This window comes from Carcharodon carcharias, chromosome 2 (genome assembly GCF_017639515.1).
Source record: "Carcharodon carcharias isolate sCarCar2 chromosome 2, sCarCar2.pri, whole genome shotgun sequence".
Taxonomy (NCBI): domain Eukaryota; kingdom Metazoa; phylum Chordata; class Chondrichthyes; order Lamniformes; family Lamnidae; genus Carcharodon; species Carcharodon carcharias.
In genome coordinates this window covers 85,806,691-85,878,779 of record NC_054468.1, presented here as the reverse complement: position 1 = coordinate 85,878,779, position 72,089 = coordinate 85,806,691, and the positions used below count along the sequence as shown (strand labels likewise).

Genomic DNA, 72,089 nt, shown 5'->3' with positions numbered 1-72,089 from the left:
GGGAAGATGTGGTGAACCAAAGAGTAGACACAAGACAAGAGAGACAGGTACTAATGTGGGAAATGATAACCAGACTGCGGCAGGAAGGGACAAAGAGTAAAAATCTAAAAGTAAATCAGCACAAAAGGCTACACACTATAAAAATAATAAAAGGACAAAACTAAAGGCTCTGTGTCTAAGTGCATGTGGCATTCGAAACAAAACAGATGAACTGATAGTGCAAATAGAAGTAAATAAGTATGATGTGATAGCCATTATAGAGACATGCCTGCAGGTTGACATATTTGGGAACCAAATATTGAAAGGTATGTGACATTTGGGAAGGACAGGAAGTTAGGAAAAGGTGGAGGGGCGGACCTGTTAATTGATTATATTATTAGTACATTAAAGAGGGATGACCCATGTTTAGGAAACCAGGATGTGGAAACAGTTTGGATTGAGATGAGAAATGATAAAGGCAAGAAGTCATTTGTGGGAGTGGTGTACAGGCTCCCTAATTGTAACTACACAGTAGGACAGAGTATAAAAGAAGAGATAATGAGAGCTTGTCAGAGAGGTACAGCAATAATAATGGAGGATTTTAACTTACATACAGACTGGAAAAATCACATGGGCAAAGATAGCAGAGATGAAGAGTTCATAGATAATTTTTGGGATAGTTTCTTAGAACAGCACGTTTTGGAGCCAACCGGAGAGCAGGCTATAGTAGACCTGGTATTGAGCAATGAGATAGGATTAGTTGATAATCTCCTAGTGAAGGCACCCCGAGGTGGCAGCAATCATAATACGATTGAATTTTACATTCATTTTGAGGTAGAAACAAGTGCATCCAAGACTAGTATTTTAAACTTAAATGAAGACAATTAGGAGGGCATGAAAGTAGAGCTAGATAAAGTGAACTGGCAAATGAGGTTAAAGAATATGTCAAAAGAAGTTGAGTGGCAGACATTCGAAGGGATATTTCAGAAAACACAGAACATACACATTCCAATGAGAAAGAAAAATTCCAAGGGAAGGGCCCACCATCTGTGGTTAACTAAAAAAGTTAAAGACAATATTAAAATTAATTACGCAAAGATGGTTGGCTGCTCAGAAGATTGGAAAGAATATAAAAATAGCAAAGGATGATAAAAAGATTAGTAAGGGGGAAAAATTAGAGATATTTCAATATTTAAATAAAAAAAGAGTTAACAAGGTGAGCATTTGTCCTATAGAAAGTGCATCTTGGGAATTGATAATGGAAAGAAGGGAGATGGCAGATAAAATTAACAGGCATTTTGTATCAGTCTTTGCTATAGAGAACACAAGTAACATCCAGGAAACAGCTGTAACTCAGGGAATGGAACGGAGGGAGGAACTTGGGAAAATCACATTCACCAGGGAAGTGTATTGAGAAAATTGCTGGGGTGCGGGATGATAGCTCCCCAGCCCCAGATGGACTTCACCCTAAGGTCTTGAAAGAAGTGGCTAGTGAGATAGTTGATGCATTGATTTTAATTTTCCAAAATTCCCTAGATTCGGGGGAAGTTCTAGTAGATTGGGAAATAGCAAACGTAACTCCTTTATGCAAAATAGGAGGGAGACAGAAAGCAGGAAACTACAAGCCAGTTAGTTTAACATCTGTTACAAGGAAAATGTTAGAAGCTATTATTAAAAATGTTATAGCAGGGCAATTAGAAAAATTCAAGGCAATCAGGTAGAGCAAACATGGTTTTGTGAAAGGGAAATCATGTTTAACCAATTTATTGGAGTTCTTTGAAGAACTCACATGTGCTATGGATAAAGGGGAACCAGTGGATGTACTGTATTTAGATTTCCAGAAGACATTTGATAAAGTGCCACACCAAAGATTATTGCGGAAAATAAAAGCTCATGGTCCTCCGGGTAACATGTTGGCATGGATAGAAGATTGGCTGGTTAACAGAAAACAGAGAGTAGGCATTGGTCTTTTTATGGTTGGTAGGATGCGATAAGTTGTGTGCCACAGGGATCAGTGCTGGGGCCTCAACTTTTTACAATTTATACAAATGACTTGGATGAAGGGACCGAAGGTATGGTTGCTAAATTTGCCGACGACACAAAGATAGGTAGGAAAGTAAAATGTGAAGAGTATAATGTAGACAAATGTGAAATTGTTCATTTTGGCAGGAAGAATAAAAAAGAAGCATATTATCTGAATGGTGAGTGAATGCAGAACTCTGAAATTCAGAGCGATCTGGGTGTCTTCGTACATGAACCACAAAAGGTTCATATGCAGGTATGGCAAGTAATTAGGAAAGCTAATAGAATGTTATCATTTATTGTGAGGAGAATTGAATACAAAAGTAGGCCAGTTATGCTTAATTGTACAGGGCACTGTTGAGAACTTGTCTGGAGTACTGTGTACAGTACTGGTCTCATTATTTAAGGAAAGATGTAAATGCGTTAGAAACAGTTTAGAGAAGGTTTACTAGACTAATACCAGGAATGGGCGGGTTGTCTAATGAGAAAGATTGGACAATTTAGGCTTTGCATCCTCTGGAATTTAGAAAAGTGAGATGCGACTTGATTGAAACCTTAAAGATGCTGAGGGGTCTTGACAGGGTGGATGTGGAGAGCAGCTGTGGAAAGAAAGACAGAGTTAACGTTTCGAATCCGTCTGGCTCTGAAGAAGAGTCATACGGACTCGAAACGTTAACTCTGTTTCTCTCTCCACAGATGCTGCCAGACATGCTGAGTTTTTCTAACGTTTTTTGTTTTTGTTTCAGATTTCCAGCATCCGCAGTATTTTGCTTTTATCTTATGAATGTGGAGAGGATGTTTCCTCTTGTGGGAGAATCTAGAAATAGGGGTCACTTTAAAAATAAGGAGTCGTTCATTTAAGACAGAAATGAGGAGAATTTTTTCCCCTCATCAAAAGGTGGCGGAAGCAGAGTCATTGAATATTGTTAAGGCAGCGCTAGATAGATTCTTGATTAACAAGGAGGTGAAAAATTATCGGGGGAAGCAGGAATGTGGGGTTGAGGTTACAATCAGATCAGCCCTGATCTAATTTAATGTTGGAGCAGGCTCGTGGAGCTTTGTGGCTTACTCCTGCGCCTAATTCATATGTCTAGGTGTTCATATGCCCCCACTAATGCAAAAAACACATTCACAACTTCCAGACATGCACAAAATGAAAACTTTACAGAGTATCAGATGTTAAAACTTAGCCAAATTTAAAAAAAAAATAAAGTCAGAAAAATTATTCACATTGTCCAAACGCATGTTCACAGCTAGAGAGTCACTGTCCGCGGTGGCTGCTGATACACTGTTTTCTCACTGAAGCAGTCGCTCTGCAGTAATTTCTGGTTGGTTCTTTTTTCTCTTGAAGATAGTGGTGTTGATTTGGAATCCTCCTTTAAGAACTCACGGTTTGCAGCAATGAGGTCTTCTGGTGGACTTTCAAACCACAAACAGGGCTCACCTTTGTTGACAGTGGTTTTAGAGAGAGATAGGGAGTAAGGCTGTTGTCCCTATTGTCCCTGAGGCAATCTCTGTCTATTAGTTCAAATCCAGTATATTTCACACCCAGGGGCTGAGTCATGTGACTTCTCTCTGGTTTCAATGTGGGATTTATCTTAGCCTTCACAAATGTAACTTAGTAGCTGCTGTAGGCCAGTGTCCTTTGTTTAGCACAATAAGTTATTTTCAAAATGTTCTCCTTATTATATATATATATTATATATCCAATAGATGACATAGCAAATTAATATTTTACAAACATATCTTTGTAACAATTAATTATCTGAGGATTACCTGTATGCAGACAATGTAGTGAGCAGTACCTACAACTGACATTTTTTCTGAGGAAGCGACCGCCCATGTGGAAAGCCCTATGATGTGGGATACCTGTAAAAGGAAAAAGATTGAATGCAAACTTTTTAATTTTTGATCAAAACTACTGCTGATCTTGATGTTCTCGTGGCTTGGTATGATTACATTGGCTAACTGCAAGACAAACGGATCTTGCCCAATTGTAGACAATGTGTTCCTGTGGTGAGAAAATATGCATCTCAAAACTTAGGTTTCTCTTTTATTCATTCATGGGATATATTGCCCGTCCCTAATTGCCCTTGAGACAGCAGTGGTGTGCTGCCTTCTTGAACCGCTGAAGACCATGCAGCTTCATGGGCTGCTAGGCAGAGAGTTCCAGGATTTTGACCAAGCAGCAGTGAAGGAATGGAAATATAGTCCCAATCAAGATGGTGTATGACTTGGAGGGGAAGTTGGGGGTGGTGGTGTTTGCATATCAGCTGTCCTTGTCCTTCTAGGTGGTAGAGGTCACATGTTTGGATGGTACCATTGAAGGATCCTTAGTGAGTTACTGCAGTACATCTTGTAGATGGTACACAGTGCTGCCACTGTGTGTGTTGGTGGAGGGAGTAAATGTTATCATGGTGGATGGGTTGTCAATCAAGCGGGCTGCTTTGTAATGGATGGTGATCAGCTTCTTGAGTGTTGCAGTGCACTGCATGGAGAGCATTCCATCACAATCCTGACTTATGCCTTATAGATGGGGAGTCAGGAAATGATTAACTATCCACAGAATTCCCAGCTTCTCACCTGCTCTGGTAGCCACAGTATTTATTTATTTATGTATTTATTTATTTTATTCATTCACGGGATATGGGCTTCGCTGGCTGGGCCAGCATTTATTGCCCTCCCTAATTGCCCTTGAAAAGGTGGTGGTGAGCTGCCTTCTTGAACTGCTGCAGTCCATGTGGTGTAGGTACACCCACAGAGCTTTAAGAAGGGAGTTCCAGGATTTTGACCCAGCAACAGTGAAGGAATGGCGATATATTTCCAAATTAGATGGTGAGTGACTTGGAGGGGAACCTCCAGGTCGTGGTGTTCCCATCTAATTGCTGCCTTGTCCTTCTAGATGGTAGTGATCGTGGATTTGGAAGGTGCTGCCGAAAGTGCCTTGGTGAATTCCTGCAGTGCATCTTGTAGATGGCATACACAGCTGCTACTCTGTTTCGGTGGTTGTGGAAGTGAATGTTTGTGGATGTGGTGCCAATCAAGCAGGCTGCTTTGTCCTGGACAGTGTCAAGCTTCTTGAGCGTTGTGGGAGCTGCACTCATCTAGGCAAGTGGGGAATATTCCATCACACTCCTGACTTGTGCCTTATAGATGGTGGACAGGTTTTTGGGAGCCAGGAGGTGAGTTACTCATTGTGTGATTCCTAGCCTCTGACCTGCTCTTGTAGCCACAGTAGTTATATGGCTAGTCCAGTTCAGTTTCTGGTCAATGGTAACCCCCAGGATGTTGATAGTGGAGGATTCAGTGATGGTAATGCCATTGAACATCAAAGCACAATGGTTAGATTTTCTCTTCTTGGAGATGGTAATTGCCTGACACTTGTGTGGCATGTATGTTACTTGCCACTTGGCAGCCCAAGCCTGGGTATTGTCCAGCCCTTGCTGCATTTGGACATGGATTGCTTCAGTACCTGAGGAGTCGTGAATGGTGCTGAACATTGTACGATAATCAGTGAACATCCCCTCTTCTGACCTTATGCTGGAAGGAAGGTTGTTGATGAAACACCTGAAGATGGTTTGGCCTAGGACACTAGGGCAGTCAAGGACAGTCATTTTCACCTTACCTGAGGAGTTCAGCTCTTTTGCCCATGTTTGAACCAATGCTGTAATGAGGTCAGGAGCTGAGTAGCCCTGGCGGAACCCAAACTGGGCATCAGTGAGCAGGTTATTGCTAAGCAAGTGCTACTTGATAGCACTGTTAATGATCCCCTCCAATACTTTACTGATGATGGAGAGTAGACTAATGGTGTGGTAACTGGCTGGGTTGGATTTGTCCTGCTTTTTGCTGGGCAATTTTCCACATAGCTGGGTAGATGCCAGTGCTGTAGCTGTACTGGAACAGCTTGGCTAGGGGCGCAACAAGTTCTGGGGCACAAGTCTTCAGTACTATTGCCAGCATATTGTCAGGGCCCATAGCCTTTGCAGTATCCAGTGCCTTCAGCCATTTCTTGATTTCACGTGGAGTGAATCGAATTGGCTGAAGACTAGCATCTGTGATGCTGGTGAACCTCTGGAGAAGGCCAAGATGGATCATCCACTTGGCACACCTGGCTGAAGATTGGAGCAAATGCTTTAGCCTTATCTTTTGCACTGCTGTGCTGGGGTCTTCTATCATTCAGGATGGAGATATTTGTGGATGTTTATATGGTTGGTCCAGTCAGTTTCTTGGCAATGGTAACTTCCAGGAAGTTGATGGTGGGGGATTCAACAATGGTAATGCCATTGAATGTCAAGGGGCAGTGGCTGGATTCTCTCTTGTTAGCGATGGTCATTGCCTGGCAGTTGTGTGACATGAATGTTACTTGCCACTTGTCAGCTCAATCCTGAATATTGCCCAGGTCTTGTTGCATTTGGACATGGACTGCTTCACTATCTGAGGAATCACAAATGGTGCTGAACATTGTGCGATCATCCCAAAACACCCCCATTTCTGACCTTATAATGGAGGTCAGGTCATTCTTGCATCAGCTGAAGATGCTTGGGTCTAGGACATTACCCAGAGGAACTCCTGCAGTGATGTCCTGGAGCTGAGATGACTGACCTCCAACAATCACAATCATCTTCCTTTGTGCTAGGTATGACTCCAACCAGTGGAGAGTTTTCCCCCAATTCCCATGGACTTAAGTTTTGCTAGGGTTCCTTGATGCCACACTCAGTCAAATGCTGCCTTGACTTCAAGGGCAGTCACTGTAATCTCATCTCTTGTATTCATCACTTTTGCCCTTGTTTGGACCAAGGCTCTAATGAGGCAGGAGCTGAGTGACCCAGGCAGAACACAAACTGAGCATCAGTCAGCAGGTTATTGCTGAGTACGTGCCACTTGATAGCACTGTCGAAGACATTTTCTATCAGTAGACTGTAGGGGCAATAAATGAGCCAGATTGGATTTGTCCTCCTTTGTTAACAATACATACTTGGGCAATCTTCCACATTGCCGAGTTGATGCAATTGTTGGAGCTGTACCGAATAGCTTGGCTAGGGCATGGCAAGTTCTGGAGCACAAGTCCTCAGTACTATTGCCGGGATATTGTCAGGGCCCATAGCATTTGCAGTATCCAGTGTTTCAGCCATTTCTTGATATCCCATGAGGTGAATCGAATTGGCTGAAGACTGGCATCTGTGATGCTGGGGACCTCAGGAGGAGGCCAAGATGAATCATCCATTTGGCACTCCTGGCTGAATATGGCTGCTAATGCTTCAGCCTTATCTTTTGCACTGATGTGCTGGACTCCCCCATCATTAAGATTGGGGATATTTGTGGAGACTCCTCCTCCAGTGAGTTGTTTAATTTCCCACCACCATTTATGACCAGATTTGGCAGGACTGCAGAGCTTATATCTGATCCATTGGCTGTGGGATCGCCTGGTTCTGGCTATCACTTGCTGTTTATGCTGTTTGACACGCACGTAGTCCTGTATGGTAGCCTCACCAGGTTGATAACTCATTTTTAGGTATGCCCGGTGCTGCTCCCGGCATACCCTCCTGCACTCTTCATTGAGCCAGGGTTGATCCATCAGTTTGATGGTAATGGTAAAGTAGGGGATATGCTGGGCCATGAAATTACAGATTGTGGTTGTATACAATTCTGCTACTGCTGATGGCCCACAGCGCCACATGGATGCCCAGTTTTGAGTTGCTAAACCTGTTTGAAATCTATCCCATTTAGCACGGTAGTCTTACCACACAACAGGTGGAGGGTGTCTTCAATGTGAAGATGGGACTTCATCTCCACAAGGACTAAGCAGTGGTCAGTCCTGCCGATACTGTCATGCAACTGGTAAGTTGGCAAGGATGAGGTCAGGTATGTTTTCCTCTTGTTGGTTCCCTCACCACTGGCCGAAGACCCATCTTACAGCTACATCCTTCAGAACTCAGCCAGCTTGGTCAGTACTGGTGCAAGTGAGTCACTCTTGGTGATGGACATTGAAGTCCCCCACTCAGAGTACATTCTGTGCCCTTGCCAACCTCAGCGCTTCCCCCAAGTGGTGCTCAAAATGGATGAATACTGATTCATCAGCTGAGGGGGGTGACGGTAGGTTGTAACCAGCGGGGGGTTTCCTTGCCCATGATTGACCTAATGCCATGAAACCTCATGGGGTCTAGAATCGGTGTTGATGACTCCCAATATGACTCCTTCCTGACTGCATACCACTGTGCCACCACCTCTCTGGGTCTATCCTGTTGGTGGGGCAGAACATACTGAGGGATGGTGATGGTGGTGTCTGGGACATTGCCTGTAAGGTATGATGCAGTGAATATGACTCTGTCAAGCCAATCTTGACTAGTCTCTCACAATTTTGGCACAAGCCCCCAGATCTTAGCAAAGGGTTGACAGGGCTGGGTGTGCTGTTGTGGTTTCCACTGCCTTGGTCGATGCTTGTGGTCCATCTGGTTTTATTCCTTTTAGACTTTTTAGTGGTGTGATCCAACTGAGTGGCTTGCTAGGCCATTTCGGAGGGCATTTAAGAGTCAACCACAGTGCTGTAGGTCTGGGATCAGATGAAGGCCAGGGCAGGTAAGGACGGCAGATTTCCTTCCCTAAAGGACATGAATAAACCAGATGGGTTTTTACAAGAATCAACAGTGGTTTTGCAGTCATCATTAACTGCCGTGGTAGGATTTGAACCCATGTTACCAGAGCATTAGCCTGGGTCTCTGGATTATTAGTCCAGTGACTTTATGACTATGCCATCGCCTCCCTCCTTATAGTGGTTGTTTAAGACAACTTAATGTCACATGTTGCCAACCTCTGAAAGGTATAAAATGGGGTTTGCTGGATCACAAACCAGGAATACTATGAAGAACGGGTCACTACTCTCATAAGGAAGAAAGAAGGCAACACTCTTATTCTCCTAGGATGGGGATTTGATCACTCCGAGTTCATTCTGTGGTGGTAAGATTGTGATGCTTTTGTTGTTTAAACTTTCATAAAAGATTGGCCTTAAAAAGTTTTATTTCACAAGAATCAGCTATCATTACATCAATTTCTGTCTATTAAATAGAAACACCTTACACAGACTTTCAAAAAATAGCATTTGATAAAGTTCATTATGCAAGGCCATTGGTTATGTTCAGAGCAGTGGAGGTTCAGTGTAAAACTTGGGGAATGAATAAGAAATCAACATTATGATGGGGGCTGGGGGGACGTTCTGGTGAGCTGCCTGAGGGATTGTGTTGGGGTCCCTACTGAATCCAATTTCCATTAAAACTTGGATTCAGGAACCCAATGAAAATTGATCAAATTCACAGATTATGCTAAAGCTGAGGCAGCTATTCTACGGAGGCAATGCAAGAGAAGTTGAGCAAAATATTAATGCGGCCAGAACAATGGGAGATAAAAAAATTTAAAGGTGTAAAATAATGTGGATAGGCAGGCAGAAAAGGAGCCAATCCATGGGTCAGGACACAATAGGGAAGAAAGATGAGAAAGATCTATGGACGTTGAAGAGACGGTGCCCAGCGTGTCCAATTACTCAAGAGCATTAATCAACAAGAAATTCAAAATGCGGAACTATGGGGAGGATTTTTCCCTCATTGGGCAGGCTGGGCAGGGACAGGCAGGGGCGGTCGGGAAGCTGACCACTGCCCGCGATTGGGGCCAGACCGCGATTTCACACTGGCGGGCCAGCTAAGGCCCCCCCAGTGACGTGTGCTGCAGCGCTACATGTGTGGCCGGTACAGGAGGGTGAGCGCAAACTTCATGCATGCACGCGGGTGTGCTTTGAAAAGATCCCTGAGGCACAGCTGTCTCAGGGAGATGAAGAGTTTAAAACATTAAAAATGAAGACTTTTAAAATATTATAAAACGTGGCCCCTGATGCTGCTCTGTCACATAAGCAGGGACATGTTATTAATGAAATGTTAATATTTTTATTTTACTTTTATTTGCTGCTGGAAACCTCATCCTGCCTGTGGATGAGCTTCCCCGAAAAATGCCAAGTCCGCTTGGCCTTTTCTCCTGCCCACCAACCCTAATTTTGGACCGGCAGTGAAAAATGTCTTTCAATTATAACTTTAATGGCCTTAATAGGTGCACTGCTGACTCCGGTGCATGCGCGCCAACTAAATATCACGCAAGTACATCGGAATGCTCGCCCGATGTCATTGTGGGCCATGTTATCCTCGAGCAGGTCAGGCGCACGCCTGCCCACTCACCAAAAAATCCTGGCCTATGTAATCAAAACAGCAGATACAAGTCAGCATAATCCTAATTCAACCTGTCTAACCGCTCTTTGAGTACTATGTCCAGTTCTCGCCATTTAGATACTTGAGTGACATTCAAGCTCCATGGCATTACAGAAAAACACCCACAGAGCTGCTTCTTATCAGGCCTGGGTTATGATCATAGAATTATGCAGCACAGAAGTGGCCATTCAGCCCATTGTGCCTTTGCTGGCTCTTTGAAAGATAGCCTATTAATTCTGCGATCACTTGCTCTTTCTCCGCAGCCCTCTAGTCTTTTTTTCCCATCAAGTATTTGTCCAACTTCCTTTTGAAAATTACTAGTGAATCTGCTGCCAGTACCCTTTCACACAGTGCAATCCATATCACAACAATGCATTACCTAAAATATGTTTCCTCATCTTACCTCTGGTTCTTTTGCCGAATACTTTAAAGTATTTCCTCTGGTTACTGGCTCTTCTACCAACGACAGTTTCTGATTTTGAACTCCTCTATTAAATATCCCCTTAACCTTCTATGCTCTAAGGAGAACAACTCGAGCTTCACTAGTCTCCCATGTAACTGAGGTCCCGCATCACTGATACCGTGATAGTAAATCCCTTCTTCACTCTTGATAAGACCTTGTTATCCTTCCTGAATTGTCATTCCCAGAATTGGACACGATACTCCAACTGGGGCCTAACCAATGATTTCTTCCTTGTTTCCTTGTTTTTCTACTATGTATGTCTATTTATAAAGCCCAGGATCCTGTCTGCTTTTTAACAGCCTTCTCAGCTTGTCACTTTCAAAGATTTGTGTTTGTACACCCCCAGGTCTCTCTTTTTCTGCACTCCCTTTAAAATTGTATCAGTTTGTTTATATTGCCTTTCCCCATTCCATCCTGTCAAAAGCTTCACTTCACACTTCTTTGTATTAAATTGGATCTACTAATTTCTGCCTGTTTCATCATTCTGTCTACGTCTGCCTGAAGCCTGTTACTATCCTCTTCATTGTTCACTACATTTCCAAGTGTTATGCCATCTGCAAATTTAGGAATAATGTCCTGTATATAGTCCAGGTCATTAAATCAGGGTAAAAAGAGCACTGATTCTAATGTTGACCCCTGGGGAACACCACTGTATAGTTTCCTTCAATCTAAAAAACAATGAGTCATCGCTCTCTGCTTTCTGTCCTTTAGTCAGTTTCATATCCACACTGTCACTGCCCCTTTAATTCCATAAGTTTTCATTTTGTTGACGAGGCTATGCAGCACTTTATCAGAAAGGCTGGAGAATCTTGGGAAGCGGACCTTAGGAGACAACATGACAAAAATTAAACATTTTTATTGATGAATTATTTACCGGATTCTTTCTTGCCGGTCGCACCCATAACAACAACAACAACAAAAACAACTTATATTTATATATCACCTTCAATGTAATGAAATGTCCCAATACACTTTGCAGGATAAGATTAATCATTTTGTTATCTTTGTCTGTACCATGTGATTTCTAGATATTAAACCATTTCGTGGGCATTAACACTGGAAAAACCTTTTCAACAACTCCTCAAACATGAATCCACAATGGCAGTTAATGCTCTCCAGGATATCCCCCAGCGCCATGTAGTAGAATCCTGTGGTAATTTAAGATGCAATACACCTTTATGAGAATGTGAGCAGATTGACCACGTGACTACATTACCCAATGGCTGCATAGCGCGGGCTAAAATATTAATCAGCAGTTTAGAATAGGGTTTGGTTGGGGAAGCACACATTGTGTTACTGCTCTGTTACTTGTGTAAATAAACAGCATGTGCTTCATCTTATATAATATGTCTGCAGCATGTTGTTTACCAACTCACCACCAGCCCCCCCCCCACCCCACCCCCAGTAGATAGGCGTGTTAGTGAGCAAAGCGACCCCTCAGAAGAAACATAACTAATCCATTGGTGAACAACCATCATTGGGCGAGCTTCAACAAGTCATTAAAAGGATGAGAAACAACAAAGCCTGATAGTATTCCTGCTGAGAGCTTCAAAGCTGGCGGCTTATGCTCACATCAAGACTCCCTGCACTCATCCTACAAACTTGGGAGGAAATGACTTCAGGAGTGTGACAAATGTAACTATCTTCACAAAGGGAGATAAATCATTCTGTGGAAACTATCAAAGTATTTCCTCCTTGACTGGGAATCTTGACATGCATTCTCCTGACTCACCTACTTCCTGTACCAGCTTAGCCTTCTACAAACTACAACAGAGAGTGTTTGACAACAAAGAGCCCAGTAAGTGAACAAAAGTCTTAGTGGTATTTTTATTCATTTATGGAATGTGGGAATCGCTGGCTAGGTCAGCATTTGTTGTCCATCCCTAATTGCCCTTTAGAATGTGTTGGTGAGCTGCCTTGTTGAACCGTTGCAGTCCAGTGCTGTGAGGCAGGGGGCTCCAGTGTACAGAGCAGTTGTCATCACCACACTCCTGTACTGCAGCAGTAAATCAGCAATACATAAGAGCGATGGAGAAATTCCATCTATGATGGACTGGGCACTGCATTCAGATGGAAATGTTTCCCAATCACATCTTGTTTCCTCAGCTCTCAAATGGCCAAAGTTCCAGGAGAGGACAAAGAAAATGCTTCAAGACACTCTGACGCTCTGGTTGAAGCATGGCAAGATTGACAATAATGATTGGGAGGTGGTTGCTACCAATCATTAAAAATAGCAACAACTTGTCCATCAAACCCAAATATGCTTTGAGTCACAGTGTCTTAATGATGAGGCGCCCTGGCAGCAGAGAAGGAAAGAAAAGAAAGCAAATCCTGCACTCTGAAACCCACTGTGCTGCTCCATGTGCCCAAAGATCAGTGGGTCAAGAATAGACAACAAGAACTGAAGAGACAGCCTGTTCAGACACATGTAAGGCAGGAAAAAGCGCACTTCACACACAAAAATTCCAGTTCAGTGACTCTTTATTCTACTGGCACGAAACATATTAGGTAAATAAAAGAAAGGGCACCTATAGGAGAAATACTTGTTACAGAGGCTGAAGGTCACTTGACAACTCAAAAATAAAATCAATCGAGCTGAGAACTCAGCTTCTAAAAGCTAACCGAACAGCTGAGAGCTCAGCTTCATAACCAACCAAAGTATAGCAGTTGTGAGCCGGCTAACTCTGCTTCTTCCCGTACCCATGGCACAAAACCAGCCCCCATTACAGGTCCCCCGAGGGCTGCCTAAAATATCCCAAGTGATCCCCGGTGAATAAAAAGTCTCCACCCTCACTGCCACCTGCTGGCAGGACCACACCAGACCTGGCCAATAGCCACCATGTTGGTCGCAGGCCTAAGCGCTGAGGCCAACCTTCACAACCTTGGCCGCACTGAAATGCCCCGTAGGGACATAGATGGGAAAATGGAGTTGAGACCACAACCAGGTTAGCTATGATCTTATTGAATGTCGGAGCAGGCTTGAAGGGCTGACTGGCCTATTGTTGCTACTAAGTCCTATGTTCACAATTCCAACCATAGCTGGCAATATCGGCAGCAATTCTTGGCCAGTAACACTACTTTCTTGCCAGAGCAGTTGTCTTTTCCAATGTTTGGTGAGCTGTCTCATCGTGAGCTACTTTCAACACTTAACCTTGAGACTGTTGGAAAGGATGAGTTGCTTCACTGCACTCCCATTGTCATGGACAAGTCGGTAGAGAACACTATCTTCCTCCCTGATCATTTCCCTGCACTTCAATAGTTTACATGCCTGTTTGGACTCCTTCATAGTGTAGTGTCAGGCATGTAGCTGTTTAGTTTTCCAGTAGAAGTGAAGTCTACTGATGTCTTCATCAACAAGTTGAAGACGCCTGAGGCCCACTTTGAGATAAATAGCCAAGGTGAGATTGTGTGTAGCCCTATTCTCTGGATCTGATTTGGATCTCATTCATAAGCATATTGGTGACACTGACGAATCACTGCCTGGATTTCATGGGGGATTGGGATTCGAATGCTGCCATTGCTTGAAACATGGGCATAGCATCAACCTCTAACCTGGCAGGAGTGGGTTCCCTTCCATGGTCAGTCTTCCAGTTGAGGTCATCAGCAATGTTTTTTTATTTATTCATTCATGAAATGTGGGTGTCACTGGCTAGGCCAGTATTTATTTCCCATTCCTAATTGCCCTGGAAAAGGTGGTGGTGAGCCGCCTTCTTGAGCTGCTGCAGGTCAAGTGGTGTAGGCACACCACAATGCTGTTAAGGAGGGAGTTCCAGGATTTGGACCCAGCGACTGTGAGGGAATGGCAATATATTTCCAAATCAAGACGACGTGTGGATGGAGCGGAACTTGAAGATGGTGGTGTTACCATGCATCTGCTGTTCATGTCCTTTTATGTGGTAGAGGTCGTGGGTTTGGAAGGTGCTTTCAAAGAAGCCTTGGTGAGTTGTTGCAGTGCATCCTGTGGATGGTAAACACCGCTGCCACTGTGTGTTGGTGGTGGAGGGAATGCTTAAGGTGGTGGATGGGGTGCCAATCAAGTGAACTGTTTTGTTGTAGATGGTCATTGTCTGGCACTTGTGTGGCATAAATGTTATTTGTCATTTTTCAGCCCAAGCCTGAATGTTGTGCAGATCTTGCTGCATATGGGCAGGGACTGCTTCAGTATTTGAGAAATCATGAATGGTGCTAAACATTGTGTAATCATCAATGAACATCCTCACTTCTGACCTTATGATGGAGGGAATGTTATTGATGAAGCAGTTGAAGCTGTTTGGGCCTAGGACACTACTCTGAGGAACTTCTGCAGTGATGTCCTGGAACTGAGATGATTTCCGTTACTTTTGCTGGCCCTCTATATTATCTGGAATCTGAGAGTTTGACTTGATTTTTTTGCTACTCAGTCAGGTTTAGGCTGACACAACATGAAATAAGTTTGAGAACACTTGGCCTCCTCCTGCCCAGCTCATAATATGTTGCATCTACTTGTCACCTTTCATACTTTTCAGAGATGCCTGGCTGTCTCTTAGTACATTTACCTCTAAAACTATGGGTATTCTCAACTTCCTTATTTCTGCTAGAGTATCTATTGGATTACGAACTACCAGAAGCCCAGGGTTGTGGAAGGTGTGGTTGAAGACAGATCTTGAGACCTTGACAAAGCCATGATAAGAGATGTCCAATCCTTGCAAAGTAGAGATTTGGATGAGTGTAGAGATGACTACCAGCTCACACTCTTCAGATAGGACCTTTCTGAAGTATTGGTTGGCAATAGTTGATACTTCTGCTCCTGTGTCAGTTAGACACAACGCTTCCACCCAACAAAATCTCACATCAACTAACGGACATGTCCCTGTTGCCTTATGTAAAACTAAACCTCTTCCCAAAATAATCTGTCCACTCCCCATCCCACACTGCCTCTTGGTGGAAGACTTGATGAGATTAACATCTGGTGAGGGAGGGGGAATGCAACTGTGCATGATGGGGTTTCTGTTCCTGCTGTCTGAGGGGCTAGTTGTTGCTGAGGGCAGACTTGTTTAAAGTGCCTGACACCATTGCAATCCCAACACGTCTTTGAGATGTCTCTTGGGCCTGAGTGGCCTCGAGGCTTGCTTTGGAGGTAGGACAGCAAAGAATGCATCTGCTGTTGATGTGTAGCAAGCTGTTCCACTTGTCTCTTCAGCATGATGCTTACATGACCATCAGGGTTGTCAGGAAAATATAATAATTTTCATAAGGTTATTGAAACTTATTGTAAGATAGGGATAATGTGTGTGTGTGTGTGTGTGTGGGACTTAATTGAATTAAAGACAGTTGATCTGAAGGCATTGATGTGTCAGAAGAGAAGCTAGGCTTGAAATGTTAAATAGGTAAACATGGCTGAAGTTTTAGAATGTGAGGTGTAAAGGGAAGATTTTCATTTTTAGATAAACCGGAGTAATTTGAATTTCAAAAGAGGTGGTGAAATATTACACTTAACCAGAAGAAGCTAAACAGTGTGTTTATTTTTCCTGAACCTTATTGATAAAATTGGTACTATGAAAGACTTTTATTATTAGAACAGTAGAGTTGAAAAGACATATCGGGACAATAGGATTTACATTTAAAAGAGTAAAACCTGTATAAAGGATATGTGTAAGAGGTGGACATTCTAAGATCTAACAAGTGTGAAAAGCCTCCAGCCTCAAGTTGCTGTCTACATGAGCTGAAGTGAAGAAAACTCACTTTGAATTCAACTGTTCAGGGTATCATGTTACTTTGCCTGGGTCTTTTAAAATCTATTGTTTTACTGTTGCCTTAATACAGGTGTAACTGGGAGTTAGATTAACTAGTTGAACTAAGAGTTATCATAGTAGTAATTTGTAAAACTATGTATGTCTTAAAATCATTTTTTTTAGTAATAAAGGTTTAATTTAGTTTTGTAAGAAAACTATAAGACTCGGTAGTCTCATTACTAATGAATTCAAGGCACACGTCTTGAAAAAAAAATTGTAAAATAGTTGTGGCAGTTGTTTCAAGTTTCTCTCTTGGATTTGAAACAGCTCAGCATTTACCATCCACTGTGCCGTAACAAATTGGGGGCTTTTTGCAGGAGATATTTGAAATTCCTGGATTGGTTTGGAGTTGGTGAATCTTAAGGTCACGAGTATGAGAAGCACTTTGAATTCAGGGGTTGGTGTGAGGTTTTGCTTTTAAGTGGTGAGATTGCAATATGGTTTTGGCAGTTGCTCAGACTTGTCTGGGAGTTGAAGGCAAGTAAAGCTAAGTTAATGGAATTGGCAGGTAAGTTGCAATTAGAGTCATCAGCAGGGGCAAGGAATTCAGACATAATTGAAGGATTAGCACGGCATTTGAAATTGGAAGGAATACCTGAGAGACCAAGTTGTCCAAAAGGTGGTTCATTGGAATGGGCTCAAATTCAGTTGCAAATGAAAAAAAACTAGAGCTGGAGACAGCAGATAAAGTAAAGAGAAAGGGCATTTCAAAGGGAACAGGTGGAAAGGCAGGAAAGAAGAAAAGAGAAAGACAGCGAATTCCAGCTTAAAATACTGGCAATTAAAAAAGAGATACCCGGAGGTGAAGAAGGACTTATTTCCAGATCAGAATCCAATAGGGAGACAGTTACATTTGTGCAAGTTTTTCCAAATTTTGAGGAAACAGATGTTGATGCATTCTTTATTTAAGTTGAGAAGATATCTAAAGAGATGATATGGCCACAAGAAAACTGGACATTATTATTACAATCCAGGTTGGTGGGTAGAGCACATGAGGTTTATGCTTCATTGTCAGAAGAAATATCAGTGAACTATGATATGGTGAAAAAGGCTATTTTGAGTGTATATGAGTTGGTTCCTAAGGTATACAGGCAGGAAGTTAAGAATATGAGAAAACAGCCTGGGTAAACTTATATTGAGTTTGAAAGAGTAAAATAAAATAATTTTGACTGGTGGATATGGACATTAAAGATAGAGATGACATATACAGCTCTTAGAGATGTGGTTCTTTTGGAAGAGTTTAAAGATTTAATTCCTTTAGTAGTGAGGAACAGAAGGTTGAAACAGTAAGACAAGCAGCAGAGATAGCTGATGATTATGAGTTAGTTCATAAATCTAAACCTTTTTCTCGTCACCCTTTAAAATCAGAGAAGAATAGAAAGTGAGAAGGTGAAAGGAAGGTGGGTAGTCAGAGAAGAGAAGGGGGAGTTGGAAATTTGCAGCAAGTATTTATTCAGAATAAAAGGGAAGGTGCTGAGGGTAGAAGTGACATTTGATAATTGAAGTGTTTTCATTGTAATAAAGTTGGACACAAGAAGTCTCTGTGTTGGAAATTGCAGGGAAAATTTGTTGGAATTATTGGGATGCAGGAAAGTTCTGGAAGTAAAAGTACTGTGGGTTCTGAGGTTTAGGCACAGGAAAAAACAATGGTTTGTGTACAGGAAGAATCAATGATAGGTAAAGAAATGGGAATGTATTCACAATTTACCCAAGAGAATTTGGAGGAGCAGGTTGCAGAAATGTTTAGAGATTTTGTATGTGAAGGGCAAATCTTTCCATGTGTACAGAGTGGAGTAGGCAAATATGTTAAAATTTTAAGAGACACGGGGCTAGTCAATCCTTAATGTTGTGGGATAGTGATATTTGTTGTTCAGAGGGAGTATTGCAGGAGCAGATGATAATAAGTGGGATTCATGGAGATGCTAACCCTGTTCCATCGTGGAAGGTAAATTTAAGGAGTAATTGAAAAACAGGCAAAATGATTATTGGAGCAATGGAAAAATTGCCCATTGCAGGGGTTCAATTTATTTTAGCTAATGCTATAACTGGGTCACAGGTGTGGGTGATGCCTATGGTAGCTGAGCTGCCTTTAGGAGTGTTTTCCACAGAAGTGTGCAGAGAGAGCATCCAATATTGTTTCCAGATTATGTGATAACAAGATCACAGGCTCAAAGGTTGAAACAAGAAGAACAGGAAGTTTGAAAGCAGGGAGAAGTTGTGGAAGTCCAGTTAGCTAGCACTATGTTTGATAACATTGTCCAGGAGGAAAGAACAGATGACAATGCAGCTGAAGTGTTTAATTCAAGGCAGTAAGTAGAGTTACAGAAAAAGGATTCACAAGTAAAACAGTTATATCAGACAGCCTATACAGAAACAGAGGAAGAATTTATTCCAGAATGTTATTACTTTCGGGGTAATGTTTAATGAGAAAATGGCGGCCTTATCATGCTTCAGCAAATGAAAGCTGGAGGGCGGTGTATCAGCTTGTAATATCATATGGATATAGAAATATGATTCTGAGGATAGCTCATGGAATTCCAATGGGGGGACATTTATGAATTAGAAAGGCACAGGTAAAAGTACAAAAACATTTTTATTGGCCTGGATTGCATAGGGATGTAGTCAAATTCTGTAGAACATGTCACACATGTCAGGTGATGGGGAAACCACAAGCAGGATTAAACTGGCACCTTTAATTCCAAATCCAACATTTGAAGAGCATTTTATTAGAGTCATGATTGATAGTGTAGGACTTCTCCCTAAGGCTAAAAGTGGAAATCAGTACTTACTGACAATAATGGATGTGTCTACAAGGCTTCCTGGAGTGATACCTATGAGAAATATTACAACAAAGAAAATTATGGAAGAGTTAACTACAGCTTTTTACAAGATATGGTTATCTAAAGAAATACAATCAAATCAGTGTTCAAATTTCATGTCACAGCTGTTTAAGGAAGTAATGAACAGCCAGCGACAAAGAGGTTGTTCAGAATGATTAAAAAAAAAAATTAATGAATATAGACATGCCATTTAATTCAAATACAACATCCTATGAATGGCTGACCACTTAAATGTAGCTATGAAAGAAACTGATTTTTAATTAATTTTGTTCTGGGATATTTGCAAAAACATTTGGAGCTATACTTTGACAGAACTGCAAATAAACAATACAGATTCAAAGCATCAGGATTACATTGTTATGGCATGGCTGATGGTAAAAGCAGAGCTGCCCAAATCCTCAGAGGGAAACTTGGAACAGCTGCCAAAATGGTTTTTGCAATTTGTATAGTATGAGGAGAGGTTCTGAAATCAGGAAATGATGTTTCCGACTACTTGTGATGATTTTATAGTAGGGTAAATATTTATTAAAAGAATAAAGCAAAAATAAACACAATTACACTTAAACACAAGAATGGCTTCACACAGTAAACAGTACTTTAAAACAGTTTAAAACTTTAAAACAGTTCCACAAGATCTTAACTTAACTGTCATCAGAGCTAACCTTCCTCCTTTCTGTTCAACAATTATCCTTATAGATTTCAAAACATACAGAATTCCATTAACTTTTACTACACAGTGCCTTTTTCCCCTTGTAGTGTCCTCTGAGGCTGACAGCACATGGTTCTCCCAGTCTGGCCTTGTTCACACTCTTCTGGGAGTTCTGATCAGCTATCCTGCGGTCTTCTGGGAGATCTAAGCAGCTACCCCCACCAACCTGTCTTCAAATACATAAGAAATATGACATGGTTATTAACAGAGGAAAATATTACAATTTCTTGCTTTCTTGACAACATGGTAACCTGTGGACAGCCATGCAAGAAATAAGGATTAAAGAACAAAGAGGCCAAAAGTATAGTATTGGAAACTAACTCACATATCTATTTCAGCATCAGTCAAAAGACAATGGCCTGGATTTTCTAGCCCTGGCACAGCGGGTCCCACCAGCCGGATGTGAAGGGCCATTCAAATGTCCATTCGCTTCGGTGGGACTGGAAGATCCCACCAGCAGGAGGGGCTAGCAAATCCCACCCAATATAACTCACTACAAGTTAATATACATGGAATAATAAGTTCTTGTACAGTGTTAATTTCTGTATACAATTCAGATTCAGATGTACAATATAAATTTAAATACATAGTATAAATTATTTTGCACAACAAACTTTCCAATGCCCAATCCAAAGTCCTATTTGCAATGTAAACCCTATATATAATATAACTTCAAATTAATAGTATAAATTCCAATAAATAGTATAAATTCAAAGGCACAGTATAAATTTCCTTATATAGTACACATTGCTATATGTGGTATACATTCATGGCATTATTCATTTGTTGTAATGCTCTTCTGTCCTCTAGTGGTCATAGAGTTGATGTGCAGAAAACATCATACGAAACTAAGAAGGAACTGACATTTATAAAGTGCATTTCACATCCTCAGGCAATCCCAGTGACTTACAGCCAATGAAGCACTTTTTGAAATGTTGCCATTGTTGTAATGTAGGGTACCACAATCACACCCAGAAGCCACCTTGAACAAGCACTCCCATCACCCTTGACCATTGCTGGCCCATCTACCTCTGAACTTTCAGTCACAGCAGACCAAGTATGCGAACTCTGGTAGTTGTCCCAGAGCATTACAGCCTTGCTCAGTCCCAGTCCAGGGAGAGGTTGGAAGGTATTTGGAGACATGTTTAACCCAACATCAGAAAACAAGTGAAAGGTACACTCAGCAGCTCTACACCATAATGGCACTGAAACAGACCAACTGGGAGACAGTTCAGTAGACAATCTCAAAGCATGGCTTTAAAAGTAAACCGTAGTACAGAATTAAATACCTACTTCATTTTACATCACACAGCCTAGTTACAAAACACTAGCACTACTGCAAACCATATCTCCTTATTCACATCATGCCTCTACTCCACATCACTCCTCCTCAACATACTGTGCTTAATATAATCAATAATAGTAGGAGGTTGTGAGTGGGGGGTTGAGTGTTCCTAGACCCTGGTGCCAAGAGCAGGACATGGGGGGTTGAGTGTTCCCAGATTCTGGTGTCCAGAGCAGGACGTGAGATGGTGAGTGTCTCAGACACTGTTTTCCAGAGCAGGGCATGGAGTTGGTGAGCAGGCAGGAAAATAATACAGAATATGAAGTTAAATAACAAGAGAAACAGTTACCTGTTTTGTGCTCTATAGTTGGAGTTTGCAGTAGGATTGTTGTGCGAGGCGCTTCAATTTGATTGTTGATCCCCCCAGCTTGTTTCTGCACAAGTTCAGCTCTCTGAGCGTACGTGTCACTCTCAGAGCAGAGAGAATATTCTCGCTACAAGCAGCAGTCAGACCAGTGTCCTTTAAACTGAGGGAAACAAGCAGAAACACACTTTGACAGCAGCATCCAGTAAAAGTACTAGTCCACATTGCAACCTGCACAAACTCAGTTATTCGAGAAACTCCAAACACTACCTAATCCAGAAATACTATTCACACCCAAATACCACCACAATATAAAGAACATCTTGAAATATTACCCAAAATGGCTCGATGGCTGATGTGGGCAACAAAAAAAACTGCCGGAATTGTGAAGTTGAAGGAGATCTCCTGAGATTTGGTTAAGCTGCATTGTTAGTGGAGAAGTAGAGGCAGCTTTATTCTATTTCTAATCCCATGATCTGAAAGTATTTGGTGGAGCCGTGTGGAGAGCAATTTACTCTGTATTTAACCTGCTATGTGCCTGAGAATATATGAACCTGACAAGTTCTCTGATATTATTTGAGCCAGTCAGGCAGATTATATGTAAAGTTCACTGTGCTTACATTAGCAAAGTCCTAATGTGCCACCACCCAGGCCTAGCTCCTGATAGGGCTCTGCATCCAGACTCCGGGAGAAATGTAGCAGCTACTTCAAGTGTCAGAGGCCCTATCACTACAGCAATGGTCACCGATTGCAGAGCTTTCTAACTCTTGTACAAGAACAGCAGCCAGAAAACCTCCAGTGCTGAGCATCTAATGGACACCTGTGAGAAAAAAAGGTAGTCCTTAGCTTTTCAGGCCCTCATTAAATTGCCATTTCCCACATCCTCCCCTTTTCTTCAGATCTGAGGGCTGGGGGGAGGGGGAGGTGAGAAAAAGGGTTTGGGCAGCCCTCCAAAAAGAAGCCAAAGTGAGATTTCGTGAGGCAAAAGCCGTTGGAAATCACCCCTCTCCCCCTACCTCCATCACAATGTCCATCCCGATACAATGCCTGCTGTGGATGTAGATATTATAATAACATGGAAATAAGTGTCTCTTCCCCTTTGTGTTTAGAAGTAAGTGACTCCCAGATGCATGAGAAAGGAACGTTGGGCTATAGTGTTCCTGAAATGGATAGTGTTCCCTTACATCACGAGGATTGGTCATCTCACATAAATATGTCAGAAGGATAGAAACCAGCATTGAAATCAGCCTTACTTTATTTTCCGTATCCTACAGTGTGGGTTCTTCAGAGCTGCAAAAAGTGGCTTCACTCCTAAATCTTGCAGGTAGTTGCTGCTCAGTTTGAGCTCAATTAATGTGGAACTGGCAGTGAGGGCGTCCGCAAGATCAGGGCAGCAGGCGCTTGTCAGGTTGTTGCGATACAGCCTGCAGGAAACACAGCAACAACATTCTTACTGCTTTTTATTAACCCTGCACTTCCCAGTAAATCCATAATACTGTAGTCTCAGCTGGATTCGATCAAATCAGAATGAAAACAGCAGCTTAATATGTCTGCAGGGTATCTCAAAGCCCTTCATATCCAATGCAATATTTTCGAAGCGTTGTGATTCTAGTCCTAAAGGCCTGGAATTTCCTTGGAGCTTGCCACTGCTGAAATTTTGCCAGATGTGCGGTAGAAATTCTGTTTACCGTTGCCAGTGGGGCTTCCACTCCATTTCCAGTGAAGCAAAGGTGTTGGAGTGGGAACGGCACCATGGAAATTCTCAGCCACAGGCCAATTTGCATATCACAGAACCCACAGATGTAAAGAAAATGCAGTAAGTTTTACATGGTGTTGGTCAAAGTACGAATGTTGGCCAGGGCACTGAGAGAACTTTCTGCCGTTCTTCAAATAGTAACATGAGATCCTTTACATCCACTGGACCAGATAGGCATGCCCCTGCTTTAGCGCATCGTTTGAAAGACAATGCACCCGGTGATGTAGAATTTTCCTCTCAAATTGGCGATGAGCATGTTTGGCAGTGTGAGTGGACAATATAGCGAGAAGGCCAAAAATCAGTTTTACGCAGTTGTGAAACCAGTTTGTGATCATTCGCTCCACCTGTCATTTCCCGCCGCCACACATCTGGCACATATCAGGAACCTAGGGCTGAATTTTCCCTCCGTCGGCAGGGTTGTGCGGGGGCGGGCGTGAACCCGATTGGTGCCTCTGATCGGGGCCGTGCCGCCATTTTACGTGGATGGGCAAATTAAGGCCCGCCCAGCGTGACACTAGCCCGGAAGCGCTGAGCGCTCCCTGTGTGGGCGGGGGAAGGGGATTTCCCTGAGTCAGGACAGATGCTCTTTCACACATGTGCACAAAAAAGTGCAGAAACTTCCCTGAGGTACAGAGATGCTTCAGGGAGATCAGTTTGATATTTAAAAATTGAAATAAAGTAACTAAAAACTTTTAAAATATGCTCCTCATGTGACACTGTCAAATGAGCTGGGATATGTCAAAGAATTATTTTAAAATTTATTATTGAATTTTAAAACACTTCATGAAACTTCATCCGACCCATACCAAAAATGCGAAGGCCGCCTGGGCTCTTTGCCTGCCCGCCAACGTTAAGGTTGGACGGGCAGCTCATTTAATTGCTTAAATTAGTTTTTAACAGGCCTTTGACAGTTGGCACGCAACCAAACTGGAAATCTAAATGACACGCGGTGACGTCGGGACACCCGCCTGACATCACCCCGTGTCATTTTACGCATCGATGAGTGGGCCCCACCTACGCTCGCCAACTGGAGATTTCAGCCCCTAATTTTAACACTTTAGCATCTCAGTACAAGGCCTGCTCGCAGGAATCATCCCATGTTGGATCATCCTGGCACATCGGCGAGATTTCACATCAACATGTTTCAGAATAGCCAAGTGGTTATGGTACTGGTCTTGTGACCCCAAAATCAAGAGTTCAAATCTCACAATGGCAAACTATGAAACAAGGTAACTTCATCTGAATAGGAACAGATGGAAACCTGTTTGTACTAGAAAGAGTTACAGCTAGTTCCTTAGAAATCAAGAGTTCAAATCTCACAATGGAAAACTATGAAACAATGTTTCAGAATTGTACATAAGCAACGTGCACCTGATGACCTGCAGTTTGCTCAGGACTTCGAGGTTTGTTTGCTTATCTTGCTTCGGGCAGTACTTGCTGTCATCAGTGCCAGACCTCACACGTAGCACCACATCACTTTTTTGGGGCTCACGGGCGACCAAAATTCTGTTTACAATTACCTACCAGAGCAGCCATAAGGTGGGGGGTCACTTTTCAGCGGCTGCAGGGCTGGGGCTTGCTTGGGGAAGGAGGAGAAGTAGCCTAAGGCAAGGTTTGAGGCTTAAGGGTGAGGGCTGTACTGTATCCCAGGATGTGTGTTGGGGCACATGTTGATCTATGCAAGTGGCCTCAAGATGGTAAGGGCTGAGGAGGCAGTCTCCAGAGGAGATGATGCTAGATGGAGATATAAGGGCGTTTGTGAATGGGTGGTGATGTCCCTTGAGCTGGCAGTGAGTGAGATGCCAGCGAATGTGTGATGGGCTTGTGAGTGTGTGAGTTTAGAGTGATGAGATGGTTGCCTTACCCTGGCAGCATGGATGAGATCATTCATCCTCTTTCTGCTTTGGATGGCCAACCTCTTCTGTGCAGCGTTGGCACTGATCACCACTGCCAGCACCTCCGAAGCTAGAATGGTGAGATTGCTGGACCACCTGCGGCCAGAACGAGCATGGAAGACATCCCTACAGGTCTCCAAAAGGCATTCCACTGATGGGTCACTGAACTCTACCTGGTTTTCAAGGTCATGTCTTCATTGGAGCAGTTCTAGGTTGCAAGCATAGAGAACTGTGTGTGGCTGCATTTTATATAAGATACCCAGAGTGAGGAAACATTGAGGTAATAGTGTGGTGGCTGATTCAGAAGCTGTCTGCCAGCGAGATGGCATGTTTCCTGTGGCTGCAGTATTAATGAGGCAGGAAGTGGGCGACACAGTGTAAAAATCTGCCAATGCGGACGGCGGGTAAAATGTCTTTTTTCACGCCCGCTACTACACATAATGCAATTCTGGGACGATTCCTCCCTCAGTGCTACACTGAAGTGTCAGTCTAGATTACCTAGTTAATCCTCAAGCTTCAGGCTCAAAAGGTGGGAGTTCTCCCGACAAGCTGGTGTATGCTGATTATGAAAGACATTTATTTCACTGTACGTTTTGATAGTACGTGCGGTGTTGTGGTTCTGACTCATTTAGCATTTGGCAACAGTATTCACAGGTGCAATAATTATCCTTCACTAGGAATGGGATTGAGTTGCACTCGAGGCATGTCAATGATATTAGCAAGCATAATTAGTGCTCCCCCTGGCCTCACAAAGATTTTTAAAACAAGAAGCACACAAACGTTACCATTTTTGGAAAGGCCTCTCAATACTGAGAGAAATGGGACTGATATGTGCCATATATGTTCTGCCTGCTTCTCTTTGAAATGCGAAAATGAGTCCTATGACAGGCATATGATCCCCGATTTGCATAGCTAAACAGACCATTTTAGGTGTGAGCTCTGGGCACCCACTTATGGACCTGCCTGAAAGTTGATTCAGGTGGGTAAATGGGCACACAAGGTTCCCAACGGACCTTCAACTGCCAAAAGCCTTTTTTTTTGGATGAGAAATGGGATGCCAGCAGTTGAAAGTTTTCTCCAGTCTTTCTCTGGATTGTGTTACATCCATCCAGAACAAAGATTATGCTGTGCATTATTACAATGATTTATATTAATACATGATAGCTCACAGTGTGATAAAGTAATTATCAGGCTGATTGTGATCATATTGACAAAGGGCATTAGGGTAAAGGTTATAAAAATTAGTGACAGGTGATTGAAAAGGAATTTTGTTTTTGATTTTACCTAGTTATTTTACTTGGGTTTAGCATTAATATCCATTCCTTAGGTGGACCTTGTGTCTCCTATGAATTAAGAGTGTGCCACTATCCACAAATCCCAGAGATTGAACACAGAATCCTTGCCACAATAGTCTGAGGTATTAAAATGTATCAAGTACTGCTATGTGATCTCAATGACTACTGTGGGGAGGTGAATAGCCACTCTAACAAATTGAAACTTGGGCTATATATCAACAGACAAGTCTATTTAGCATTGAACAGAATAAAAAATAGAACTACATTTATGGCAAATTACAAACTTTGCTTTCCTCTTTGAAATACTAAAGATGCAAACTCTCAACATAAAATCAATCCTTGACAAAATGGTCACTTAATTGTTAAATATTACCAGATTTCTAGATCTAGCTCACATGTTCAAGTACATTACTCATGATTTGAGTACAGAATGCCAATCAACAAGGCTCAGATTTTTACCATAACATTTTTACCATGAAGGAGAGCCTCTCCATTGAGATGAAAATAGCAGACGAGCCCAGAAATCTTAAGCCCCACCCCTGAACACTGCACTTTTTATTTTTGTGGAGTCAGGCCAGGGTTAGCACATGCGCAATTTATGGAGGCAGCTGGCCATTTAAATCACCAGTTGCATCCACTGAAATGGGATTTTCATAGGGCAGGAGTCTGAAACCCAGAGTGTGCATACTAGAACAGGAAACAGCTGGTCTGAGCTTGGTGGATTGGTTTGGATAGCCAGGAAGAGGTAAGGTTTTGGATTTGGTCCCAGGACACCTTTGGGGGAGGTAAGGCACCTTTTGAGAGAGGTGAGGCACCATTTGGGATTGTTAAAAGTAAACATTATTGTGTGTAAAAAGTGCACAAATTCATTGGAACTGTTAAAGCTGCCAAATAACTGTCAAAGGATGCTCGGTGAATTTGCATGGTGGAGGGCTGGGGAAAACGGTGGTGGGTGGAGGCATGAGTTGACACTAAGTTGGCATGGGTGCTATAAAGGGCCATGGTGATGTGGGAGTCATTGGGATTATGAGGGGCCATGAGAGTGGGTGGGTGTCATGAGGTGGCATAGGTTGGCATGGATGGGGCATAGGGATTGTGTGGGCAGTGAGGGGTGAGGCCTGGAGGGTTGTTTTTTTGTTTCAATCTTTTTACAATTTAATTCAACAAAGTACTGGAGCACAGAGGCAGATCTTCTGCCCAGGTCATAAGACCATAAGACATAGGAGCAGAAATTAGGCCATTCGGCCCATCGAGTCTGCTCTGCCATTCAATCATGGCTGATAAGTTTCTCAACCCCATTCTCCCACGTTTTCCCCGTAAACTTTGATCCCCTTACCAATCAAGAACCTATCTCGGTCTTAAATACAATCAATGACCTGGCCTCCACAGCCTTCTGTGGCAATGAATTCCATAGATTCACCACTCTCTGGCTAAAGAAGTTTCTCCTCATCTCTGTTCTAAAAGGTCTTCCCTTTACTCTGAGGCTGTGCCCTCGAGTCCTAGTCTCTCCTACTAATGGAAACATCTTCACCACGTCCACTCTATCCAGGCCTTTCAGTATTCTGTAAGTTTTAATCAGATCCCCCCCTCATCCTTCAGCGGGCCCAGCTTCTAACCCAGCCTCCCCCCCACCCACCGGGAACAAAAATCAGGACGGCGGGTGGCCATTTTTAAAGGTCAGGTTTGCAGAGCTAGGAATCCTCCCATCTCTGCGCACCCAACTCATGAGCAAAAACCTGGGCCTAAGTCACAACTGGAAGCTTCTGGTCACAGGGAAGCCAATTAAAAGGACTGTAAAAAATTGTTAGTTCTGCCCCTTTGCACAGTTGCCTCCTGCCTTCATCCTTTCATACTGGTCCATCAAATCCATTATCCCAAGATGCCAATCACCCAGGATGTTTGGCTTGATTCATTGATTGGTGGCAAATATTGTGATTTACCTGTGAGATGAATGACATGAACAATAAAACCATGTGTACCACGGCCTTCCAGAAGAAGGCATGTACTTATCTTGCACTGAGGTGTGAATAATAGCTAGACTCGTGTAAATTCTACCCAAATTGAAAAATCTACTCAATCCCCTAACGAGTTCAGCAGGAAGGAATCCAAAAATTAACTCAAAAAAGTCAAAAATATTTAATTTTTCACTGGGCTGTAATTGAGCCCCAGAAATCTGAGAGAAATCAATAAATAATTTCAGTATTACCCTCTCATCTGATGAATCTTTTACGTCGATCACTTTGCAGAAACTAACCACAAATGCACTTACCCCAGAGTTTGTAATTTACAGTTGGGATCTTTCAGTGCTGCAGACAGTTGCTGTACTCCTACATCTCCCAGGTTGTTGTATCCCAGCTCTAAGGCCATCAGGGTCTGGCTTGTTCTGAGAATGGAGGAGAGATCCTCACAGCAGTCTCCTGTTAAGCCAGTCTGGTGTAATCTACAGAGGTCAAGAGCAGAGCTGAGCAATACAGTTCAAGTACAGAGGTCAGGGAGAGAGAACAGGGACAGCATCCAAGGACAGAGATCAGCACCACAGCTTAGCAACCGAGTTTTTAATAAATTCAAAGAAGAAACATTCCACTGAAACATGACAAAAAGTAACGTATATATTGTTTGGACAAAGATTTTCTTCCTGACAGGTGATATCCATGTGATGGCCACTTGATGTGATTATTGGAAGAACTCTTCCTATATTTGTATTCAATAAGTCCATCCCTTTCCCCCTACCCCCCAACTCATCTTCCCACAGTTTGTTGGATAGTAAATAAAGCAGTCCTCATGAATTACATATGGGCATATCAAACATTTTAAGAAAGATTTGTGTGTTTTTTGAAGAAATGCAAGCAAGGACACTGAGCAAAAGATCGCTGATAATGTAAAGTGACCATTTTCTGGGAAATTCCTCTTTGGATTATACTGACAGACCTGTCCTGAGACAACATAGAATGTTGCACCTGAAAAGATGCCATGGCCTTCTTCAAGCAGAGACACTTGAAAGGGAGATGGGAAAGATGCAAAATACTGAATTTTAATCTCCTGTGGTTACAGAGACAAAAGATTAAAAAGACTGACGTCTCAGCAGTCACCCAAAAAAATCCATCTCCTATTGATTTATATCTCAGAATGTGTAAATAGTTCTGATATGATGACTATTTTCTCTCCTGGAATAAACAGGAAAAAAAATGGCTGCAGAGCAGTGCAGTGTATGCTGGTGCACTATGAGACTGGGGCGCACCGCCATTTTACGTGGACGGGCCAATTAAGGCTCGCCCCGTGTGACGTCTGCCAGGAAGTGCTATGCACTCCCTGTGCGGGTGGTGAGGAATTCCCTCAGCCGAGAATGCATTCTTTCACAGATGCGCGCAAAAGAGTGCGTTCATCTCTCTGAGGCTAAGTGCTACCTCAGGGAGATTGGCGCCTAATTTAAAATTGGGGAAGGAGCAAAGATAAAATTTCCCTGGCAGGGAAATTTTAAATTAATAAATGTTTGATTAAAACTGATGGACATGTCTCAACTCATGTGACATTGTCACATGAGTTGGGACATGCCCATCACTTTTAATCAAACATTTATTAAATTTTTTAAAACCCTCATGAAACCTCATCCCGCCCATGGATGAAGTTTCTCGCGGTTGGATGGGCAGGTCCATTAATGAGCTTAATGACTTTTCAAATGGCCTCAATAGGCCATTGACAAGTCGGCGGGCACACAACTGATTCAGCTGTGCCCCCACCAACCTGAAAATTGAAATGGTGTGTGGTGACATTGGGAGTTCCACCCAACGTCAATCCGCACCATTTTACATGTCGGCGAGTGGGCCCCGTCGCCCCCACTCGCCAACCTAAAGATCTTGGCCCACGTATCTCCACCCAACTGCGAAATTGCCAAAGTCAGCTTTGGCAGAATCACCCAACTTAATGGCTGCAATGTACTGTCATCTACACCTCACAGACAAACCAAAGACTGATTTGTATATTTTTTAAAGTTTTATTTGGAGTCAACTTCTCATTTCTGATCAGTGTGTATGTGTATTGCGATTTTATTATTTTTCTCGGGTTTTAGTAATTAATAAACCTACTCTTTCTTTGACCCAAGAAAGCCTGGTTAAATTGGCTCCTTCTGAAAAATAAATACATTTGGACTGGAAAAAGGTATCCATGGGGGGAAGGAATCCCTTTTAAATTAACCTTGTTGCATTCAATCGAGGGGGTTGAATAAATAAGGGGAGCCAGCTCACTCCTCCTCAACGGACCATATCAAAATTGGGGTCCCATTCAGGAAGTTAACAAATTGTGGGACCTTGCCTGGGGGCCGGTCATAACACACTTAAGGGGTTATTAGAAATAAAATTCACCTCATTTGTCTATGCCTACATAGTTAAATTAATGCTAGGTTCTGACAAGGCCCAGATTGGAAACAGGGTAAACTACCTCTACACCATCCCATCAAATAGCCTAGATCAGATACAGCATTGCTTAGATATGGAGTAAAAATCCCTCTGCACTGTTCAATCTAATATTTGTAGGACAGTTACAGCATAGGTTAGTTACTGAGTAAAACTCCCTCTGCACTGTATATTCAACACTCCTAGGTTAAATACAGCGTAGGATAGATAAGTGAAGCTCCATCTATACCATATCTAACCCATGTTGTACCAGATTTATGAGTATTTGATATTTGAAGGTTCTTTTTACACTGTCCAACGAAGTGCCACAGCCAAACCTCAGAAATGTGCCTGTTTGTGACAATTCCATTTCCTAGTCCAGTCAGGCTGTTTCCTCTTTGACAGTGATAATTAACTTATCATAGCTAAGTGCTTAATATATTGGTAGATTTTATAAAGTATGCCAAAATACGGTTTTTTCGCTTCACTTCACCCCATTTTGTGTAAACTCCCTCTGTGCCACATGTCAATCACAAGCATATGTAGGTATTTGCTGCTGCTATTGTTCTCCAAGTGGTTGTTGGAGGTGAATGGACAGTCCATTAACCATCCCTTGCTGTGCAGCATACGTAACAATCATAAGGTCGCGTTACCTACCCTAATTTCTCTATTTTACAACCATCATCCTTAATCGCTACATACAGCAGTTTTATTCCCAAGTCTCCAATGTTGTTGTAGCCGAGATCCAGGCTTCTCAATGACTTGTTGGTTTTAAGTGCTAGAGCCAATTCCTCACAGCAGCAGTGTGTGATGTCATTGCCCCATAACCTAGATAAATCACACAGACACCATTAAGTATGGCCAAAAAATGTTTGAAAAGCAGCTGGATCAGTTTACAATGACAATGATCACCTACCCCAGGGACTTGATCTCACAGTCAGAGTCCTGCAGTGCAACAGAAAGCTGCTTCACTCCTGCATCTTTCAACTGGTTGTATTTCAGGTCTAACTCTTTCAGAATCCGATTTGTCCTTAAAATGGAGATGAGGTCTTTGCCGCACTGCTCTGTGAGATCATTTGTACACAGACTGCAGTTGATAGAGAATTTATTGGAGAAAACATCTTTGAATCCATATACAAAATTCAATCACACATCTACAAGCATGAGAATCAAAAAGCCATTTTAAAACATTCTCTCGCGGATCATTAACAGTGCATCCAATCCAAAGAACAGTACAGCACTGAAGGAGGCCATTCAGCCAAATGAGGCTGCACCAGTATTTAAAGCCTCTCTTGAAGAGGGGTCTTATTAGGTGCTCCACTTTTTCAAGGATGTATTTTGTGGTTGTCAAACTGAAGCTTGCCCATCATGGCATGTACTGTCAATATCCTGTTCTTCCAGTTCAGAAACAATATTGATTAGGTAAATTCCCTTCTAAACTGTCCCATCAAACACTCCCAGATTAGATACAGCATAGTTTAGATACAGAGTAAAGCTCCATTTACATTGCTCCATCAAACATTCTTAGGTCAGGCACTTAATGGGCTACATACAGTGTAAAATTCCCTTTATATTTTTCCAAGAGGTGCTCCCAGGTACATCATAAGCTAAGTACTGAGCAATGGTCTGACTATACATCTTGCCAAGTGTACCATTGCATCTACATCCCCTACCTTTTTCAGGAAGAGCCCTTAAAGCTAGCATAGAGAGTTTGTAATTGCAGCATGAGACTTTTCCATCAATCACTGGATAGCCAAGTCAGATTTAAATACAGGATAGGCCTTGATACTTGCTGCGGTATCCGGCAGTAACTAAGCATTTTTGAGAAGTAGAAAAGGTTTCCTTACAGCAGTGTCTCCAGTCTGCAGCTCGAGCTCATCAGTGCAGCAGCCAGCTTTTTGAGACCTGTATCTCCCAGTGTGTTATTTGTCAAACTGGAATGTAAATCATATCACATTTACAATAAGATCATAAAACAGGAGCCTACAAACCTCGAGTCATGTATAGCCCATGATCACAGGCAACTCAGTCTTCAAAGACCAGCAAACTCCATTCCTAAACCTAACCCTAATGCTTTGATTTCTTACAAGTTGGTTTGTTCTGTTTAAATGTTACAGGCTTGGAAGAGGTTGTTGTTGACACTGTTGCCTGTGAATGAATAGATGTCAAATTCAAACACCCAAGATCTGACACCATTGGTAGCTTGAGTTAATGGGAACAGATAGTTAAAATCAATAAATTGCCCCAAGGCTCAATGGGTTCACCAATGTGGCCTCAGAAAAAAAGGATTGGACATCAATGATGCAGAAGGCATAACATTCCTGAGCTGCCACCTTGGCTGTGTTTATGACGAAGGTCAGTGTCAGGCCAGCAAGGGAAGTTTGGTACTGTCATGTTCCTTCCGTTGGGTCACTTTGCTTGCGAACACGATTGCATGCCGATCTACCGGTGGGTGAGTTGGCAAACAATATACTGCAAATGCAAAGACCAATATAAGATGAAGCACATGCTGTTTATTTACACAAGCAAAAGAGCACTAACACAATGTGTGCTTCTCCAACTAGACCTTATTCTAAACTACTGATTAACATTGTAGCCCATGCTACCCAGCCATTGGGTAATGCAATCACATGGTCACTCTGCTCACATTCTCTTAAAGGTGTATTGCACCTCAGGTAACCACATCCCTCCCCCTTTACTCAAAAGTACAATTTACAATCTTTACAATATATCAACTATATACTTAAATAAACTATTTACAAATCCAGTCTCTCTGGAGGCTTCTTCAAATATGTCAAACTTTGTAGTTCTACGACTTCAGATGGTTTATCCGAGACCTCACTCTCAGAAGTCATCTGTCCACTAGGCTCTCCAGTAGGAACTTGTAAGTTTGTCTCTTCGACTCTCTCAGGCTCAAAGGATCCTATAGGTACTTCCAAACCAAGGGGAGTTCCTTCTACATGTGGTGTAGATTCCAACAGGAATGCTTGGCACATCCTTTCTTGTCTATCTGTTTCCCTTTTCCTGAGGTGATCTATGTGTCTCCTAATTATCTGACCTTCAACCGATATGTGATAGGACAGGGGTCCTGTCACAGCACAAACAGCACCTGATAGCCATTTGGGCCCATATCTAAAGGTCTTTGCAAAAACTGTGTCTCCAACGGTGAAGTTTCTTTCACGACTGTGGTAATCGTGACCATTTTTCTGGGCCTCCTGATTTCTCTCTACCCTCCACCCTAAATTCGGCCTTATGAAACTCAACCATGTTCTGAGACATCTCTTCATTAATAACTGTGCAGGGGCAATACCGGTGGTCGTGTTTAACATAGTCCTGTTGCTGAGTAGGACACGTGATAACTTAGTCACAATAGAGTCTCCATTTAGTTTTTTCATTCCAGACTCAAAGGTCTAGACTGCTCTCTTGGCTAACCCATTGGATGCAGGGTGGTTTGGTGAGGTCTTAACATGTGTTGTGCAGTTGAGACTCATAAATCTTTGGGATTCCCCACTAGTGAAGGCCGTTCCATTATCAGACGCTATTATCTCTGGTAACCTGTTTATTACAAAACTCTGATGCATTCTGTGGTGATGGCAAATGTGGATAATCTCACCTTGTTTACATCCATCCACTTCGAGTGAGCATCTGTAATCAAGAGGAACATTGTGCCCAAAAATGGCCCCATGTAGGTTAGGTTCTGTCAGGGCCACTCAGCTCCTGACCTCATTGCAGCCTTGGTTCAAACATGGACAGAAGAGCTGAACTCCCGAGGTGAGGTGAGAGTGACTGCCCTTGACATCAAGGCAGCATTTGACCAAGTGTGGCATCAAGGAGCCCTAACAAAACTGGAGTCAATGGGAATCAGGGGGAAAACTTTCCACTGATTGGAGTCATCCTAGCACAAGGGAAGATGGTTGTGGTTGTTGGAGGTCAGTCATCTCAGCTCCTGGACATCACTGCAGGAGTTTCTCAAGGTAATGTCCTCAGCCCAACCATCTTCAGCTGCTTCATCAATGACCTGCCTTCCATCATAAGGTCAAAAGTGGGTGTGTGTGCTGATGATTGCACAATGTTCAGCACCAGTCATGACTCCTCAGATTCTAAAGAAGTCAATGTCCAAATGCAGCAAGAACTGAACAATATCCAGGCTTGGGCTGACAAGTGGCAAGTAACATTCGCAACACACAAGTGCTAGGCAATGACCATCTCCAACAAGAGAGAATCCAACCATCGCTTTTTGATGTTCAATGGCATTACCATCACTGAATCCCCCATTATCAACATCCTGGGGGTTATCATTGACCAGAAACTGAACTGGACTAACATATAAATACTGTGGCTACAAGGGCAGGTCAGGGGCTAGGAATCGTGCGACGAGTAACTCACCTCCTGACTCCTCAAAGCCTGTCCACCATCTACAAGGCACAATTCTGGCGTGTGATGGAATACTCTCCACTTGCCTGGATGAGTGCAGCTCCCACAACACTCAAGAAACTTAACACCATCCAGGACAAAGCAGCTCGCTTGATTGGCACCCCTTCCACAAAATTCACTCCCTCCAACACCGATGTACAGTAGCAGCAGTGTATATCATCTACAAGATGCATTGCAGGAATTCACCAAGTTTCCTCAAACAGCACCTTCCAAACCTACAGCCACTATGTGGACAAGGGCAGCAAATTGATGGGAACACCACCATCTGAAAGTTCCCCTCCAAGCCTCTCACCATCCTGACTGGGAAATATATTGCCGTTCCTTCACTGTTGTTAGGTCAATATCCTGGAACTCCCTCCCTAACAGCATTGTGGGTGTGCCCACACCACATGGACTGCAGCGGTCGAGAAGGCAGTTCACTGCCACATTCTCAAGGGCAACTAGGGATGGGCAATAAATGCAGGCCCAGCCAGTGAAGCCCATATCCCGTAAATGAGTCAACATGGAGGCGGACCTATGGCCTTCCTGGCTGAAGACTGGCATCTGTGATGTTGGGGACATCCAGAGAAGGCCGAGATTGATCATCCACTTGGCACTTCTGGCAGAAGATTGTAGCAAATGCTTCAGCCTTATATTTTGCACTGATGTTCTGGTTCCCCCATCATTGAAGGTGGGGATATTTGTGGAGCCTCCTCCTCCAGTGAGTTGTTTAATTGTCCACCACCATTCACGAATGGACGTGGCAGGACTGCAGAGCTCAGGTCTGATCTGTTGGTTGAGAGCTCACTTCGCTCTGACTATCATTTGCCGCTTATGCTGTTTGGCACGCAAGTAGTCCTGTGTTATAGCTTCACCAGATTGACACATTTTTAGGTGTGCCTGGTGCTGCTCCTGGCATGCCCTCCTGCACTCTTCATTGAACCAGGGTTGATTGGTGGCCCATTGAGACAGGACAGAGCCGCTTATTCTCATTCTTATGGTGCAATTCCTAAATTTTCATCTTCTTTAGAAGATCTTACGTTTATATTGCACTTTCTATGACATTAGGATGTCCCGAAGTGCTTCACTATCAATGAAGTATTTCACTGGGATTTGCTTCAGTGATGTGGATTGAGGGATAAATATTGGTTATTGACCCTAGCAGAATGCCCTACTTTTCTTTAAATAATGCAATGGGATCATTTACAGTACCTGAGTGACTAGATGGATTCTCATCTGAAAGACAGCAACTCCAGCAGCACAACACTCTCTTTGCACTATCATACTGAAATGTCAGCCTAGATTATGCAATCTGGAGTGGAGTTTTAAACCCATAACCATCTGACTCAGAGGTGAGAGTTTTACCACTGAGCCAAGGTGACACATGGCTCTGACATCCTGCTAAACATTGCACACAAAAGATTCTAATATGAAAAGACAGCTTACCATAACTCCTTGATTTGGTTTTTACTGGCGAGCAGGAGAGCACTCATAGAATCAATCATTTCCTCATCCATGATACTACCTGTTAGCCTAGAGTTCAAACAGTGGGTCAAATAGATCAAGTAATGTCTAGAAAAAATGTGCAATAAAACATTGTCATATACAAATAATATCCCTGTATTGGATCACACTGTTTGCTCTTGTCCTATGGCATTTCTGATAGGCTACAGTTAAGATGTTTAAATGTTAAGCCAGAACTCTGTGTTTAACCTGCCCTGCCTCTTGAAGACCATTCATTAAGTACTCTCTGTGGGAAGGCAGACTAAATAGATATCTCCTGAAATAAGTGTACAACCCATTGTACCACCCAGCTTTGTGAAAGGAAAGTGTCTGCTCCACTGTACCACCCTGTCCCAGAGTGTGAAAGGACAGTGTCTGCTCCACTGTACCACTCTGTCCCAGAGTGTGAAAGGACAGTGTCTGAACAACTGTACCACTCAGTCCCAGAATGTGAAAGGGAAGTGTCTGATCCACTGTACCGCCCAGTCCCAGAGTGAAAGGACTGCTAGGTTAAATAGACTGTGAGTACCACCTGGTATATTGAAAAACTTGGCAGAATCAGTGTATCTCATTAGAATGGGCCAGACTAAATTACATAAGAGTACACATGGCCTAAAAGGACTCTGCAGTCCAAATGTCCAGTCCAAGAAAAGAATACCTGTCAAATTGCTCACGCCACCAGATAGCCATCCAATTCTTCCCTCAAAACTGTCTCCCTGGGCGGTCAGTCATATGCTCAGCAACCTTGTCCTGAATCTGAACTGCTTGTGCATCTTCCCTCTTCTACATTTGAATTTTAAAATAGCATTTAAAATTCCTATGTCATAGAAAGATAATAAAATATACTCTCCCATTGCTTTATAGCCAAAGTACTTACGTTATTTTTTCAAAGGATTTAACAACTGGTAATAGTCTTTTCAAACCATCTGGTGATATCCTGTATTTGGATAAATGGAATTCCTTTCTGTCCATATCTGATGTTTTCAGAACGAAGGCCAATGCTGAATAATCAGCGAGTGATAGTTTTTTAGAGGACAACACTCCCTGATGAAGGGATTCATTGATCTCCCTCACTACCGACTTGTCATTCAGCTCATTTAGACAGTGGAACAAATTGATGCACCTTTCCGGAGGGATGTCTGTCTGTAGCAGCTTCTTCATGTAGCTTATGGTTTTCTGTAGGTCATCTTTCTGTTCCTCCACGTGGGTTAGGAGGCCTTGCAGGCACTTCTGAATCCTTCTCCTTCCCAAGCCACAGAGAAATTGGAGAAACAGATCCAAGTGGCCAGTGTGACTCTGAACCACTTCGCTGCAAGCACTTTTACAAATCTCAAAAAAGGTGGGCTTTGAAAAAGCCTCCCAGATCCGCCCAAGAATGCTGTATATCATCAGGTTCCGTTTTTCATTGTGGTAGGTTGCAAAAATATAGAGAGCAGCAAAGTACTCTTGGACTGTGGAATGGACAAAGGAGTAGACACGCCTGTGGGAAAGCGCGGAGTACTTGATGTAATATTCTCTGCAGAACATACCACAGATAGATGAGATATCAATATTGAAGCATTTAAAATCCTCCTCATAAAAGACAAAGGTGCGAGATTTCAGATACTGGAATGCGAGCTTGCCCAGGTTGAGTATCGCCCCCTGATCTGACTGCAGTAACTGGAAGATCTTCTCAATTTTTTCCTTTCCGTGGCCACGGTGTTCATGGTGGTATGTCACCATGACAACTAGAAAGTTGGTATAAACCTCAGTTATTGTGTTACCTCTAAATTCCTCAGCACATGATGTCTTAAGGACATGTTCCAAAACAGTGGCAAGGATCCAGCAGAAAGCAGGCACATAGCACATCATCCAAAGGCTACTTTGCTTCTTCACTAGTGCAATGATTTTCTCTGCCAGTTGGCTGTCCTGGCATTTCCTCCTGAAATATTCTTCCTTTTCTTCATCTTGGAATCCCTGTATTTCTGTCACCCTGTCCACATAGCAGGATGGAATTCGGTGCATTGTTGATGGGCGTGTTGTTATCCAAATAGATGCTGTATGGAGCAGGTTGCCTTTGATGAGGTTTGTCAATAAGGATCGGAGAGGCACCGGTTTCGATATATCAGAACACACAGGGGTATTTTCAAACTCCAGAGAAAATCGGCTTTCATCCAGCCCGTCAAAAATAAACAGGGAGCGGGCAGAATCATTTGGGTAAGTCTCAACCATTTGCCCCATGTGTGGGTAATGCTGTTGCACCAACTGCACAAGGCTCATGCTTTCCTCAGATATCAGATTGAGCTCACAGAATGGAAAGACAAACACAAAATCATACTCCTGGTGCATTTTTGACATTGCCCAGTCGAGGAGGAACTTCTTCACATAAATTGTCTTCCCGATGCCTGCGATTCCACGGGTGATGACCACTCTTGGTTGCCGTTGCTTGTGCATGGGTCCAAAAATGTCCTTGTGCTTCATAGATTTAAAAGTTGCCCTGCCATGCCTGGGTGAGGATGATCCAGCCTCTGTTACCTCATGCTCCACATGAAGCTCGTTGCATTTGCCATCGGTGATCCAAAGGTCCGTAAATCTCTGAAGGAGACAGACACACTCCCCTGCAGTAGATGTGTAATCAGTGATGTATTCAAGTTTTTCCTTCAGGATCTTTTTATGACAGTTTATTAGTTGATCATATGATTCTCCTATAAGGACAACAGGGAGAAGGTTTTACATTCTATTTACATCCCTGGAGGAATATTTGTGCTAATCAGTACAACTAAAATCAGTACTTAAAAATGGAATTCTACAGAGTAAAGCTCCCTCTAATCAGTCTCATCACTCTCAGGTCAGACATCAAGTGGATTTCATACGAAGAAAAACTTCCGTTGAACTATTCATCAAGCACTCCCAGGGTTAAATATCCATACCATCATAATATACTTGAACTCCTAAATGCTATTTTTCTTTCTGTGTGACATTTCCATTTGCTATTTTTCCATCCGTGTGTAATATCACAATTTCAATTTTAGTGTGGGCAGCTTCGTGTTACAATTTAACAATCAATGTAAATTGGATTGAGAACATCAAAACTGATGCTTCCTGGCATAAACATGAGATATTTCCTCTATTATGTCAGGCTGATTCAAACACAGGACCTAGAGCTGCAAGGACAATGTCCAATTCTTGATACCATGTCATCCCTGAACATGAAAGTACACCATGGCATCCAGTCCCAGAGTGTGAAAGGATATTATATCAGTAGAATTTTGTACTCAGTAATTCTACAGCTACATTTGTCTATGGAGATGATTTATTTCCGGCTATCTTTTTCTTGTTCTGTTCACGAAAACAGCAAATTAACACATTCTTGGATAAATGAGAAGTTACCCTAGATTTTGCATTCCCAGATTGTTCACTATCACAGTGTTGACTACTGCAGTTTTCATTGTGAGAGGGTGCATTGCCAAATGGATCACTGTTAAACAAGGCACTGCCAAAGAAGGCACTGTCAGGGAGTATTTTCTTTACTTGCTGGTTTGTTCTTGTTGAAACTCTGTGACCTGCTCTCAGACCACTGTTGCCTCCTGACAATTTCTTTTAGGAACACGGGAGTCACAGAGTTCATTCAATCTTGGTTTCCCTGACTGACTCTGCAACATGAAATCTAATTACAATGCATTTTATTTGTAACTAATTAGTGCTTTACTACTACTTATTAATTGTTTACTAGTCGGAGCAGATGGGGGTAAAGCCAACCAGTGAAAATATCCACCTGGAATCATAAACAGACAAGGTTGATGTTAGGTTCAAGTATTTCATTAGAATTACATTTGGACAAAATCATTGTATTTTGGAAAAAAAGAAAATATTGAATTTTCACATAATCTAATTTATTCTTTCTCAAGACCTGCAAACTATCGGGCTCCACACTGCCCTCATTCTCCCTTTCCTCCCAACTTTCAAATTTTAAAGCAAGAAAAATTACCTTTTCTTCTTTGTCCATAAAACAACACTAGGATAAGTTTCACAAATGTGAATCCTTTACTGAGGATAGCGTACATTGGGAATTTGCACACCTCTGATGGTATGGGGGAGTGGACACAGTAACAATTTTCTTACTCCTGCTCTTGGCAAGCAAGGCCCTTAGCACACTTATCTGAATGACTGAGCATCAAAAATAATTCAACAGCTGGAAGGTGTTAGGCTCTCCTGAGGGGCTGCTATAAATGCAAGCACTTTCCTTATATTTATTATGTTTGTAAAATCTATATAATTTGCTTTTTTTTGTAGCTTCATCACCTTGTCTTCCTATCTGTTAAATGTTTCCATTTCTGAGCCTCAAGTGATTCTGCTCTCAATTCCTTCCAAAAGGTTTTTACATTTACTGTACATTTCTGCTTTAATTAAGGCTTTTACCTTGTAAGGAAAGCCATGTAACTGGTGGAATGGACTTGATGCTGGCCTACCATAGTAAAGGGTTGCTACCAGTGAATGCATGATCTCAGATGTCACAGGTTGAAGTATTCTACTTGCTGATTAGGTGGCAAATGACAACCTGTCAGTACTGATTCACTACCCCCTCACCCCCCAACTTTGCTGCTTTCTCCACCTTTTTCTCCAACTGTCTTTTCTTGGTTCATCTCATGCTTGTATCACCTTACCTCATCTCCCTTCCCTTCTCTTCACTTTATTTCTTTCCTGCAGAATAGTGTGAGGATAGTGGGGGATGGAGCGACAGCTAAACTGAGCCAATCACAACCAACACAAAGATAGAGAGGGATGGCTGCTTGCTTTAACTATTTTGAACTCTTGATCAGTGTGATAAATCTCTGACCAAATTAAAGATGTGGACCATGGCTGCAAAGCATGCTCCATTTGTGGTGGGTATGCGATGGGGGCATGAGTACTGTAAATGTAAGTACATACACTGCTTGATTTTGTGCCTGCACATCCAGTTCTATTTATTAGTTGAAACTTAACCTAATCATGACAATATTCACCATAATTTATTCTATGGATGGGCAACCGGAGGTTGTTTGAAGTACTTCATGGATGGATACTGGCATGTTGTTTGAAGCACTTGAATATTGTTTCCTCCTCTCCTGAAGGTGGAGGATCCTCACTCACTCTTCCATGGGAAGCAACCACTCTCCAGTACCTTGCCTAAGTGTTCGTTCTTTAGTTGTAATTCTAGTCAATAGGTTATTTTATCATGGGAGACACCACAGCCAAGCTTGATCCTACCCTCACTTGACAAAGAGCCATAGAAGTTTACAGCACAGAAGAAGGCTATTTGGTCCACCATTGTCATGCCAGTTCTTTGCTAGATTCAAAACTATCCCAACTGCCTAGCTGTCACTCAAAAGCTCAATACATTCCCCTGCTTGAAATATGTATATACTCTTCTCTTAAAAGATGCACTGATCTTTGCCTGAGCTACACCTTATGGAAAAGCATTGCATGTCTCAAGAATTCTCTTTTTCAAAGTGTTTATCCTAACCCCACTGCTCACTCCTTTAGTGAGAATTCTAATTTTATGACCCCTCGCCACTGACCCACCAACCAAATAACATTATGGCCCAGTACTTCCATTTCCCTGAGGAGTCATACCCAGCAGGTACCCCAGAAAACATGCTGGGGGCCCCTCAGAAGTCCCTACACAAGGACTTCATGGAAATTGCCCAGGAAGTTCAAACCTCCCAAAGGCAATTACCTTGCACTGGGAACCATCTAATTTTCTGATTTAAATCAGAAACTTTGAATACTTTTGACTCACTTAGCAGAATAGTTACCCAGAAAAAGTTAGAAGGATTAAAACCACTTCTAACTCCTGGGTATCTATACAAGTGGCACCCCCCAACCCCCAACCCAACCCAACTGGAGCCCATGATGGTTCTAGTACTGACTCCTGGGTTATACTACTGTATACCATCTGCCAGGCGAGAAAGCAACAACTCTGTTCCATGTCACTCAGCCAAATTTGTATTCATACTGACACTGTCTCTTTTATTCCATGGACTTCAACTTTGCTGGCAAGCCTTTTGGGTGGAATTTTTGCAAACATCTTTTGGATATCCATGTTCATCATGTTACCTGTATTACCCTCATAAACCTTCACTGCTACATCATCAAAAAACTCAATCAAGTTAGTTAAATGTGATTTGCTTTTAACAAAAAATGCTGGCTTTATTTAATTAACACACACTTATCTAAGTGACTGTTAATTTTGTCCAAAATTATCATTTCTAAAATCTTGCCCATCAAAGCAGTTATGTTGATTGGCCTGTAGTTGCTGAGTTTATCTTTACATGCTTTTTTGAACAAGGGTGCAACGTAAATCTTCCCATAACTTTCACTGCTCCAGCAGAATTTCTCCCAGCTTTACAAGTACCTCCCCAGAACTACAGCTTCTCACCTCTGTTTCACCCTGGTAAATCTACACCGAAGACGCACTTGTTTTCATATCCTTTATAAAATGGGGCTCCCAATACACATAGGTACTCACACACATGCATGGACATATCAGTTGGAGTCACTGGGTAATGATCAGCAAAATAAACCCTGGCTGATTATTCCCCTATTTAGCTCAGAGCTACGAAAGCCAACTTACTAATTCCTGAGATCATCAAAATCAACAGGGACCTGGGATAGAATCTGAGGCTTTCTCCATCTGAAAACTAGTGTCTTTCCAGATGGGGCATGATGGAAAACACTGGTTAAGGTCTGTAAAAAAAGGTGGTCTGGAACCTTATAATTTCAGGTTGATTTAATAAAATCCAATGAAAATGATCTTTCCTCTGTTTCCTCTGATGCCCATAGATTCTGCTAGTGGAAATTTGCATTGTCAATGCTATCTTACCTTCCTGGCTGCCTCTGCAAACACTTTCCACGTTGATTGTAATGGGCATGGAGTTGATCGTAGAATTCTTCACAACTGGTGAGATGATGTTGCTCCCAGTTTCTGCACTCATCTTCGCACTGATCATTTGATTCATCCCTAGAAGAGTTGGAGGGGTTACAATCATTGGATGAACATATGAACTCGTTGTACAGCTCCTTTTGCTACTCCTTCTGTCTTAGAGTCCCTGACCCGAGCTAGCTCTAGATCCATATGTGCCAGCCATTGTCTGATACCTAACCTGAGTGAATAATAGCTCACATGTGATCTATTAAACTATTGAGGGGCACCACAGTGCCAAATCTTCACCCAGTACCCACATGAACACGCTTTAATGGATTCATGAGGCACTGGCATCAGCACTGGGGAAAGAGGGAGCTATTTTGTTGCAATGGGCTTCCCATGCTGGGACTAGTGTCCTGGTGAATCAAATAATTAGAGAGGAGGGGCTAGAGAGACTTTTCAGGAGAGGGCGTGGCAGATTTACTGTGACACAAACCGTGTGGTGGCATGAGCCACCAATGACAGAGGGCCCCAAAATGCAGGGCAAATCTGACAAATGACTGAACTTAATAAGCATTGTAAGTTGTGAAATGGTCCAGGCTTTCTGTATTCTGTGAACATATTCTGCGAACTGTGCTCTAAATGTGGTTTTTTGAAGTCATCTAGAAAAGAATTTTGCTTCGCCATTTTAGCACAACAGCAACTAAGGAAAATCAATCAAAGTCTGTCTGCTTGACTAATTATCCATCTGAACAAAAGCACCATCCCCTATACTTTGCAACAATGCCAGTGATTTGTTATTAGTACATAATGGTTCAAAATCCCGTTTTGAGAGAGCCTGATAAAAGCACAAGTTTACCTGTACTAAACCTTATTAGGTAGTTCATGCCCACCCAGGCCCATCTGTGGCTATGACCTTGCTCTTTCAGGCATTTTTAATTTGCTTAAAATCAAGGTCAGTTTTTTTAGCAATAACGAAGCGACACTATGAGTCTGGCAATCAAAAACACGAATAAATTGAAGACAAGGCAAGAAGATGAAGCTAAGCAAAAAGATGGTTTGTCATCTTATTTTAAAAAGCTTGAAGTATTGAATAATGGATATTCATCCAAACATATGGGCAAGGAAACAGCTGAATTAACTGATCACTTGCCAAGTTGTGGACTTACCTGCAAAAGTTGAACAAGTGGACTCTGAAGTGACAATGGAACTACAAAATATTAGTAATTTTGACAAAGGGAAGAAACCTACCCTAAAGACATTGCATTGGGGCCAAAATTTGTTTCATTGGATAAGATAGAATATTTCTTGGTAAATATTAGAAAAACATAGGTAATAAGAAAATTTGAGAAAAGAATATGAAGTTAGAGGACAAAAGCAATTTAGAGGTCTTCATGAGTCCCATTTTCTGAGGATGAAGAAAAATGGGATGACAGAAATGAGAATTTGGTTGATTTTTTTTTGGAAACCACTGATGCAGTCAACTGTTATGTTAGCAAGTTATTCCCTGACCATAGTGAAGGGAAACAAACATTTGTTGCCGGGCACTCTAATTGGAGAAATTGTGCAAGAGATGTTGCTGATCATGAAACTTCCAAAGCTCATATTAATGCTATGTGTAAGTTCATTCAAAGGTGTAAATTATCTGAAAGAATTGATTCTGTGTCACCGGCTCAGTTTGAAAAGAAGTGTTCTTTTTGGAGGAATGTGCTAAGACGTGTTGTTGCCATGGTTCAAGTGCTTTCTACTTTGGGTCTACCCCTAAGAGGACATGATGAGTGATCATTGTCAAATCGAAAAGGTAATTTGTTAGCCTGACTTGAATAGCTTGGTGAATTTGATGATTTTCTTAATGAGCATTTGAAAAATTATCAGTATCATGGCTCAGGGAAGACCAGCTTTTTAACACACCAAACCTACGGTGAATTCATCACTATAATGGCAGGGCAGCTCAGAAACCAATTCACTGATTAAGTAAAAGATGCCAAGTACTATTCCATAATAGTCAATTCAACACCAGATGCGAGTCATGTAGACCAATTAACATTAACTTTAAGATATGTGACTGGCAATGGTGAAGTTGTAAAACGATTTCTTTGCTTTGTCCCACTAAAATTCCACACTTCTGTATGTCCAGAGACAGCTGCTTTGGAAATCATTACAAATTTAGGTTTGGAAATCAAAAACTGTTGTGGGCAGAGCTTTGTTAATGCCACAAATATGGCAGGAAATTCTTTGGGCCTATGGGCAAGATGGAACAATGCAAGCCCCTCTGCTTTAATCATACCATGTTCCAGCCATTCCTTAAGTTTAACCTGCAATGCTGCAGCTGAAACTTGTGAAGGAGCTACATTTTTTTTTACTTCATTCAAAACGTGTATGCCTTTTTTTCAGTTTCCATGCATCAGTGGAGTATGCTACAATAACACTTGGAGCAGGCAAATGAAAAACATTTGACAGTCAAAAGGATTTGTGACACCAGGTGGTCTGCTCGCGCTGATGAGAAGTGTAAAAAAGGCAGGAAGATATTTTCCGTTGATACTAGAGAGAATGAAATCAACTTAAAAGGGAAAGAGAAGATCATTGTTGAGAACATTAATGTTACTTGTGACACAATAATAGTGCAATTGCAGAGTGGACGTAAATCTCTAAAGATTTATTTTGCGTGTTTTTGGACAGAAGTACAGATGAAAATGCTCAAAGCCACAACAGTAAGAAATTAAGTGAATTCTACCAAGAGGACATAGGCACAAATCTTTTTGATGATGAAGTGAAACATTTCATTCGTTTTGTCAAAAATGGTGAGGTCTATGATTTGAGATCATCAGTTGATTTGCATAGACTTTTACGTGATGGTTTTCAGGAAATCTTTCCAAACGTAGAAACCATTCTGAAAATATTTTTAACAATACCTGTCACAAATGCTTCCGGTGAACGTTCTTTTTCTGTATTGAAACAAGTTAAAAATTATTTGCAAAATACAATGAGTCAGGAACATTTGACAAGTTCAGCAATATTGACAATTGAAAGTACTTCATTACATAATATTACTTACAATGACATAATTGACAATTTTGTAAAGAAAAAGTGTAGGAAAAAAGCTATCTGAATACATATATTTTTATTCCAAATCGAATAAGTTTCTTCAGAGGAAGTTAACTTTTATTTTTCCATTTATGTGTCATCTATACTTTTTATTTTTACACGTTTTCCATGTTAGCATAATGTAAATACAAACTTTTATCTAGATCAAAAGTTCACAAAATGTGGTCTGAGACCACCATTCAAGTGCACTGAAGAAAGGTTATTTAGTTTTTTCATATATAAGTGCTCTTACCCAAAGCACTTTACAATAGCTAGCTAACAGTACGAACAACATTTGGAAAGATCATTAAGTGGTTTGCCGAGACCCTCAGCAATTTTCAAGGGGTCTGTGAAAAGAAATTAGACTACAAAAACAATCACGGTACCTCACTTTATTTTCATTTACTTCCTATTACTTACAATATAAGAGGAGGATGAAGAAAAAAAAATTGAAAAGTGGTGGGGAACAGATAAGAGAGAATGTCGCTGGATCAAAATCCTGGAACTCTCTCCCTAACAGCACTGTGGGTGCACCTACACCACAGGGTCTGCAGCGATTCAAGAAGGCAGCTCACCATTGCCTTCTCAAGGGCAATTAGGGATGGGCAATAAATGTTGGCCTATCCAGCAACGCTGGGTCATGAAGTGGGAGGGGGGCCCAAAAGTGAAGCTGCGCACAGGGCCCCACTAACTTTAAGTTCGCTACTGGGGGAGGGGAAATTTGGAAAGTTAAAGAGAAAAGACAAGGCAGTTTATCAATGTGGGTAATGATAACCAGAGCGTGACAGGAAAGGACAGAACATACAAACATAAGAGTTCACCAGCAAATAGAAAAAGTTAGTGAGAAGACAGAATTAAAGGCTCTTTATCAGAATTCAAACAGTGTTAGCAACAAGATGCATACGCTAAATGGGTATGATATGATAGCCGTTAGAGAGATATGGTTGCATCGTTACCAAGGCTAGTAATTGAATATTCAACATATTCAATTGATATTTCAAAAGGAGAGGAAGAAAGGAAAAGGAGGTGTAGCTCTGTTAATAAAGGATGAGATCAGTACAGCGGTGAAGAAATTATCTTGGCTGAGAAGATCAGGATGTAGAATCAGTTTGGGTGGAGATAAGAAATAGCTACTGATGGGTGTAGTTTATAGACTCCCTAACAATAACTACACTGTCAGACAGAATATAAATCAAGCGATAATAGGGACTTGTAAGAAAAGTACTGCAATAATTGTTGGTAATTTTAATCTTCATTTAGGCAAATAAAATTGACAAAGGTAGCCTTGAGGAATAGTTCATATGGTATATTCAGAATAATACATTGGGGAACTAACCAGGGAACAGGCATTTTAGATCTTTTTAGATAAGTCTAGAGTTGGACCATTGGATGCGGTGCTTATTGAGTTGTGCATGTTTTATGATAGTTGACTTGTCCCATTCATTGTGTTTGAGCAAGCTTGATGCCCCTTGAGTCTAGTGTGTAGTCTGGGCTGTTTTCCCAATATAGATGAGTCCGTATGGTGTGCTATAAATTCCTGGTTTATTGTGGGATGGTTTTTTGTTTTTGTGGGTATGAAGGAATGGAGTTTCTTAGATGACTTGTGTCAGACTTCTATGTCCAGTGACTTGGGTACACCTTGCAGCCTTATTTCATCCATCATGTACTGGTATACAAGACATGTCAGGGATGTTATGGGAATCGACCAACACCACACCATTCCCAAGACAGTGGCCATCTCATCAGTGACATCTGGATACTCCTACTCAAGGAGGACATTACTATTCTGCACAGTCAACCAATCAGCAGCAAGAATGTTAACATATCCCAACTATTAAAAACTCAATAGCAGCAAGATCACACTCATATTCCCATCCTCCACTACATATACACTAGGGTCTTAAAAGAAGCAACTGCAGGAATAGTGGATGCATTGGTTGTAATCTTCCAAAATTCCTTAGATTCTGAAAAGGTCCCAGTGGATTGGAAAGCCACAAATGTAACACCCCTATTCAAGAAAGGAGGGAGACAGAAAACAGGAAATTAAAGGCCAATTACTTTGGAAATATGCTGGAAAACAAATTCATTAGAGCTCATTGAGAATGTAACAAGCAGGGTTGTATTTGGATTTCTAAAAGGCAGAGAGTAAGATGATAAAAGCTCATGGTGTCGGGGGGTGGCATTGGGGTGGATATATTGGCACGGATAGAGGATTGGCTAACAGTAAACAGAGTTGGATAAATGGATCATTTTCAGGTTGGCCAATTGTAACAAATGGGGATAGGGCTCAGTGCTGGGGTCTCACCTATTTTTAATTTATATTGATGACTTGGATGAAGGGACAGAGTGCATTTTAACCAAATTTGCTAATGATACAAAGATAGATAGGGCTTGGGCTAAGTAGCCAAGTAGTTACGGTACTGGGCTTGTAACCCCAAGATCAAGAGTTCAAATCTCACAATGGCAAACTATGAAACAATCAAGAGTTCAGATTTAAAAGATTATCAGGAGTTCAAATCTCACAATGCCAAACTATGAAACAATGTAACTTCATCTGAATAAGAACAGATGGAATCATGTTTGTACTTGAAAGATTTACAAAGATAGATAGGAAAGCAAGTTGTCAGGAGTCACAAAAAAGGCTGAATTTTGTCTTCAATTTGGGAAGCATGAGTTGGGCATATTCCAAGCTACAAAAGCCAGTGCATTCACCTGGCATTTTGATCTTCGAGAGTTGGGTGTGGGCTGGGGTTTGGGTTGCCATCTCTTGAAGCAGGCCTGAGATGGCAACAGAAGTAAGCGGATGCTGAGGCCAGGTAGTTAGAAGGTCTACCTCCATTTAACGGGACATCAGGCCAGTTCTATTAATAGTTGTTAGGCCTTCCAGCCCTCACTGCCACTGCTCCATGACCCCTCGCCCAGCCTCTATGCTCCCACCATACTGTCTCTCATCTTTTTTGTCTTTCAGTGTAATGCACTTACCCATTGCCCTGGCGACAGGCTTTGTTTTTTAACAGAATATCTTCAATCACCTGCATGAGAGTTATGCTGATCTGACACTGATAGATTCTGGAAGACAAGCATGTATATATGTGAGTAAACTTTCCTGTATAAATTTAATTTGAGCATTATTTTGAAATTTGGTCAAGAAAATCATTGAGTTAGGTAACAGAGAGGGTTGATGAATTGATGTATATGGACTTCCAAAAAGTGACACATAACAGACTTGCCAGCAAAGTTAAGGTCCATATAAAACACCATAGCAGGGTCCATGTAAAACATCATAGCAGCATTGATACAAAGTTGACAGGAAATAGCATAGTGGTCAATGGTTGTTTTTTGGACTGGAGAAAGATATATATAATCGTCTTTGCCAAGGGTTGGTACTAGGACCATTGCTTTTTTGATCTATATTAATGACCTAGATTTAGGTGCACAAAGTTTCAAAATTTGCAGATGACACAAAACTTGAAAGTGTTCTGTTCTGTGAGGAGGATGGTGCTGGACTTCAAGAGGACATAGACAAACTGGTGGAATGGGAAGACACATGCAGATGAAATGTAATACAGAGAGATGCAAAGTGATACATGATAAAAATGAGGAGAGGCAATCTAAATTTAAAGTTGCAATTCTAAAGTATGTGTACAAACTCCGCCCCATCAATTACCACCCCATCAGTCTACTCTTGATCATCAGCAAAGTAATGGAAGGGGTCATTGACAGCGCTATCAAGTGGCACTTGCTCAACAAGAGGAGAATGTGAGAGGAAGACTCCGGGACAGGCTGTCAGCAGTACCTATAGGAGAATGCGAGAGGAAGACCCCAGGTCAAGCAGTAAGCAACAGCTGCAGGAGAGTGCGAAGGAAGGACCCTGGGACAGGCAGTCAGTAGCACCTAGAGGAGAGTGTGACAGGAGGACGCTGGGACAGGAAGTCAGCAGCACCTAGAGGAGAATGCGACAGGAGGACGCTGGGACAGGCAGTCAGCAGCACCTAAAGGAGAGTGCAAGAGGAGGACCCCCGGACCAACAGTCAGCAGCACTTAGAGCAGAGTGTGAGGGGAGGATCCTGGGACAGCCAGGCGGCAGCACCTAGAGGAAAGTGCAAGAGGGGTCTCCTGGACTGGCAGTCAGCAGCACCTAAAGGAGAGTGTGAGAGGAGGAGCCCAGGATAAGCACTCAGCAGCACCTAGAGGAGAGTGCGAGAGGAGGAGCCCAGGATAAGCACTCAGCAGCACCTAGAGGAGAGTGTGAGAGGAGGACCCTGGGACAGACAGTCAGCAGCACCTACAGCAGAGTGTGAGAGGAGGACCCTGGGACAGACAGTCAGCAGCACCTGGAGGAGAATGTGAGAGGAGGACCCCTGGACTCGCAGTCAGCAGCAGCTAGAGGAGAGTGTGAGAGGAGGACCTTGGGACAGGCAGTTAGTAGCATCTAGAGGAGAGTGCGAGAGGAGGTCCCCGGGACAGGGGAGTCAGCAGCACCTAGAGGAAAGTGCAAAAGTGGGACCCCGGAAAAAGCAGTCAGTAGCATCTAGAGGAGAATGAGAGAGGAGGACCCCAAGCCAGCTAGTCAGCAGCACCTAACACCTAACATCACAGGAGAAACATAAGTTTATTGGTTGTCAAAAAAGGGAGGAAACTGAGTAAATCCCCGCCGGAGCCGCATGTGAAGACTCGAAGCCACAAGTGAACACCCTCAGCCTCGGATAAAGACAGAATTAGAGGTAAATTCAACTGGGACTACGCCAGAAGAGGGAATTAATGAGCAGATTTGGCCCTGGACACTAGGCCTGAGCTCCTCCTTCCATCAACCTCAGGCCAGTTTCAGCTGGGTATAAAGAGCGAGACTTCAGCGAGGAGAGCGGGGCATGAGTGGAGCAGCCAGGAATCTGAAAACAGCATGAGAGGAGAGGCAGTCTGGTGTGTGAAAACAGAGCAAGTGGAGAGGCAGAGTGAGTGAGGACCTGGAGGCAGTAAGCATCACCTAGAAGAGTGAGTGAAAAGAGGGCCCAGAGACAGCAATCACCACCTAGAAGAGCGGATGAGGATCTGGAGACAGGAATCACCACCTGCTGGTTACTGCCGGAATGGCACAACTAAGGCCAACAGTGAGATCGCGAGGCCGCCACTGTTCTTTCTGAATTCCTGGAAGAGAGGTCCCGTGGGAAGGAGAAAAAAAGACATTAGGAGTATGTGTGTCTAGGCCCACACAGCAGAGCCTGGTCTCCGGTCGTCTCGGACCTCCTGGCCACTGGACCAAGGCCTTGCTCCGAGAAGCCTGTGTAGTAGCTGGTGTGCAACAGCCACCCCATGTTAAAAGAAATCACACACAGACATCTTCCGCCCCCTTAAAATAAATTTCGGGACCTGGGACATAAAGACCTTCATGGACAACTCCAGCAGCAACAGACCAGAATGGCGTACAGTTGTCATTGCCTAGGAGTTCAGATGTTTCGACATTGACATCGCCACTCTAAGAGAGACCTGGTGGGCATGGGAAGGCCAGCTCAAGAAACAAGGTGGCGGTTACACCTTCTTCTGGAAAGGTAAACAGGAGGCTCCCAAGGTATGGAAAGTGGCCCATGTTGTCCAAGGCCTCATCGTGGATTTTGAAACTGGGGGGGCAGTGCGGTGTGGAGGGGCAGGTTGGTAAAGGACCTTCGTCAATGGATGTTTAGTGTAAGGCCCATGAGCTTGTACACCTTGGTGTTGATGATGGCTTGGATCTTGGCCTCTGAGTGTGCGCAGACACAAGCATCATCTGCATATTCTACTTCAAAGACAGAGGATGGGACAACCTTGGACCTGGCTTGCAAATGGCGGAGGTTGAACATGTTCCTTGTTCTGTGGTTTAGCTCCACTCCAGCAGGGAGCTTGCTGAGGGTGAGCTGGAGCATTGCGTCAAGGAAGATCGAGAACAGCAACTCAGCAATAACCTGCTCAATGATGTTCAGTTTGGGTTCTACTGGGCCACTCAGCTTCAGACCTCATTACAGCCGTAGTCCAAGCATGGACAAAAATATGAACTTAAGAGGGGAGATGAGAGTGACTGCAATTGGCATCAAGGCAGCATTTGACCGAGTGTAGCATCAAGGAGCCCTAGCAAAATTGAAGTCAATGGAAATTAGGGGTGTTATAGACAGTAGGGGGATTAATTTAAACAGCCCTGATTTCTCCTCTCACTACCTGTCTGTAAACAGAAAGGTGTTTTTGATATCTGATTTCCTCCTTTAAAAGTGGTGGCGTAGTTTCCTCAACCCTCCAGTTCGGGGGAATCCTGTATTAATAACCTTGCAGCAAACTCGAGATAAGGTAACATAAGAGAGTTGTTTTTTTTTACACACACACACACACACACACACACACACACACACACACAAATACAGAAAGGGATATAGCAAGTCCACCCCTTTTGCATTGATACAATAAAGGAAGGATAAGGGAAAGAAAGGGATACAGGGCAAGCCCAGAATCAAAAGTCCAATGGTGTATTTCTTCAGAGGTTAGTGGCTGAAACTGCTACAGGGTGATCCATCTTCCCAGAAGTGATGAATTGCCCTGTGGAAGAAGGCATGTGGAGATGAATGAGTCTTATAGGCACAGATACAGGAGTTCCGATGTTCCAGTAGTACACAGTGTAGATGAGGGCCAAGCAATGTACCAGGACAGATATCTTTCTGCTGCTACCTGTTAGATGGTAAAATGGTGGACTGTCTGCGCTCAGTTCCAAATGGCAATATTACGGGATCTAGCAACTTGGGGGATGTCATGTGACATACCTCCCACTCCTTCTCCTGAGTGTTGGAAAAAGGGCATATTTTTCCAGGTCTGGAATCTTGAGAGGTTTGGTAGGTGAGTTAGGGTCCCTTTGCCTTTTGCAGACATACTGTCTCCATTGGCCAGAGCTCTGCCTTAGGAATGTAAAGTGTGTTGGTGCATTTCTATGGAATTTGATTTTCTGCCATCGCTAGGACATTAGCACCTCTTTAAAGATAACAAGTTCCATGCTGGTTTTCTGAAAGCTAGGAATTCTGCTGGTAAGAGTCATGGCTTGTCAGGCTTGTTAATTTTAAAATAAAATAATAATGTCATACAGTAGCCAGGTTGATGTAGATATACTTTTTCCTTTCCATCTTCTGGATGGGATAGGGGGAAAGCTCTCCACTGGTTGGAGTCATACTTAGCTCAAAGGAAGATGGTTGTGGCTGTTGGAGTTCAATCATCTCAGTCACGGGTACATCATGAAGGAGTTCCTCAGGCCCAGCCATCTTCAGCTGCTTCATCAATGATCTCCCCTCAACATAAGGTCAGAAATGGGGATGTTCCCTCCTGGTTGCACCACGTTCAGCATTATTCGCAATTCCTCAGATACTGAACCAGTCCATGCCCATATGCAGCAAGACCATGACAACATTCAGGCTTGGGCTGAGAAGTGACAATTAGCAGTCCTGCCAGACAAGTGCCAGGTAATGACCATCTTCAACAAGAGTGGATTGAGTGGACATGGGGAAGATGCTTCCACTAGTAGGAGAGACTAGGACCTGAGGGCACAGCCTCAGAGTAAAGGGAAGACCTTTTAGAACAGAGATGAGGAGAAACTTCTTTAGCCAGAGAGTGGTGAACCATGGAATTCATTGCCACAGAAGGCTGTGGAGGCCAGGTCATTGAGTGTATTTAAGACCGAAATAGATAGGTTCTTGAATGGTAAGGGGATCAAAGGTTATAGGGAGAAGGCGGGAGAATGGGATTGAGAAACATATCAGCCATGATGGAATGGCGGAGCAGACTTGATGGGCCGAATGGCCTAATTTCTGCTCCTTTGTCTTATGGTCTAAGAGAGAATCTAACCATCTCCCCTTGAAATTCAATAGCATTGCCATCACTGAATCCCCACTATCAAGATCGTTGGGGTTACCATTGACCAGAAACTGAAGTGGATCAGCCATATAATTACTGCGGCTACAAGTGAAGATCAGAGGCTGGGAATTCTGCAGAGATTAACTCACCACCTGACTCCTCGAAGCCTGTCCACCATCTACAAGCGCATGTCAGGAGTGTGATGGAATGCTCCCCACTTGCCTGGATGAGTGCAGCTCCAACAACACTCAAGAAGTTCGACATTATCCAGGAAAAAGCAGCCCGCTTGATTGGCAATCCATCCACCATCTTCAACATCCACTCCCTTCACCACCGATGCGCAGTAGCAGCAGTGTGTACCATCTACAAGGTCCACTGCAGGAATTCACCAAAGCTCCTTTGACAGCACCTTCCAAACCCACGAGCTCTACCACCTAGGAGGATAAGGGCAGCAGATAGATGGGAACAACACTACCTGCAGGTTCCCCTCCAAGCCACACACCATCTTGACTTGGAAATATATCACTGTTCCTTCACTGTTGCTGGATCAAAATCCTGGAGCTCCCACCCTAACAGTACTGTGGGTGTACTGGTGCCACATGGACTGCAGTAATCCAAGAAGTCAATTCACTTCCACCTTCTCAAGGGCTATTAGAGATGGGCAATAAATGCTGGCCCAGCCCGCAATGTCCACAACCCGTGAATGAATTTAAAAAACACAGCTTCAGATGCACTTCAGTCAGAAATTCAATGAAAAGTGTGTGATTTTTCAGTTATGCTTACTGTCTGTCTAATTTTCACCCTTCTGACCCGTGTGATTTTCAATCCAAATTGATTTTTTTAAACTCTTAAAACGTGAAGAAAAATTTCACAGGAAATAAAAAACAACTTACAGCAAATGATGAAAATTTAGGAATAGGTGAATTGCCCCATGAGGGCAAAGCATTTGTCCACTAGTGAGAATAGGAAACTGATGGAATCGCTCGTGGCTTCTAATTTTTTCATGAATATCACAACATTCTCCCCAACCCCTATCCTAGTGAGTGAGGTTACAATTAGGCACTGTTTTTGCTGCTCTATTATAGAAAAAACATTAAAGACATAGAGAATTTACAGAAGCAAAATACTGTGGATGCTGCAAATCTGAAATAAGAACAAAATATGCTGGAGATATTCAGCAGGTCAGACAGCAACTGTGGAGAAGAAGAGTTAATGCTTCAGATCAAAATCACCCTTCATCAGACTAATATTCACTACAAAGCCACGGACTCACACAGCTACCTTGACTACATTTTGTCACATCCTAGTTCATATTAGGTCGCCATCGTATCCTCCATCTCAGTCGCATTTGTTTTGACGATTCAACCTTCCACACCAGTACTTGTGCGTTCCTTTTTCCTCAACTGAGAATTCCCGCCCAGTATAGTTGACAGGACCCTCCAACATGTCCAATCCATTTTACACACTTCGCTCACCTCTTCCCCTCCCTACCAGAACCATGATAGAGTTCCCCTAGTCCTCACCTTCCAACCTACCAGCCCCCGTATTCAATGGACTATCCTCTGCCAGCTCCAGCATGAAGCCACCACCAAACACATCTTGTTTGTTCCCTCCGCAACACCTTAATCCACTCCTCAGCCACCCCTAATTCCCATTCCGTTGCCCCTGGCACCTTTTCATGTAAGTGCAGGAAATACAACACCTCTTCTTTCACTTCCTGCCTTCACACTGTCTAAAGCCCAAACACTCCTCCCAAGTGAAACAGTGATTTAGACCATAAGACATAGGAGCAGAAGTAGGCCATTCAGCCTATCAAGTCTGCTCCACCATTCATTGAGATTATGGTTGATCTGATAATCATAAATTCCACTTTCCTGCCTTTTCCCCATAACTCGTGAGTCCCTTACTGATTAAAAATCTGTCTATCTCAGCCGTGAATATACTTAACGATCCAGCCTCTACAGCCTTCTAAGAGAAGACATTTCTCCTCATCTCTGTCTTAAATGGGTGACGCCTTACTCTGAGATTATGCCCTCTGGTCCGAGACTCTCCCACAAGGGGAAACAACCCCTCAACATCTACCCTGTCAAGCCCCCTAAGAATTTTATATGTTTCAATTCTCATTCTTCTAAACTCCAATGAGTATAGGCCCAAACTACTCAGCCTCTCCTTATAAGAAAATCCATTGATGCCCGGATTAACCTAGTGAACCTTCTCTGGGCTGCCTCTAATGCCAGTATATCTTTCCTTAGATAAGGGGACCCAACTGTTCACAGTATTCTACATGTGGTCTAACTAGTTCCTTGCATAGTTTTAGCAAGACTTCCCTATTTTTATACTCCATTCCCTTTGAAATAAAGGCCAATGTTCCATTTGCCTTCCCTATTAACTACTGAATCTCTATGCTAGCTTTTTGTGATTCATGCACGAGGACCCCCAAATCCCTCTGTGCTGCAGCTTTTTGCCATCTGTCTCCATTTAAATAATATTCAGCTCCTCTATTCTTCCCGCCAATGTGCATAACCTCACATTTTCCCACATTATATTCCATCTGCCAATTTCTTGCCCACTCACTTAACTTGTCTATATCCCTCTGTAGACCCTTTGTGTTATTCTGACCACTTGCCTCCCCACCGATTTTTGTGTCATCCAGAAAATTGGCAATATTACATTCACTTCCCGCATCCAAGTCATTAATATATATTGTAAATAACTGAGGCCCTAGCACTGATCCCTGTGGCACTCCACTAGTTACGGGTTTCCATCCTGAAAATGCCCCCCTTATCCCAACTCTCTGTCTCCTATTAGTTAGCCAATCCTCTATCCATGCTAATATATTACTCCCAGCACCTTGGGCTCTTATCTTATTAAGAAGTCTTACGTGCAGTACCTTATCGAACACCTTTTGGAAATCCAAATATATTAAGTCTACTGGTTCCTCTTTATCTATTTATTTGTACTTCTTTTAAGTTCGTCTACTGTACTCACTGTTCATGATGTGGTCTCATCTACAATGGGGAAACCAAATGCAGAACAGGTGACTGATTTGTGAAACACCTCCTTTCAGTCCACAAGCATGACCCTGAGCTTCTGGTTGCTTGCCATTTTAGTTCTTCACCTTGTTTCCACACTGATCTTTCTGTCCTTGGCCTGCTACAGTGTTGCAGTGAGGCTCAATGCACTCTACAGCCTTCTGGACTCAATATCGACTTCAATAACTTTAGATCATAACCTATTGGTGGAATTTTATGTGTCCACTGGCATCAGATGTGTTTGGTGGCGTAAGTAGGCAATATGGCAAGAAGGTCAAAAATCAGTTTCACAACGTCATAAAACCAGTTTGCAATCGTCCACTCTGCCTGTCAATGGCAGGCTGCGTTTCCCAGCTTTGAACCTTGATAACCTCATTGTAATACATCTGCATATCGTTATAAGCCGAGCTGGCCGGAAACGTCTCCCGCACTCTGGTTCATCTGAGCACGTCAGCATGATTGCCTGCTGAAATGTTTCACAATAGTATATATAAGATGTGCACTTGGTGGCTGCACTTCGAGGGGAACTCGGAGGTGAGTGCACAGTAATGTTGCACAGTGCTCGCGAGGGTCTGGCCGGCACAGGCATGATGGGTTGAATGGCCTCTTTCTGTGCCGTAACTTTTCTATGGTCACCTGTTAGACTTCGAGGTTGAGGTGCCATGTGTTCAGGCAAGGGCAGAGGCAAGTCGCTTTTTCTTGGCTGGCTGACAGTGCAGTGCCGAGGCAAGGGCTACACTGTAATTGAGGTGACTTGTGGGGAGAGACCAAGGGTTGGACTGCGGTTGATGGTAGTGCACAAGCATGCGCGGGGTGTGGGGGGAGGGAAGCAGTCTTTCAGTAGGGAAACTTTGTATGAAGTGGCCATTCCTCCACAGCTGAGACAGTTCAGAAGCAGCCACATTGACATGCTCGGAGTCGGGCCTCTAGTTTATCTGCCCACTCAATCAACACAGAGGCATGGAAGTGCCACCAAGTGATCCAGTGCATTTCATCCCTCAGGCACAGACTGCAAACTAATGAGTGTTTTAGTGGACTGGAGAACAGTTGGACGACTGTGCACGTTGTACAATCTCCTCGCTAAAGCTGGCCACGGAGCAGTCACGGGTGGAGGTGCTCACAGCTTCTTGCAATGTCAGCATCCCGGTTTGGACCAGTCTCCCCCATGGTCCAAGCTAACAGTGCAGCCTTGCAGTGTGGGTTCAGAGAATGCCTGCACCTGAGCTGAGAGCACAGCATGCAGTCCAAAGGGCAAAGCTACTGCCAATTGGTCAGGTGGAGTGGGGCGGAGGTGGGTGGGGTCTTGGGCAGCCATGCAGTGCCTTAATCTCTGGCCATCCAAGTGGTGACCAGCGCTCTCTGGAATGCATTAAGGGGCCTTCAGACTTAACCAAGAAAGATTCTTAGAACACCAAGCTAACTCACACATCTCTCTTTTATCCTGCAGGAGGAGTATACCAGGAGCATGGAGTCTGGTGACCTAGCTGTATGCCCCCTGGCTTACAGACAGCAGAGCTGAAGAAGAAGAGGGTGACGGAGGCGCCTGAGGAAGGAGCAGCACCCTTAGGAAGAAGGGGCGGCTGGAACTCCTGTGCACATTGCTGAGTAGCCACAGTGAGCCATCGTTGGTCAGCGCCTAGCTAGACCAAGAGTCTATAGACACCACCTTTCATTCCTGCAGATGTCCGAGAAGCAGTGTCACCAAAGACTGAGCATGTCTAGGGAACTGTTCTGTCACATCTTTAGCTACTGTAGGATTTGGCACCATGGGGACACGGAGAGCATCCACTGTGCATGGCTGTGAAAGTGACCACGGTGCTTTATTTCCACTCCAGCAGCTTCTTTCAGGGCTTCACAGGTGGCCTCTGTGGGATCTCACAAGCTTCTACCCACAAATGCATCCATGAGGCCACGGATGTCACCTTCACGAAGGCACACAACTCTGTGCATTTTGTCTGGGACCAGGAGAGCCAGGATGCACGAGCGATTGGATTTGCCCCATGTTTCCCACAGTGCAAGGTGCCATCGACTGCATTCACATGGCACTCAGATCTCCATCACAACAAGCGGTCAACTACATCAACTACAAGGGCTTCCATTCTCTGAATGTTCAGCTGGTGTGCGACCATCAGAAACGCATCCTGCAGGTCTGCGACGATTTCCAAGGAGTGTCCATGACTCCTACATCCTTAGTAGGTCATAGATCCTTGATGTCTTCCAGGGTCCAAAGAAGCTGCAGGGTTGGCTCCTTGGGGACAAGGGTTACCCACAGAGGACGTGGCTGATGACACGCGTGTGGCGGCCTCAGGCTGCAGCAGAGCGAAGGTATAACAAGGCTCAAGCAGTAACTGGCAACTTGGTGGAGCAAACCATAGGGATGCTGAAAATGAGGTTCTGGTGCCTGGACCAGACTGGTGGAGCCCTGTAATATAGATAACAGAAGGTGTCACGCATCGTTGTTGCCTGCTGTGCCGTTTACAATCTTGTGCTGCAATGGGGAAAGGAGCTGGCTGAGGAGGATGTCGACGGAGATATGTGTAAGGAGGTCCTCGAAGGAGATGATGACGGCAATGAAGCCATCTCACAGGCCAGATGAGGTTGGCACGCTTGGGAGGCCTCATAACGGCTAGATTTGTGGAGGATGATGACGACATGCAGTGAAGAGACACCATAAGCTCCTCATGTCGCATCTGTGAATATTTGACTCCAATCTGGCTTAATACAGTGCACATAACCTCTGTGACAAGGCTCCTGTCAGTGGAGCCCCTAATAGTTGTTTGATTCCAGGAGGATGATGATGACTTGCATTGAAGATCTTATGGGGAGACAGTGGCATAGAGGTATTGTCACGGGACTAGTATTCCAGAGATCCAGTGTAATGCTCTAGGGGCATGGGTTCAAATCCCACCATGGCAGATAGTGAAATTTGACTGAATTAAAAATCCACAATTAAAAGTCTGATGATGATCCTGAAGCCATTGTTGTAAAAGCCCATCTGGTTCATTAATGTCCTTTAGGGAAGGAAATCTGCTGTCCTTACCTGGTCTGGCCTACATGTGACACCCGACCCACAGCAATGTTGTTGACTCTTAACTGCCCTCCAAATGAGGGTAATTAGGAATGGTTAATAAAGGTTGGCCTAACCAGTGATGTCCACATCCCATGACCAAAAAAAAACATAGTGGAGAATTTTCCCCATGTTGGGGGGCATGTGTGGAGGCAGGAATAGACCCGATCAGCACCCCCGATTGGGTCTGTACCGCCATTTTACATGATGTGTGCCCGGAGGCACTAAGCGCTCCCTGTGCGGGCGGGGTTCCCTGAGTTGGGGCCTGCACCTCTGTGCCTCAGGGGGATTTCTGCACTCTACTGCACACGTGCACGAAAGAGTGCAGGCCCCAACTCAGGGAACCCCGCCAACACAGGGAGCGCTCGGCACATCTGGGTGCACATCATGTAAAATTAGGGAGATTAGTTTAAGTTTTAAAAATTTAAATAAAGAAAAGAAAAATTTTAAGACATGTCCCCACATGTGACAGTGTCACATGAGCTGGGACATGTCAATGAATTTTTATAAAAATTTTTATTCAATTTACAAACACTTCATGAAACCTCATCCCACCCGTGGATGAGGTTCCGTGAAAAATGCAAAGGCCGCCTGGGCTCTTCGCCTGCCCCCCAACCTTAAGGTTGGACAGGCAGCTCAGTTTATTAGTTTAATTGACATTTAAATGGCCTTAATAGGCCTTTGACAGTTCGGTGGGAACACAGTCGACTTGGGTGTGCGCCCGCTGAACTGAAAATCTAAATGATGCGTGGTGATGTTGGGACACCCACCCGATGTCACCGCACATCATTTTACGTGTCAGCGAGCGGCCCTGCCCCCGCTCGCCAATCCAAAAATTCTGGCCGTAGCCACCATGAATGTCTGACCGAAGGCTGCTCCCTTGTGCTCTGTGATCAGGGTCATATCATGGAGATGCAGCCATGAAACTTTACATGCACCTGATCCTTTGTCAGCCTTCAGCACCTGAGCCCTTCAGGAGCACACCCCCACCAGTCACAGATGCTGACAAAGTGTGGGCCAGCCCCACCTTAAAGGTGCTGGGAGCATTCTGAGAGAATGATAGAACTCTGTGATGCCTGCCCACAACATTCTGGCAGCAATGACCAGCACCACCAAGGTGCAGGCATCAGTAATGTGCCCAGTGAGTGTGAAGCTGGACCATCACTGTGGTCTGAAGGCTGCACAGAACACAGGAAAGGGGCCCTCGACTGAGATACCTGCCTTTGTCTTGTGCAGGTACCAAGGTTTCATAGACATGAACACTGCTCATCAGAACAAGGAGCCATAGGCAGGGGGACATTCTTGGCAGTTTATTTACAATATTGAACATTATTCGCAAATGAATAATACTCATGCCCAGGCTGTGCAACTACGTCTTCTTAACCTTCCTAACCCTGACACTGCATCTTGGTGCTCCCTTGACATTGACAGTGGAGGTGGAAGCAGCCTGCTGACCTTGACAGGCATCCTCTGGAGAGATGGTCTGGAGAGCCCCGGCCTGCTTTCAGGGTCCTGTTATGTGGTACCCTCCTCTGCCTGTGGTGCTCAAGATGCCGGGGTCACAGGAAGAAGGGATTCTGATGGGCTCAACACACCCGTGTGGATGGCCCCAGGGTGTGTACCTGCTGATCCTCCTCCCTATAGGTGCCCGAGGGCCCCAGGCTGACTCCTTGAGGAGAAGGGGTAGCTGGAGTGAGATCAAACTGCCCCGCACCCCTCTTGCGTACACTCTGTTGGAGGCCAACTATGCCATCAATGATGGAGTTCAGCCCACACAGCAGTGCAGGACCGATGTCTTGGACCAAGGTCTCCATGGCAGCTGCCATCCTACCAGATTTGACTTCGGTGCATTAGTATGCTGGCGCTTTCACTTCTGACTGAAGTGGACAGACTCCTCCATCATGCCTTGCAATCTGAGGAGTGCAGCAGACATCCCTTTCTGATGTTCCCGAGTTTGCCTTTGCACCTCCAGCAACTGAGACACGATCAAGTTCAGAGGCTCGTCATCTGACTCAGACTCAGCAAATTTCTGGCCTCCAGCAGTCTTCAGCCTTCAGCGGTCTGGAAACCTGGGAAGTGCCTGCCGCTGTCTGCAGTGGATCAGACAGTGTGATGCGCTCACCAAATTGTGATCCCGAGGCTACTCCAAAGCTAGATCACGCCGAGGTGTGTGTCTCTGCACTGGTGGAGGGTGTGGGTGAGTGCTATGATGCATCATCAATGAAGGTCCGTTCATATTCCTCTTCACAGGTTTCTCAGGGGCTTGATTGGAGATCCTGGGTCATGGACTCTGTCGGCTGTTTCCCAAATGTGCCTGCGGAAGCAAGGAGAGATAATTAGTGCATGGCGGGGGACTGCGGAATGGGACACATCAGTCACGGTATGGTTGTCTGATGGATGTTGCACTACTGGATCCTCACTTGGTAGAGTACCACCAACCTCACTGTCAGCACAGGACTGGTCCAGATCGTCGCTGGCCGGCTGGATGGCTCTGTTTTCAAAGTCCGCCAATCCACAAGCTCTCTCTTTTGTTATGTTCCAGCTTGTCCTGCATAAATAGAAATAGAGAGAGTGTCAGCAGGACGCCTGCCAGACCAGATGATAAGTATGCCTGGCATGTGTGAGTGGTGAGTAGTCCCATGGACGGGATGAGGACAATGATGGTGTGTGTGAGAGAGTGAATGGTGACGTCCCTTGAACTGGCAGTGAGTGAGGGCCCTGTGGATGCATGATGGGTTGGTGAGTGTGTGAGTTGAGAGTGATGAGAAGAGTGAGTTACCCTGGCAGAATGGAGGGGATAATTCATCCTGTTGCGGTACTGGGTGGCTGCCCTCTTTTGCAGGGCATTGGCGCTGACCATCGCTGCCACCGCCTCCCATATTGATGTTGCTGCCCCTTCTCCAGTCACTGTGAAGGTAGTGAACATCAAGGCGGGTCTCCACTGTGTCCAAAAGGTGCTTGAAGGATGCATCATTAAATCAAGGGGTTGCAGACTTCTTGCATTTCGGAGCCATGTCTTCTGTGCAGCAGTCCTGGGCTGGAAGCACTGAGAGATGTCTGGTCAGCTGGGCGTTAAATATGGTGCCTGGTTTGATGAAGCAGCGAGGTGATGGCGTGGCGGGCGAATGAGAGCCCATCCGCAACCGAAATGGCGTTTTTCCCGGGAAATCATTATTAATGAGGCGGGATTGGGATGATATGACATGAAAAGCTGCCAATGTGGCCGATGGGTGAAATGTCCTTTTCCTCGCCCCCGACCGGACTTAGTGCAAATCTGGAACGATTCTGCCCTTTGTTTCCATCTTCTTCCATGTGATTTTTTTCCCATTATTTTGTTTTGTTGTGTTGGTCTTGCCTTTTTTCTTTCTTTACCCATTTGTGTTGCATTCAGATGGTTGCCCTGCAGCCATTCACACCTCATTTGGACACAACCTTTGTTCCTTTATTATACTCATTACCACTCTCTTAAACTGTTGCATTTCCACTGTCTTCCACACTATCACAGGGCTTCTCTTTGGTTCTTCCTGCACCCACACCCCCAACTCCTCCACCCACTTACACTGATTTTAAAAACTGTTACATTTCTGTCCTTATTCAGTTTTGATGAAAGGTCATCTCAACCTGAAATGTTAACTCTGTTTTTCTCCACACATGCTGCCTGACGTGCTGACTATTTCCAGCATTTCTTTTAATCAGAGAGCTTACATGGGATGATATTTGAGGATGTGAAACTCTGGTCATGAGGAGACACTTGAAGCAAATAGGGAGAGAACAGGGCCAACATATTCCAGTAAAGACAAAGGGTGGGACCAACAAATCCAGGGAACCCTGGATGTCGAGGGACATACAGGATTGGATAAAGAGAAAAAGGGAGGCTTATGGCAGATCCTGAGGGCTCAAAACAGCGGAAGCTACTAGAGGAGTATAGAATGTGTGGGGGGAGTGGGGGGGGGATCTTAAAAAGGAAATTAGGAGAGCAAAAAGGGGGCATGGAAAAACATTGGCAGGTAAAATAAAGGAAAATCCAAAGTTATTTTACAAGTACATTAAGAGTAAGAGGATAACTAGGGAAAGAGTAGGGCCCATTAAGGGCCATAGTGGTAATTTGTGTGTGGTGCCAGAAGACGTAGTTCGGGTTCTAAGGAATACTTTGTGTCGGTGTTCATAAGTGAGAGGGACAACATGGGTATGCAAGTCAAGCAGAAGGACTATGATATAATTGAAGAAATTAGCATTAAAAGGGAGGAGGTTCTAAGTGGCCTGGCAGGCTTAAAAGTAGATAAATCTCCAGGCCCAGGAGAAATGTATCCCAGGCTGGGCAAGGGAGGAGTTAGCAGGGGCGCTGGCAATAATTTTCAATGCCTCCCTGGCCAAAGGAAAGGTGCCAGAGGACTGGAGGACATCCAATGTGTGACCGTTATTCAAGAAGGGAGGAAGAGATAAACCAGGGAACTACAGGCCAGTCAGTCTAACTTCAGTGGTGGGAAAACTATTGGAAGCAATTCTGAGGGACAGAATTAATCTACACTTGGAGAGGTAGGGATTAATCAAGGACAGTCAGTGTGGTTTTGTTAAGGGGAGGTCATGTCTGACCAATTTGATTGAATTTTTCGAAGAGGTGACCAGGTGTGTAGATGAGGGCAATGCATTTGACGTAGCCTACTTGGACTTCAGCAAGGCTTTTGATAAGGTCCCACATGGGAGACTGATAACGAAGGTAAGAGCCCATGGGATCCAAGGCAATTTGGAAAATTGGATCCAGAATTGGCTGAGTGGCAGGAAGCAGAGGGTGATGGTCGAGGGGTGTTTTTGTGACTGGATGCCTGTGTCAAGTGGGGTTCCACAGGGATCGGTGTTGGGTTCCTTGCTGTTTGTGGTATATATAAACAATTTAGAATTGAATGTAGGAGGGCTGATCAGTGACACGAAAATTGGTGGGGTGGGAAATAGTGAGGAGGATAGCCTTAAATTACAGGAGGATATAGACGGGCTGGTCAGATGGGCTGATCAGTGGCAAATGGAATTTAATCCAGATAAGTGTGAGATGATGCACTTGGGCAGGACAAACAAGGCACAAGAATACACAATGAATGATAGGACCCTGGCAAGTATCAAGGATCAGAGGGACCTTGGTGTGCATGTCCACCGGTCCCTTAAGGTCGCAGGACAGGTAGATAAGCTGGTTAAGAAGGCATATGGGATACTTGCCTTTATTAGCCGAGGCATAGAATATAAGAGCAGGGAGGTTATGCTGGAACAAATGAGACGCTGGTTAGGCCACAGCTAGAGTATTGCGTGCAGTTCTAGAATCCACAATTTTGGAAGGATGTGATTGCACTACAGAGAGTGCAGAGGAGGTTTACCAGGATGTTGCCTGGGCTGGAGAGTTTTAATTGTGAGGAGAGATTGGATAGACTGGGGTTATTTTCCCTGGAGCAGAGGATATGGAGGGGGGGACAAGATCGAGGTGTATAAAGTTATGAAGGGCATAGATAGGGTAGACAGGAAGGAACTTTTCCCCTTGGTGGAGGGATCAGTAACCAGAGGGCATAGATTTAAGGTAAGGGGCAGGAGGTTTAGAGGGGATGTGAGGAAGAGTTTTTTCACCCAGAGGGTGGTGGGAATCTGGAACTCACTGCCTGAAAAGGTGGTAGAGGCATATACTGTCATAACAATTAAGAAGTATTTGGATGTGCACTTGCAATGCCATGGCAGACAAGGCTATGGGCCGAGTGCTGGAAAATGGGATTAGAATAGTTAGGTACTTGTTTGTCCGGCGTGGACTCGATGGGCCAAAGGGCCTTTTTCTGTGCTGTAGATTTCTATGACTTTATGACTTGAGATATGAAAGAGAGAATGTTTTTGATAAATTTGAGTTTTTAAGGATGCAGCTAGTACAGTAGTTGAAAGAAAATGAGTGGTATGCTTGGATTTTCAAAAGGCATTTAACAAGTTGCCACACAAGAGTTTAATATGCAAGATAAGAGTTCGTGGAGCTGGGGGTAATATAATACCATGGATAGAGGATTGGTTAACGAGCAGGAAGCAGAGAGTAAAGATAAATGTGGCATTTTCAAATTGGCAGGCCATAACTCGGGGAGGTCATACAGAGGAGTGCTGAGGCCTCCGCTATTTACAATCTATATTAATGGCTTAGACAAAGAGACCAAGAGCAATTTATCTAAGTTTTCTGGCAATACAAAGCTAGATATGAATGTAATCTCTGAGGGAGTCACAAAGATATAGGCAGATGAAGTGATTCAGCAACAAGGTGGCAGAAGAAGTATAATGTGGGGAAATTTGATTGTTAGTAAGAACAGAAAAGCAGAATATTTTTTTAAAAAGGAGTGAAACTTCTAAATGTTGATGTTCAGAGAGGTTGGGGAGTACCTGCACAAGGAATCCAGAAAGTTAGCATGCAGGTACAACAAGCAATTAGGAAGACAAATTGCATGTTGGCCTTTGTTGTAGGGGTGATTGGAGTATAATTAAGTCTTGCTACAATTGTACAGGGCTTTGTTGAGACCACATTTGGAATACCATGTGCTGTTTGTGGCTCCATATTTACAGAAGGATATATTCTCATTGGAGGTGGAATAGCAAAGGTTCACTAGATTAGTTTGAGAATGTTTTTCCATGATGAGAGACTGAGTAATTTGGATCTATAATTTCTGGCGTTTAGAAGAATGAGAGATTATCTCATTGAAATATATAATATTTTGAAGGAGTGGACACCAAAATATTGTTACCCCCATCTGAGGAACCTAGAACATGTGGGCTCAGGATAAGGGGTCAATCATTTAGGATTGAGATGATGAAAAACTTCTTCACACAAAGGGTTGTGAATCTTTGGAATTCTCAATCCCAGAGGGTTGTGGATGCTGCATCATTGAATACATTTAAGGCTGAGATATACAGATTTTTGGTCTCAGCAAATCGAGAGATGTTGGAACAGGCAGAAAAGTGGAGTTGAAGCAGAAGATTGTATTGAATGGTGGATCAGGCTCGCAGGACTGTATAATTCATTCCTGCTCCCATTTCTTATATTCTTATTCTGGGACTATTTTCACTGGAGCAGAGAGTGAAAAAAGTAATTCAAAAGATTTTTAGAATAATGAAGGTCTATGGGAGAATGAACAGGGAAAGAACTCTAACTCAGCAATAATAAATGATCCCAAAGAAAATCAAGGGGAAAGGTTAGGAGAAATTTCTTTATATAGTTATCAGAATGTGGAATGCCTTTCCAGAGGGAATAATTGATAAAGTAAATTGTGTAGACATAGTAAAAACGAGTGAGATTGCAAGCTTCAGAGAAAATCACCTCTGTTAAAACACAGAAAGGTAAAAATAGACACAATTTTAAAAACTATGTAGCATAAATTGAGTTATACAGATTGATAATGGAGGTATTGTACTTACATTGCTTAATGATTGTGAGCACTTCGGACAGATGCAGTTGGGGGGGAAGAAATTTATTTTCTTTAGCGGGCACGAGGATCATAAATAAAAAGATGGAGCTCTGTCATTGTCTGAGTGACGTTCTCATGGTTCCTGAAATAGACAGATGACTTCCTGCTTTCTCTATTAATCATTTCACTCAAGTGAATGCTTTCTACTGAGTGCACCCACACCTCAAATAATGTATTTTTATCATGACGGTAACATTCAATATATTCAGAGCTCTCATAGCACAGATTTTACTCAACAATCAAAACGGAAAAAATGAGTCAGTGTGTGCTCTTATTCCCTTCCCTACTAACCATTGGTCTCTTTTGTCTTGCATATTGTTAGGGGAAAATTAAAAAAGCTAAAAGAGAACTGTAAGAATTTACTGAAGAACACTGAAAATCTCCAGGCAGCTATGGCTGCTAAGCATATTAAGAGTTGACAATTACCAGATGAACATTGCACAGCCTTGAGAGGCAGACTAGAGACACAAGAAAGGACATAGTTAGATTAGGTGTACTCCCCTCTCACATAGGGAAGGGGCAAATGGTTTAGTTTAGATATGGGAGGTACGAAGACAAAGAGGGGGCTTTGATGAAACACAAACCGCCTTGAGTTATGAGAATTGAGGTCTTTGCGTACGTGTTTTAATTTTGATTGGATAATATAATTGTGTATATACCCTTTAGAATAATTGGTTAGCAAAATCACATGTTTATGTACTCAATAGGATAGTTTTAATGTGGTACCTGTGTGTCAGTTACCGATTGGATGTATTCAAATGTACCAAATGTATTGTGATAAGAAAAAGTACAAAAGTAGTGAAATGTAATCAGTCTGGGAGCTGAGTCATTCTTAAGAATTTCTTGCATATGCTTGAATAAAACCGGTGAAAGGAAGCTTGAGTCTCTGTGGTCACTGTGTGATCGGGGATTGTAATTTCTCCTCTTCAACTGGCCTATGTGGTAGTTGCTGGATAGGAGGGAATACCCTCTTCACATATCTATTGTACTAGCTGACAATACTGAACCTAAGTTAGTGCTTCCTATATTGACGGATGTGCATCTTCCTATATTCCAAAATGGTTTCCTGACCCATTTTCTGATTTTTCATCCTTCCTTTCCTGAAGATGTTGGAGTAGATTTTCCATAGGTGTAAAATAATTTTAATTTTTCGAAAATCTCTTATGCTAGATCATACTTGTGCTGACACCCCTACACCAGAATCAGCAACCTGTGTTTTCTTTTATTCATTCACAGGATGTGGGCTTCGCTGGCTGGACCAGCATTTCTTGCCCATCCCTAGTTGCCCTTGAGAAAGTGGTGGTGAGCTGCTTTCTTGAACCACTGCAGTCCATGTGGTGTAGGTACACCCACAGTGCTGTTAGGAAAGGGGTTCCAGGAATTTGACCCAGCAACAGTGAAAGAACAGCGATATATTTCCAAGTCAGGCTGGTGAGTGACTTGGAGGGGAATTTCCAGGTGGTGGTGTTCCCATCCATCTGTTGCTGCGGATTTCTAGATGGTAGTGGTCATGGGTTTGGAAGGTGCACTCTAAGGAGCCTTGGTGAATTCCTGCAATACATCTTGTAGATGGTGCACACTGCTACTACTGTGTGTTGGTACTGGAGGGAGTGAACGTTTATGGATGTAGTGCCAGTCAAGTGGGCTGCTTTGTCCTGGACGGTGTCAAGCTTCTTCAGTGTTGTGGGAGCTGCATTCATCCAGGCAAGTGGGAAGTATTCCATCACACTCCTGACTTGTGTCTTGTAGATGGTGAGCAGGCTTTAGAGAGTCAGGGGGTGATTTACTCATCGCATGATTCCTAGTTTCTGACCTGTTCTTGTAGCCACAGTATTTATATGGCTAGTCCAGTTCAGTTTCTGGTCAATGGCAACCCCCCAGGATGTTGATAGTGTGGGATTCAGTGATGCTAATGCCATTGAGCATCAAGGGATGATGGTTGGATTCTCTCTTATTGGAAATGGTAATTGCCTGACACTTGTCTGGCGTGAATTTACTTGCCACTTGTCAGCCCAAGTGTGGATATTGCCCAGGTCTTGCTGCATTTGGACACAGACTGCTTCAGTATCTGAGGAATCACAAATGGTGCTGAACATGAAATGATCAGAGGACATCCCCTCTTCTGGCCTTATAATGGAAGGAAGGTCATTGATGAAGCCACTGAAGATGGTTGGGCCAAGGTCACTACCCTGAGGAACTCCTGCAGTGATACTCTGGAGCTGAGATGACTGACCTCCAACAACCACAGCCATCTTCCTTTGTGCTAGGTATGACTCCAACCAGTGGAGAGTTTTCCCCCTGATTCCCATTGACTCCAGTTTTGCTAGGGCTCCTTGATGCCACACTCAGTCAAATGCTGTCTTGATGTCAAGGGCAGTCACTCTCACCTCACCTTGGGAGTTCAGCTCTTTTGTCCATGTTTGAATCAAGGCTATAATGAGGTCAGGAGCTGAGTTGCCCTGGCAGAACCCAAACTGGGCATCAGTGAGCAGGTTATTGCTAAGCAAGTGCTGCTTGATAGCACAGTTGATGACCCCTTCCATTATTTTACTGATGATCAAGAATAGACTGATGGGATGGCAATTGGCTGGCTTGTATTTGCCCTGCTTTTTGTGTACAGGACATACCTGGGCAATTTTCCACATAGCCAGGTAGACGCCAGTGTTGTATCTGTACTGGAACAGCTTGGCTCGGAGCGCGACAAGTTCTGGAGTACAAGTCTTCAGTACTATTGCCGGAATATTGTCAGGGCCCGTAGTCTTTGCAGTATCCAGTGCATTCAGCCATTTCTTGATATCACGTGGAGTGAATCAGATTATCTGAAGACTGGCATCTGTGATGCTAGGGAATTTTGGAGAGGTCAAGATGGATCATCCACTCGGCACTTCCAGCTGAAGATTATTGCAAATGCTTCAGCCTTATCTTTTACATTGGTGTGCTGGGTTCCTCCATCATTGAGGATGGGGATATTTGTGGAGCATCCTCCTCCAGTGAGTTGTTCAATTGTCCACTACCATTCATGATTGGATGTGGCAGGACGCAGAAGTTAGATCTGATCTGTTGGTTGTGGGATCGCTTAGCCTTGTCTATCACTTGCTGCTTATGCTGTTTGGCACACAAGTAGTCCTGTGTTATAGCTTCACCAGGTTGAAACCTCACTTTTAGTTATGCCTGGTGCTGATCCTGGCATAGCCTTCTGCACTCTTCATTGAACCACAGTTGATCCCCCTAGCTTGATGGTAATGGTAGAGTGGGGATATGCTGGGCCATTAGGTTATGTGGTGGCCTAGACAAATAGGGAACCCACTTAGTACTAAAAGGATTAATGGAGAAATTGAATTAAATGTTTAGAACTAAGAGAAAAATACTGCAACCTTGAAGAACAATAGCATCTTGTCTGACCACTATAGTAAGATGAGCCCTGAGACATTTCCTGTGTCTCTCTCTTGGGCCGAATGTAATCAGAGTTGTGATAACCATGTGCGTAGGCACCGCAAAAAATGAAAGTGGACCTCTGCTTGTGGTTGATCAGAAGAAACTGGGGACAGCAGGGTCCCCAAGGCTGTTGTGTAACTAAAACATGGATTGGTCAATTAATGTATGCAAATAAGTGGATTGAGATGTGCAAAATTTACTGAATGGTTGTAAAATGCTTTTAAGCTAGTGTTTGCGTATTCTGTTTTGAGACCGTACAATAGCTTTTGTTGTATTGCTCTCCCTTGTGCACATGTAATAAATGGGGTTTCTACGTACAAAATGATGCCTCGG

General features: G+C 43.4%; 1 protein-coding gene across 1 annotated transcript; it reads right to left on the bottom strand.

Moving 5' to 3' along the window:
- Positions 1-19,933: 19,933 nt before the first annotated feature.
- On the bottom strand, positions 19,934-68,341 carry LOC121287746 (NACHT, LRR and PYD domains-containing protein 3-like). Its single transcript, XM_041205640.1, has 13 exons — positions 68,272-68,341; positions 49,879-49,965; positions 46,725-46,757; positions 43,771-43,908; positions 37,807-39,613; positions 36,873-36,959; positions 32,861-32,947; positions 31,930-32,100; positions 31,671-31,841; positions 28,895-29,065; positions 22,933-23,103; positions 21,665-21,842; positions 19,934-20,200 (listed from the first exon to the last, which is right to left on the bottom strand). Exons 2-12 carry the CDS (start codon positions 49,880-49,882, stop codon positions 21,677-21,679), a joined length of 3,006 nt encoding a protein of 1,001 aa, XP_041061574.1. The 5' UTR covers positions 49,883-49,965; positions 68,272-68,341; the 3' UTR covers positions 19,934-20,200; positions 21,665-21,676.
- Positions 68,342-72,089: the final 3,748 nt, after the last annotated feature.

What these genes read in the sequence shown, in the direction of transcription:
- LOC121287746 (XM_041205640.1), bottom strand. An exon ending in AACCAAATCAAGGAGTTATG is followed by an intron (nt 32,948 to 36,872) that starts GTAAGCTGTCTT and finishes TTTACATTCCAG; the next exon opens with TTTGACAAATAACACACTGG. An exon ending in TGTAAATTACAAACTCTGGG is followed by an intron (nt 23,104 to 28,894) that starts GTAAGTGCATTT and finishes TGTTTCCTGCAG; the next exon opens with GCTGTATCGCAACAACCTGA.